Source organism: Cibotium barometz, chromosome 22 (genome assembly GCF_041138505.1).
Source record: "Cibotium barometz isolate CiBa-2024 chromosome 22, ASM4113850v1, whole genome shotgun sequence".
Taxonomy (NCBI): domain Eukaryota; kingdom Viridiplantae; phylum Streptophyta; class Polypodiopsida; order Cyatheales; family Cibotiaceae; genus Cibotium; species Cibotium barometz.
The window spans coordinates 3,799,190-3,871,278 of NC_141067.1; positions in this window are offsets into that span (position 1 = coordinate 3,799,190).

Below are 72,089 nucleotides of genomic sequence, written 5' to 3' on the forward strand. Positions count from 1 at the left end.
TGTTGAAGCTTGATGGGTATGAGGTTTATGGCTACCTCATGCAGATGGAAAACACTTTAAAATCAAGATTAGGACCAGCAATACTAATGCAGTCTCACACTTGAGTGATTAGTGGAAGGGAGAGATGATTAGAGAGAGCAAAAACCCAAAAATCCAAGCTTTAATGGAAAGCTTGAATGATGAGAAAAAAATGGCGCCTGGTCTTTTGCTTCCAGCTAGCGCTAGAGTGGGCGGTTGAAGCTCAACTTTGAGCTGTAGGTAATAGAGACCTTGTGCTTCAAAAGCTCTAAGGCACTTCAGTCAAAAAACGCCTATACACGGCGTATTGCTATACGGCCATGGCTGCAGAAAGGCGTCGCTGGCGGACTGCAGACGTAATGACGCGGTGGAGCGTGAAGCATTCACACAATTGACTGTACGACCAGCTGCGCTTGAGCCTCCTCTACATCTTTCATGAAGAAATCGGGGAGAGATGAGCCCTCTACAAGCTTGTGGAAGGCCTCCAATGACTGGAGGTTGAGCTCCACACAAAGGAGATGAGCAAAAAGTGGATAATTTTGACCTATTCTCTACACCACAAAGTTTGAACTCACCTAGGCTCTGATACCATGACGAGAAAACATGGTGCTCATGATAGATCAAGTGTGTGGAGGAGAGGGACTCACAAAATACAAGAAAGATATCTTGCTTATTAAGTTGCTTAAACATACAACTAGTGTAAGATTCCTCCCCCAACCCCTTTTTGATGTCTAGTATCTTTTCTGTAATCAATCCCTCTTCAGAAATATAAAGACCTTGTTTCTATCTGTTTTAGCCTAGAGAGAGAAAAATATTCTAGAGAGAGAATATTCAGATTTTGAATATTTTTGGATAGAAAAATATCTCTTATAATTCAGATGAGTTCCCCTGAAACAGAAATTCAAAAAGAATTTTCCAATGTGCAATTGAAATTAATTGGAAATAGGTATAAAGAACCTTAGCCTAAGGGTCTAGATTTTCAGAAATCTTTAGACTATGGTCCAATTAAGGTTCCTATGGACCAATAGCATCAATCCATGTGTAGGGAGGAGATAAATCCAACTTGTAAAAAGAAAATACCCAAAAATGAGTAAATGCTCACATGAGGTGAAGAGTTGAAAATGTACAAGGATTATTAGTAAAAAACTATGAGCAATATTAAAAATATGACATATGTAAGGAAGGGGAATTCTTTAAAGGAGGTGCATATTTCACATAAGATGAAGAGTTGAAAATGTACAAGGATTATTAGTAAAAAACTATGAGCAATATTAAAAATATGACATATGTAAGGAAGGGGAATTCTTTAAAGGAGGTGCATATTTCACATAAGATGAAGAGTTGAAAATGTACAAGGTTTATTAGTAAAAAAAACTATGAGCAATATTAAAATGATTCCATTATGACACATATGTAAGGAAGGGGAGTTCTTTAAAGGAGGTGCATATTTCACATGCTTGAATGAGTTTTAAACTCATAAAAATTGAGATATTTCATCTCTCCTCTCTCCTCATTCAAGTCTAGTTCCAAAAAGTTAGCTTAACTGACCTAAAAATGGTCAAAAAGTGACCAAACTGATTTAGAAAATTCTAGAATCAGTTTGTTTGGTTAGGAGCTCAATTTTTCCTATAAATAGAAGCCTCCCCCTTGTTGAAAAATAGATAGTGTTTATGCATCGTTACTCTACTCCACCTAAGCCAAGAACTGTGAATTCATTTAATAATTCACTAGTTTTTGGAGCTTCCCTCTTTCTTCAATCCCCATTAGTGGCTCCATCAACATACTTAACCAATTGATTGGTTGGGGGCCTCTACCGTGAACAAAGAATCAAGCAAGTTGTAAGGTAATTAGTGAATATTCATCTTTCTATAATTTCTCAATGTTTCTCTCTTCTCAACCCCTCTCAAGCTTGAGAAGTTTAATTGGTATGGTTTTTTTTTAAAATGCTATTGAAGTTTGAATAGTAGTGAAGAGTTACATAATTTAATAAATGCTATTGAAGTTAATTTTCATTTATGTTTAAATTCTAATGATTCTTATGTAAATTCTCTCTCTCACTCAAGAAATGGTCATACTCATGACCCATTCTCAATCCAAATCAAGCTTTTCATAAAGCTTTTCCTTAACCCAAGATTAAGCTATGCTTGAGGCCAAATTAATGGCTTTTTCTTATGCTTTTAGTTTATGTATATTGATGATTCAATCCATTATGGATTAAGGATCCAATTAGAGAATCATTTTAATTATTTCCTTAATGATAAGCTTTATCCCTTAGAAAAATTGAGATTTATCAGTCATAGCAGCGGAGCTATGGCAAAATTTTTATAAAAATTATGCATAAAAAATTTTCATTCAAAGCATAAAAAGAGGACTTCCTACCATATTCTAGGAATCATCATCCTAGATTAATTGAAAGAATTTCATTATAATCATGGAGAAATTGAATTTTAATATTATGCATAAAGGATAAATTTTTATATCAAAAGTGTTATTTTTACCATTTTTATTTCATGCATAGAAGTATGCATAATGGATAAATTTTTATATCAAAAGTGTTACTTTTATCATTTTTATTTCATACATAAAAGTATGCATAAAAGAAAATTTTTATATCAAAAGTGTTACTTTTATCATTTTTATTTCATACATAAAAGTATGCATAAAAGAAAATTTTTATATCAAAAGTGTTACTTTTATCATTTTTAATTTTCATGCATAGAAGTATACATAAAGGAAAAATTTTTATATCAAAAGTGTTACTTTTATCATATTGGATTTCATGCATATAGGTATGCATAAAAGATATTCTTTTTATACTAAAAGTATGATTTTCCTCATAAATGGATTTTATGCTTAACTTAGATGCATGAGAGAAATTCTTTTATTCTAAAAGTATAATTTCCTACCAAATTGAAATCATGCATAAGAAGATGCATAAAAGATTGATTTTAATTTCGAAAGTGTTAGTCTCCTTAAATGGAATTTATGTATAAATAAATGTGTAGAGAAATCTTATATCAAATAAAAGAATTCTCTTTTTTTTTTAAAAAAAAGATATGAAATGTGATAAGATGTGATAAGAGGTGTATGAGATGTGATAAGAATTGATAAGATGCGTATGGAAAGTGATAGGATGTGATAAGAGGTGATAAGATGCTTATGAAATAAGTTAGGATGTGATAAGATGAATTAAGATGTGTATGGGGGAATGAGGTAAGAAGTGTATGTGATAGGATAAGATGTATATGGGTTGTGATAGGGCGAGAATGGATGTGATGTAAAAGATTAGATGTGAAGGTATATGGGGTTATATAAATGGGAATGTGAAAATGGATGTATGTATGTGGATGTGTGGATATGGAGATGGGAGTGTGGATGTATGAACATGAAAATGGATATATGCATGAAGATGTATATGCATAGATGTAAATGGGGATGTGGATGTATGTGAATGTGAATGTAGAAGTGAAGGTGGAATGTGGATGTATAGATGTGGATGTATGGGAATGTGGATGTGGATGTATGTGAATGTGAATGTAGATGTGGATGTATAGATGTGAATGTGGAATGTGGATGTGGATGTATGTATGTATGTGGATGTAGATGTGGATGTATGGATGTGTATGTATGAATGTGGATATGGGATGTGGATGTATAAATGAGGATGTGAAAATGGAGGTAAGCATGTAGATGTGGATGCATGTATGTGAATGTGAATGTAGATGTGAATGTGGAATGTGGATGTATAGATGTGGATGTATGGGAATGTGGATGTGGATGTATGTGAATGTGAATGTAGATGTGGATGTATAGATGTGAATGTGGAATGTGGATGTGGATGTATGTATGTATATGGATGTAGATGTGGATGTATGGATGTGTATGTATGAATGTGGATATGGGATGTGGATGTATAAATGAGGATGTGAAAATGGAGGTAAGCATGTAGATGTGGATGCATGGATGTGAATGTGGATGTGGATGTGGATGTGGATATGGATGTGTATGTATGAATGTGGATATGGGATGTGGATGTATAAATGAGGATGTGAAAATGGAGATAAGCATGTAGATGTGGATGTATGGATGTGAATGTGGATGTGGATGTGGATGTATGGATGTGGATATGGATGTGAATATATGATATGTGATGTGAAGGAATCTGAAGTGAAGAGATGGAAAAGGAGGTGATTGGATGAGTACACATATACATGGAACGTGGAATAAGTAATGTGGATTAATGAGGGATAATGTGGAAAAATGAGAGTTAATATAGAAACTGTATTTGTAAACTGTTTGTAAATGCTATTTGTAAATGGCTGTTTTATGTCAAGAATGCTGGGGAAGCATTTTGACCGTCTTGTGATTAAGGTCGTGGAGACCTAACTGATAAAGTTGCAACTGCTGACGGAGAGTCAATGGAGGACGTCTCGCGTAGCAAGGTCGACCGAGGTCTTGACCAGCCTCGGTTCGATTAAAATGGTGAGCTTCCGGTACGGTGGATGAGGGACCAAGGAAGCGGCCTATGAGTGAAGCGCTAGGTCACCTGCGAAGGATCCTAGAGGGTGCTGACCATACGGTGCTCGGGCTCTGGGTCGCCTAGGATACCCACGCGTGCGTCGAGGAAGATATTGGAATAAGGAGTAAGAGTTGTTTTGTGAAACCGGGCATGGATCTGGTTGACTGACCTTGCTGGTCCTCAACGGATGAGTCCATGGCTCTTTTATATGGATCTGTTGGTTGATCTTGCTGATCTTCAACGAGAGTCCATCTTGATAAGTGATTATATTGCCGAGTATTATGGGCTAGGAACTATGGAAACGGCCTCTGTGTGGACAGGTGGTGAGCGTTCTAGTTGCCAATGATGCCATAGATACTCTGATGAAGGAATGATGGGAAATTATGAATCAACTGGATAAATTGGAAGATTGTGATCAGTGGTACTATGGTTTCATTAAAGGATTGTTTTAAAGTTAGCTGATGCTAAGAAAAAGGCAATTTTCATATTGGGTGTGTAAGTGGTGTGGCTAGTTTTATGTTTGCATGAACTTCCGGCTAGGGGGCCTTGGAACTCTTTTCCTTGGTACCCGGGACAAAACCTAACCAAATTCCAAATTGGATCCCATCACTACAGTGGTTGGGCGGTTGGCTAACCCATGGGATCGGATGGGGTTAGGCTGGACTGATGGATCCGTAAATCGAGATTTAATTTCTATTGTTACGATAGATGAAGTAAATCCCGGATAGAAATTGTTCTATGGATAGGAATCAACGGCTGTGCCTCTTGATGGGGAAAAAAGCGTTGATCCCAATGATCCAAGTGCAAGTTTCTTCCTTGATTTGACCAAGTACCGTTAAAGGTGCAGTCAGATCAGTTGATCTGTAATGATCTTGACTGCGTTAGAGTAAAGAGTTATCCTGGTGGAATCGCCCATGCTTTCCGGGTAAGGGAAGTTTTTTCGGGTTCGGTTTTGGAAAAACCGACGGATTAGTCTCTTGTCCGGATATCCGTGGACGAGGCCCCGAGTGTGGGTCCCTGCCCCGCGCATGAAGTGCTACTTCCGCTGCTAGTACCCCGAATCTGTTGCACGGTGGGAACAGGGATCTCACAGTTGGTATCAGAGCGTTTGGTTAGTAAAGATCAATTGAGAAGACAAATAGGTCAGAAATTTATCAAGAAACACAAAAAGGTTGTAATTGTGTGATATAATTCATACAATTTGATATTCAAATTGAAATTCGTAATTTGGTAATTGGGTCTTCAGATGGAAGTACCGCAATTATATAGAATCCTTGGCTTGCTTGAGGCCTAGACATGATGGTATTTACCTTATAATTCCAAGGGCCGTGACTATCCGTATATACCGAGAGTATAACTGCAGCTCTTTACTGACAGTATATACCAGTAAATCTAAGACTTGAAATTATAAGCGTTAATGCTATCCAGATGATGAATTTGAATGTGGTTGATATGATTTTTAATTCTGCTTGGGAACTGATGAATTGATTGGGATTCTGATTGAAAAATGATGATTTTTAAAATTTAGTTGAAATATAATAACTTGAGCAAAACCGCAATGAGGATGAATGGGACGAGTCCCTGTAATGATAAATGATGATAATGATTTCAACAAATCACTATGAGATTAGTGGATTGTGCTGTCAAAGTACTACTGTTAACACTTGACTCGGTATATCAAGTTAAGGGATGACAAATTGAAAACTTGCTTGACTGAAATTCCCGTGGAGGAATGTTCAGAAAGAAAAAAATTTTGATCTGATGGACCATTATCGTGTTAAAGATATGAATGATATAATCTGAAATGAATTTATTTAATGATGAGTTCTATATAAGGGATATTTATCCCCGTATTCTGTTGGGTTGACCAGAATATAAGGAACCCTAGAATAAATTGGATCTTAAGAAAAAGAGTTGTCCTCTACTTGGCGAGATGAGGACATCTCACACTTTTTTAAGTGGGGTAGAATGTAAGATTCCTCCCCAGCCTTCGAGGCATACAGGAGTAAGAATCTCCCTTTTTGATCTTAAAATTATTCCCTCTAAAAAATAAAAGAAAGATTCTGTTTAAAAAAAGGAAGACCCTTTCCCTAGAAGACTTCTCAGGAGTCACGCTGTTTTAAGGATTCAGAACAATGAGTTCAGAAGTGAAAATCGGTGTTTTGGATACCAAGGTTTTGGTCTTCATTCGAGCACGGCACAAAAGAAGTTCTTTATCTATTGGGGAGTTTAAGAAGTTATCCCCCAGATATTGTGAGCCTTATCTGAATTCAATGAAAGTAGGTGACTTAACCTACAAGCTTCTTTTATCTCTTCATCTCAAAATTCTTAATGCCTTCTATAGAAAAATGTGTCAAACCCAAATCATGGAAAGACGGTAAAACTTCAGTGGCAAGTTACCGTTGGCTTCTAAGTTACGCTAGCTCCTTCCTTTATATAAGTCGTAACTTTTACTTGTCGCTCACAGTAATCTTACTTCCATCGATCTCCTTTCTTTCTTAATCTCCTTCATGGCTTGGCAACAAGAACTAGTTTTATCCATAATGATTCCTCACCTTCAAGACGCAAGTGAATCTGCGAAGAAGGATTTTATAGAGCAGTATGAGCGCTCACTTTTCCCTCACTTGGGAACTTCTGTAGCACAAACCAAATGGCGGACCTATCAAAACATAACTAGGGTAACACCCTGGGGTCAGCAGCACTTTCGTAACAATGTCTGCTTGGCCATAGTTATTGAAGCTTTGGGTTTGGGTCCCCGATACTACTGCGTCATGAGATCAAGGCATCCTGGGTTTTCTGAGCGGGTCTTCTTACTGGCGTGTTTTCTTCCTCATGAGAAGATATGCCTTTACCCCGTTTTTGGCTTGCGTCTCAGAGGTCCTTTTGTTAGAACACCTCATACCACTGAGATAGGCGCAGCAATAACCCACAGAATCATTCCCATAGATGAGTTACCTTATACTTGTGCAGCTTGTGAGGACTGCTTTTGTGACCATATGATGGACGGGCTTATGGAAGTGTAAAGAGTTCCTCTATCTTTACTGTATAAGTTCCGAGAATGAATAAAGTTTAAATCTTGTTCGTATTTTGAATCTTGCTCTCTTTAAGACTTATCTTGGTGGTTAATCTTGATTAAATTTTTTCTTCTTCTAAGTCTCATATTCGTGAATCTTGCGAAATTATCACAAGTTGCGAGATGAGGACATCTCGCGTTTTTTAAGTGGGGTAGAATGTAAGATTCCTCCCCCAACCCCTTTTTGATGTCTAGTATCTTTTCTGTAATCAATCCCTCTTCAGAAATATAAAGACCTTGTTTCTATCTGTTTTAGCCTAGAGAGAGAAAAATATTCTAGAGAGAGAATATTCAGATTTTGAATATTTTTGGATAGAAAAATATCTCTTATAATTCAGATGAGTTCCCCTGAAACAGAAATTCAAAAAGAATTTTCCAATGTGCAATTGAAATTAATTGGAAATAGGTATAAAGAACCTTAGCCTAAGGGTCTAGATTTTCAGAAATCTTTAGACTATGGTCCAATTAAGGTTCCTATGGACCAATAGCATCAATCCATGTGTAGGGAGGAGATAAATCCAACTTGTAAAAAGAAAATACCCAAAAATGAGTAAATGCTCACATGAGGTGAAGAGTTGAAAATGTACAAGGATTATTAGTAAAAAACTATGAGCAATATTAAAAATATGACATATGTAAGGAAGGGGAATTCTTTAAAGGAGGTGCATATTTCACATAAGATGAAGAGTTGAAAATGTACAAAGATTATTAGTAAAAAACTATGAGCAATATTAAAAATATGACATATGTAAGGAAGGGGAATTCTTTAAAGGAGGTGCATATTTCACATAAGATGAAGAGTTGAAAATGTACAAGGATTATTAGTAAAAAACTATGAGCAATATTAAAAATATGACATATGTAAGGAAGGGGAATTCTTTAAAGGAGGTGCATATTTCACATAAGATGAAGAGTTGAAAATGTACAAGGTTTATTAGTAAAAAAACTATGAGCAATATTAAAATGATTCCATTATGACACATATGTAAGGAAGGGGAGTTCTTTAAAGGAGGTGCATATTTCACATGCTTGAATGAGTTTTAAACTCATAAAAATTGAGATATTTCATCTCTCCTCTCTCCTCATTCAAGTCTAGTTCCAAAAAGTTAGCTTAACTGACCTAAAAATGGTCAAAAAGTGACCAAACTGATTTAGAAAATTCTAGAATCAGTTTGTTTGGTTAGGAGCTCAATTTTTCCTATAAATAGAAGCCTCCCCCTTGTTGAAAAATAGATAGTGTTTATGCATCGTTACTCTACTCCACCTAAGCCAAGAACTGTGAATTCATTTAATAATTCACTAGTTTTTGGAGCTTCCCTCTTTCTTCAATCCCCATTAGTGGCTCCATCAACATACTTAACCAATTGATTGGTTGGGGGCCTCTACCGTGAACAAAGAATCAAGCAAGTTGTAAGGTAATTAGTGAATATTCATCTTTCTATAATTTCTCAATGTTTCTCTCTTCTCAACCCCTCTCAAGCTTGAGAAGTTTAATTGGTATGGTTTTTTTTTAAAATGCTATTGAAGTTTGAATAGTAGTGAAGAGTTACATAATTTAATAAATGCTATTGAAGTTAATTTTCATTTATGTTTAAATTCTAATGATTCTTATGTAAATTCTCTCTCTCACTCAAGAAATGGTCATACTCATGACCCATTCTCAATCCAAATCAAGCTTTTCATAAAGCTTTTCCTTAACCCAAGATTAAGCTATGCTTGAGGCCAAATTAATGGCTTTTTCTTATGCTTTTAGTTTATGTATATTGATGATTCAATCCATTATGGATTAAGGATCCAATTAGAGAATCATTTTAATTATTTCCTTAATGATAAGCTTTATCCCTTAGAAAAATTGAGATTTATCAGTCATAGCAGCGGAGCTATGGCAAAATTTTTATAAAAATTATGCATAAAAAATTTTCATTCAAAGCATAAAAAGAGGACTTCCTACCATATTCTAGGAATCATCATCCTAGATTAATTGAAAGAATTTCATTATAATCATGGAGAAATTGAATTTTAATATTATGCATAAAGGATAAATTTTTATATCAAAAGTGTTATTTTTACCATTTTTATTTCATGCATAGAAGTATGCATAATGGATAAATTTTTATATCAAAAGTGTTACTTTTATCATTTTTATTTCATACATAAAAGTATGCATAAAAGAAAATTTTTATATCAAAAGTGTTACTTTTATCATTTTTATTTCATACATAAAAGTATGCATAAAAGAAAATTTTTATATCAAAAGTGTTACTTTTATCATTTTTAATTTTCATGCATAGAAGTATACATAAAGGAAAAATTTTTATATCAAAAGTGTTACTTTTATCATATTGGATTTCATGCATATAGGTATGCATAAAAGATATTCTTTTTATACTAAAAGTATGATTTTCCTCATAAATGGATTTTATGCTTAACTTAGATGCATGAGAGAAATTCTTTTATTCTAAAAGTATAATTTCCTACCAAATTGAAATCATGCATAAGAAGATGCATAAAAGATTGATTTTAATTTCGAAAGTGTTAGTCTCCTTAAATGGAATTTATGTATAAATAAATGTGTAGAGAAATCTTATATCAAATAAAAGAATTCTCTTTTTTTTTAAAAAAAAAGATATGAAATGTGATAAGATGTGATAAGAGGTGTATGAGATGTGATAAGAATTGATAAGATGCGTATGGAAAGTGATAGGATGTGATAAGAGGTGATAAGATGCTTATGAAATAAGTTAGGATGTGATAAGATGAATTAAGATGTGTATGGGGGAATGAGGTAAGAAGTGTATGTGATAGGATAAGATGTATATGGGTTGTGATAGGGCGAGAATGGATGTGATGTAAAAGATTAGATGTGAAGGTATATGGGGTTATATAAATGGGAATGTGAAAATGGATGTATGTATGTGGATGTGTGGATATGGAGATGGGAGTGTGGATGTATGAACATGAAAATGGATATATGCATGAAGATGTATATGCATAGATGTAAATGGGGATGTGGATGTATGTGAATGTGAATGTAGAAGTGAAGGTGGAATGTGGATGTATAGATGTGGATGTATGGGAATGTGGATGTGGATGTATGTGAATGTGAATGTAGATGTGGATGTATAGATGTGAATGTGGAATGTGGATGTGGATGTATGTATGTATGTGGATGTAGATGTGGATGTATGGATGTGTATGTATGAATGTGGATATGGGATGTGGATGTATAAATGAGGATGTGAAAATGGAGGTAAGCATGTAGATGTGGATGCATGTATGTGAATGTGAATGTAGATGTGAATGTGGAATGTGGATGTATAGATGTGGATGTATGGGAATGTGGATGTGGATGTATGTGAATGTGAATGTAGATGTGGATGTATAGATGTGAATGTGGAATGTGGATGTGGATGTATGTATGTATATGGATGTAGATGTGGATGTATGGATGTGTATGTATGAATGTGGATATGGGATGTGGATGTATAAATGAGGATGTGAAAATGGAGGTAAGCATGTAGATGTGGATGCATGGATGTGAATGTGGATGTGGATGTGGATGTGGATGTGGATATGGATGTGTATGTATGAATGTGGATATGGGATGTGGATGTATAAATGAGGATGTGAAAATGGAGATAAGCATGTAGATGTGGATGTATGGATGTGAATGTGGATGTGGATGTGGATGTATGGATGTGGATATGGATGTGAATATATGATATGTGATGTGAAGGAATCTGAAGTGAAGAGATGGAAAAGGAGGTGATTGGATGAGTACACATATACATGGAACGTGGAATAAGTAATGTGGATTAATGAGGGATAATGTGGAAAAATGAGAGTTAATATAGAAACTGTATTTGTAAACTGTTTGTAAATGCTATTTGTAAATGGCTGTTTTATGTCAAGAATGCTGGGGAAGCATTTTGACCGTCTTGTGATTAAGGTCGTGGAGACCTAACTGATAAAGTTGCAACTGCTGACGGAGAGTCAATGGAGGACGTCTCGCGTAGCAAGGTCGACCGAGGTCTTGACCAGCCTCGGTTCGATTAAAATGGTGAGCTTCCGGTACGGTGGATGAGGGACCAAGGAAGCGGCCTATGAGTGAAGCGCTAGGTCACCTGCGAAGGATCCTAGAGGGTGCTGACCATACGGTGCTCGGGCTCTGGGTCGCCTAGGATACCCACGCGTGCGTCGAGGAAGATATTGGAATAAGGAGTAAGAGTTGTTTTGTGAAACCGGGCATGGATCTGGTTGACTGACCTTGCTGGTCCTCAACGGATGAGTCCATGGCTCTTTTATATGGATCTGTTGGTTGATCTTGCTGATCTTCAACGAGAGTCCATCTTGATAAGTGATTATATTGCCGAGTATTATGGGCTAGGAACTATGGAAACGGCCTCTGTGTGGACAGGTGGTGAGCGTTCTAGTTGCCAATGATGCCATAGATACTCTGATGAAGGAATGATGGGAAATTATGAATCAACTGGATAAATTGGAAGATTGTGATCAGTGGTACTATGGTTTCATTAAAGGATTGTTTTAAAGTTAGCTGATGCTAAGAAAAAGGCAATTTTCATATTGGGTGTGTAAGTGGTGTGGCTAGTTTTATGTTTGCATGAACTTCCGGCTAGGGGGCCTTGGAACTCTTTTCCTTGGTACCCGGGACAAAACCTAACCAAATTCCAAATTGGATCCCATCACTACAGTGGTTGGGCGGTTGGCTAACCCATGGGATCGGATGGGGTTAGGCTGGACTGATGGATCCGTAAATCGAGATTTAATTTCTATTGTTACGATAGATGAAGTAAATCCCGGATAGAAATTGTTCTATGGATAGGAATCAACGGCTGTGCCTCTTGATGGGGAAAAAAGCGTTGATCCCAATGATCCAAGTGCAAGTTTCTTCCTTGATTTGACCAAGTACCGTTAAAGGTGCAGTCAGATCAGTTGATCTGTAATGATCTTGACTGCGTTAGAGTAAAGAGTTATCCTGGTGGAATCGCCCATGCTTTCCGGGTAAGGGAAGTTTTTTCGGGTTCGGTTTTGGAAAAACCGACGGATTAGTCTCTTGTCCGGATATCCGTGGACGAGGCCCCGAGTGTGGGTCCCTGCCCCGCGCATGAAGTGCTACTTCCGCTGCTAGTACCCCGAATCTGTTGCACGGTGGGAACAGGGATCTCACAACTAGGCCTTGCTCTCATGCAAAATGCCTCATGGCCTCACCTTTAAATAGGTGAACAAGTGGACCTCAAGTCCATTCACACTCACACCCTTCTCTCACCCTTCTACTCAACCTTAGTCTCTTAATATTAAGCACCTAAAAGACCAATGTAAGGGATACTATTTTGAGACCACCTATCCATGTCACCAAGAGATTTTTGGGTGAATTTCTAGATCCAATAGAGGAGAAATAAGAAGCCAAACAAAACTTGGTTCAAGAATGTCAAGAAAAAATACAGTAAAATTGTAGACAAAGTAAGGGACCAAATACTATTCACCCCCCCAATGTGTTATCGATTGACCAAGATGGAAGACCATTCATCCTTATGTATTATTAATTGACTAAGTTGGAGAGATCATAGAGGTTGTAATGGAGAACTCTAAGGGGGATTTACAAGGGATCTTGAACTTCCTCAATTACTTGGGAATGGCCTAGATGATCCTTTACTAGAATGAACCTTCCCAATTCCTGATACGAACATGGAATGGAGTCCATTCTTGAGTCTGGTTAATGTAGTCCATGAGATTTTGCTAAACTCACATCATTCTCATCTTTTGAGGTCAAGGTTTTAATAGCAACTCTACTCCAAGGTAATGAAAATTTATGGAGAGATTTGAAGGACTAAATGGAAGGAAGATTATGAGCAATTATTGTTAAGGGGACAAGGTGAAATATAACCCAATAGCAAAATCAAATGAGGAAACTCCTTTGAGTGATGAAAAGAAAAAGTTACCTAAGGTGCCTATAAATAAGTTGGGACATTACTATGAAAAGGATGAGACCACTACAATGTTATCTATGTGGTACATAAGTACCAAGGAGTTACAACTATTAGATAGCGGTGTGGATGCTACTAGCATTGTCTCTAAACGCGACTACTGGAAACTCTCCGAAAGCAACCCATAGAGGAAACTGATTTTTGTTGTGAAGGTAGCTGTGGAATCACGACTAATAAGCCTCTTGGTATCTTAAGAGATTAAAAACCAAAATATTCGGATAAATTTATCAATCTACCTTTGTGTGTTGTGATGAATTACCACAAATAGCCGAGATCATATGATGTGATTCGAGGGTGATCCTACATGTAGGAAGCTAGACTGGTCCATGACTAAGGAATAAAGGTCATATTTACCTTAGAAATAAGGACTAGATAATATTATTGATGCATGGAAGGTTCGCCCAATGCATCATGGAGGGATTTTGAAGAGTAAAATATCATTGGTATTATTGATACAAGGAAGGTTCACCCAATGCATGGAGGGATTTAGAAGAAGAGTCAAGCATCATTGCTAGAACTACTTCTGTGAATGTGTGTCAAACATGTTGCCACATATCCCACATGTTGTGAATGTGTGTCAAACATTGCTAGAACTACTTCTGCGAATGTGTGTTGGACATGTTGCCACATGTCATGAAAGAAGGACTAGATAGTAAAGATGAATTTTCTTACCTAGAAGGTTCAACCAATGCAATGGAGGGTTTTTAGCAGAAGAGTCAAAGAACTACTTCTGTTATTGTGTGCCAAACATGTTGCCACATCCTAGAAGATGAATATATCTACATCTACATATCATGATTACTAGAACTTAAGGAATACGGAGTCTAAACATCATGATTGGAATTGGAAAATGAACATATGGATCACGATTATTGTAACTCAAGATTCAAAGTACTAGATGCATATTCTGGAAAAATTTGATGTGCTTCAAAAGAAGTACGAAAAAATCTAAGAGATGAGTTTGAGAAGAGAATTGATAGTGCAATGCATGCTTAGAGTTGAGCTTTTTTGAGTCTATAGATGCAGTAATGAGATCAAGAGAAACATAATGTTAGTGCATAGTAAGAACTCATATTAGTACATCTATTCAAAAAGTTGCAACATCCTGACTACTTTACATTACTAATCAGTTTTGCTTATGCAAGATAGCAATACTACTAATATTTTTTACATAGATATGGGTGCATACGCACGTGCACGTGCACACACACACATATAGAAAAAGGTCTACAAACCAATAGAAAGACTCGGGGAGAGGGAGTACATACGTATAGACTACCAGAGAGAGAGAGAGAGAGAGAGAGAGAGAGAGAGAGAGAGAGAGAGAGAACCTCCAAAGAGAGAAGGCAGGACCACATAATAGTTACAAGAGAGTGGGATGTTCTAGACTTTTTTACAAGAGAGTGGGATGCTCTAATTCTGTTTTTGATATTTAGCTTCCACCTTACTTTCAATAACTTTAAGCACCTAAAAGACCAATGTCAGGGATACTATTTTGAGACCAATGTTAGGGATTTCAAAGAGTGAAACATCATTGGTATTATTGATACAAGGAAGGTTCACCCAATGCATGGAGGGATTTAGAAGAAGAGTCAAGCATCATTGCTAGAACTACTTTTGTGAATGTGTGTCATGTTGCCACATATCCCACATGTTGTGAATGTGTGTCAAACATTGCTAGAACTACTTCCTTGAATGTGTGTTGGACATGTTGCCACATGTCATGAAAGAAGGACTAGATAGTAAAGATGAATTTTCTTACCTAGAAGGTTCAACCAGTGCAATGGAGGGCTTTTAGCAGAAGAGTCAAACAACACTGTTAGAACTACTTCTGTTATTATGTGCCAAACACGTTGCCACATCCTAGAAGATGAATATATCTACATCTAAATATCATGATTACTAGAACTTAAGGAATACAGAGTCTAAACATCATGATTGAAATTGAAAAATGAATATATGGATCACGATTATTGTAACTCAAGATTCAAAGTACTAGATGTATATTCTGGAAAAAATTGATGTGCTTCAAAAGAAGTACGGAAAAATCTAAGAGATGAGTTTGAGAAGAGAATTGATAGTGCAATGCATGCTTAGAGTTGAGCTTTTTTGAGTCTATAGATGCATGCTTTTTCGAGTCTATAGATGCATCAAGTGACATACAGGAGTCACCTCAATCAAATGAAGAAAGACCAACTTTATCAAGGAATCCCAATGGATATTGAGAAATGGAAGCCAAAGAAGGCCATAGCACCAAGTGTACTCTTTAGTTAGTCTAATTTTCATGAAAAGTATATAGTCCACAAAAAAGAACCCAAGAGATGTGATTTTCCTATCAGATTTATATTAATTAACGAAGGAATGAGACAACAAGGTAACAAAAGAGACTTGAGAGATCTTGTTTTTCTTAATGAAGGAGTGATACAAGAGGGTCACCGTGACAAAACAAAGAGTTTTCACTTATCTCCCCACTATCCTTGCTAGCTCCTCTCAAGCATCATTTGGTGGTCTAAAGAGCACACCACATGCTAACCCCTCAACCCAATCCTTCCAATGCTAACTTCACACTATGCAGGTGATCCAGCTTGGTTTCAGATGGCCCTTTGTTATGGCTTCACAATCAAGACCCCATAATTTTTTCTCGTGGCCCTTCATTATGGAACCCTATAATTTTTTCAAGCATAAATGCACGTGTTCTCATTCTAGTCTCTCCCAGAAACACATTAATAAGAGAAGAAAAACATGGCATGAAGAACTTACCAATATGTTGTAATGCATGCAACCCTCCCTTCCTTCAAAGAGCTCCACATCATTTGTTGTCATGCCAACTCTTACATATTGTCCACACTAGGTAGTAGCCACACACACTCCTCTCTTCCTTCAAAGAGCTCCACATTGTCCATTCTCATGCCAGCTAAGTTATCATCCACTAGGTAGTTGCCACAAACACTCCTCTCTCACTTCTATGGTAGCTACATAAGCACAAGGATAAAGTAGAGAATAGAGTAGCAAGATCGAGACTCAATTTCCACACAATGGAAGAGTGTGTTGTGTTATGAGATAAAACTGACTTATATACAAGATTGTACAATTTCACACACAAAATATGGACGACTAGGTGCCGAGGGCTCTCATAAGTGGCCACAATACTTAATCTCATAATACATTTATGAAGTACATCCAAGGGATTAACCTAAGCTTGCTACCACTTGCTCTCGAAGAAGGTATCACAATAAGAGTTCCATTAGACCATAATGAGTGCCCATCCATGTTTATAGATTTGGCCACTACTGTTGCTTCATAGCTTGATTACATACATCTTTTTGTGTGTCCTCTTTTCTCATTGATGTAGAATATTAGTGGAGATAGTTGTTAATTACCTTCCCCCCTTTCATGGTGGCTGATTAGAGGAATTTATTATAGAGAGAATTAAGAAGCTTATTGTTTCTACTCTTGACACTGAGGGAATGCTCAATGTTCACTGTTTCTCTCGAAGGAGTGGATTCAATGTTCATTATTCCCTTGAAAGGACCCCGCGGGGGGAAGGCTTGTTATTGAGATAATGATCAATGTTTGTTGTTCCTCCAAAAGGAATGGGGAAGGCTTATTAATAAATGAAGAATCTAGTGATTGGCAAGAGTATCTAAAGAGAGTGGGGGCCTCCACAGGCGACTATAGTGTTGTCCTCATCCATGAATCAAGTATTTTCCTTGTTCTCTGTGATGACTCCTTTTTTTTTTAGCAGCCTAATATTCTCTAATACCTTGTGATTTGCAATGACTATTCTTAGAGTTGCAATTGTAACGTTACATGTGCAATCTCCATGGCCTTACAAGTAATGAGATCAAGAGAAACATAATGTTAGTGCATAGTAAGAACTCATATTAGTACAACTATTCAAAAAGTTGCAACATACTGAATACTTTACATTACTAAATAATCAGTTTTGCTTATGCAAGATAGCAATACTACTAATATTTTTTACATAGATATGGGTGCATACGCACGTGCACACACACACACACAGAAAAAGGTCTGCAAACCAATAGAAAGACTCAGGGAGAGGGAGTACATACGTATAGACTACCAGAGAGAGAGAGAGAGAGAGAGAGACAGAGAGACAGAGAGAGAGATAGAGAGAACTTCCAAAGAGAGAAGGTAGGACTACATAATAGTTACAAGAGAGTGGGACGTTCTAAACTTTTTTACAAGAGAGTGGGATGCTCTAATTCTGTTTTTGATATTTAGCTTCCACCTTACTTTCAATAATTTTAAGCACCTAAAAGACCAATGTCAGGGATACTATTTTGAGACCAATGTTAGGGATTTCGAAGAGTAAAACATCATTGGTATTATTGATACAAGGAAGGTTCACCCAATGCATGGAGGGATTTAGAAGAAGAGTCAAGCATCATTGCTAGAACTACTTCTGTGAATATGTGTCATGTTGCCACATATCCCACATGTTGTGAATGTGTGTCAAACATTGCTAGAACTACTTCTGTGAATGTGTGTTGGACATGTTGCCACATGTCATGAAAGAAGGACTAGATAGTAAAGATGAATTTTCTTACCTAGAAGGTTCAACCAGTGCAATGGAGGGCTTTCAGCAGAAGAGTCAAACAACACTGCTAGAACTACTTCTGTTATTATGTGCCAAACCCGTTGCCACATCCTAGAAGATGAATATATCTACATCTAAATATCATGATTACTAGAACTTAAGGAATACGGAGTCTAAACTTCATGATTGAAATTGGAAAATTAATATATGGATCACGATTATTGTAACTCAAGATTCAAAGTACTAGATGCATATTCTGGAAATATTTGATGTGCTTCAAAAGAAGTACGAAAAAATCTAAGAGATGAGTTTGAGAAGAGAATTGATAGTGCAATGCATGCTTAGATTTGAGCTTTTTTGAGTCTATAGATGCATGCTTTTTCGAGTCTATAGATGCATCAAGTGACATACAGGAGTCACCTCAATCAAATGAAGAAAGGCCAACTTCATCAAGGAATCCCAATGGATATTGAAAAATGGAAGCCAAAGAAGGCCATAGCACCAAGTGTACTCTTTAGTTAGTCTAATTTTCATGAAGAGTATTGACTCCACAAAAAAGAACTCGAGAGATGTGATTTTCCTATCAGATTTATATTAATTAACAAAGGAATGAGACAACAAGGTAACAAAAGAGACTTGAGAGATCTTGTTTTTCTTAATGAAGGAGTGATACAAGAGGGTGACAAAACAGAGAGTTTTCACTTATGTCCCCACTATCCTTGCTAGCTCCTCTCAAGCATCATTTGGTGGTCTAAAGAGCACACCACATGCTAACCCCTCAACCCAATCCTTCCAATGCTAACTTCACACTATGCAGGTGATCCAGCTTGGTTTCAGATGGCCCTTTGTTATGGCTTCACAATCAAGACCCCAGAATTTTTTCTCGTGGCCCTTCATTATGGAACCCTATAATTTTTTCAAGCATAAATGCACGTGTTCTCATTCTAGTCTCTCCCAGAAACACATTAATAAGAGAAGAAAAACATGGCATGAAGAACTTACCAATATGTTGTAATGCATGCAACCCTCCCTTCCTTCAAAGAGCTCCACATCATTTGTTGTCATGCCAACTCTTACATATTGTCCACACTAGGTAGTAGCCACACACACTCCTCTCTTCCTTCAAAGAGCTCCACATTGTCCATTCTCATGCCGGCTAAGTTATCATCCACTAGGTAGTTGCCACAAACACTCCTCTCTCTCGCTTCTATGGTAGCTACATAAGCACAAGGATAAAGTAGAGAATAGAGTAGCAAGATCGAGACTCAATTTCCACACAATGGAAGAGTGTGTTGTGTTATGAGATAAAACTGACTTATATACAAGATTGTACAATTTCACACACAAAATATGGACGACTAGGTGCCGAGGGCTCTCATAAGTGGCCACAATACTTAATCTCATAATACATTTATGAAGAAGTACATCCACAAGGGATTCAACTAAGCTTGCTACCACATGCTCTCGAAGTAGGAATCACAATAAGAGTTCCATCAGACCATGATGAGTGCCCATCCATGTTTATAGATTTGGCCACTACTACTGTTGCTTCATAGCTTGATTACGTACATCTTTTTGTGTGTCCTCTTTTCTCATTGATGTAGAATATTAGTGGAGATAGTTGTTAATTACCTTCCCCCTTTCATGGTGGCTGATTAGAGGAATTTATTATAGAGAGAATTAAGAAGCTTATTGTTTCTACTCTTGACACTGAGAGGGAATGCTCAATGTTCACTGTTCCTCAGGAAGGAGTGGATTCAATGTTCATTATTCCTTTGAAAGGACCCCGGCCGGGGGGAAGGCTTGTTATTGAGATAATGATCAATGTTCGTTGTTCCTCCAAAAGGAATGGGGAAGGCTTATTAATAAATGAAGAATCTAGTGATTGGCAAGAGTATCTAAAGAGAGTGGGGGCCTCCACAGGCGACTATAGTGTTGTCCTCATCCATGAATCAAGTATTTTCCTTGTTCTCTATCATGACTCCTTTTTTTTCTTAGCAGCCTAATATTCTCTAATACCTTGTGATTTGCAATGACTATTCTTAGAGTTGCAATTGTAACGTTACATGTGCAATCTCCATGGCCTTACAAGTAATGAGATCAAGAGAAACATAATGTTAGTGCATAGTAAGAACTCATATTAGTACAACTATTCAAAAAGTTGCAACATACTGACTACTTTACATTACTAATCATTTTTGCTTATGCAAGATAGCAATACTACTAATATTTTTTACATAGATATGGGTGCATACGCACGTGCACACACACACACACACACACATAGAAAAAGGTCTGCAAACCAATAGAAAGACTCGGGGAGAGGGAGTACATACGTATAGACTACCAGAGAGAGAGAGAGAGAGAGAGAGAGAGAGAGAGAGAGAGAGAGAGAGAGAGAACCTCCAAAGAGAGAAGGCAGGACCACATAATAGTTACAAGAGAGTGGGACGTTCTAAACTTTTTTACAAGAGAGTGGGATGCTCTAATTCTGTTTTTGATATTAAGCTTCCACCTTACTTTCAATAATTTTAAGCACCTAAAAGACCAATGTCAGGGATACTATTTTGAGACCAATGTTAGGGATTTCGAAGAGTAAAACATTATTGGTATTATTGATACAAGGAAGGTTCACCCAATGCATGGAGGGATTTAAAAGAAGAGTCAAGCATCATTGCTAGAACTACTTCTGTGAATGTGTGTCATGTTGCCACATATCCCACATGTTGTGAATGTGTGTCAAACATTACTAGAACTACTTCCTTGAATGTGTGTTGGACATGTTGCCACATGTCATGAAAGAAGGACTAGATAGTAAAGATAAATTTTCTTACCTAGAAGGTTCAACCAGTGCAATGGAGGGTTTTTAGCAGAAGAGTCAAATAACACTGCTAGAACTACTTCTGTTATTGTGTGCCAAACACGTTGCCACATCATAGAAGATGAATATATCTACATCTAAATATCATGATTACTAGAACTTAAGGAATACATAGTCTAAACATCATGATTGAAATTGGAAAATGAATATATGGATCACGATTATTGTAACTCAAGATTCAAAGTACTAGATGCATATTCTGGAAAAATTTGATGTGCTTCAAAAGAAGTACGGAAAAATCTAAGAGATGAGTTTCAGAAGAGAATTGATAGTGCAATGCATGCTTAGAGTTGAGCTTTTTTGAGTCTATACATGCATGCTTTTTCGAGTCTATAGATGCATCAAGTGACATACAGGAGTCACCTCAATCAAATGAAGAAAGGCCAACTTCATCAAGGAATCCCAATGGATATTGAAAAATGGAAGCCAAAGAAGGCCATAGCACCAAGTGTACTCTTTAGTTAGTCTAATCTTCATGAAGAGTATTGACTCCACAAAAAAGAACTCAAGAGATGTGATTTTCCTATCAGATTTATATTAATTAACAAAGGAATGAGACAACAAGGTAACAAAAGAGACTTGATAGACCTTGTTTTTCTTAATGAAGGAGTGATACAAGAGGGTGACAAAACAAAGAGTTTTCACTTATGTCCCCACTATCCTTGCTAGCTCCTCTCAAGCATCATTTGGTGGTCTAAAGAGCACACCACATGCTAACCCCTCAACCCAATCCTTCCAATGCTAACTTCACACTATGCAGGTGATCCAGCTTGGTTTCAGATGGCCCTTTGTGATGGCTTCACAATCAAGACCCCAGAATTTTTTCTCGTGGCCCTTCATTATGGAACCCTATAATTTTTTCAAGCATAAATGCACGTGTTCTCATTCTAGTCTCTCCCAGAAACACATTAATAAGAGAAGAAAAACATGGCATGAAGAACTTACCAATATGTTGTAATGCATGCAACCCTCCCTTCCTTCAAAGAGCTCCACATCATTTGTTGTCATGCCAACTCTTACATATTGTCCACACTAGGTAGTAGCCACACACACTCCTCTCTTCTTTTAAAGAGCTCCACATTGTCCATTCTCATGCCGGCTAAGTTATCATCCACTAGGTAGTTGCCACAAACACTCCTCTCTCTCGCTTCTATGGTAGCTACATAAGCACAAGGATAAAGTAGAGAATAGAGTAGCAAGATCGAGACTCAATTTCCACACAATGGAAGAGTGTGTTGTGTTATGAGATAAAACTGACTTATATACAAGATTATACAATTTCACACACACAATATGGACGACTAGGTGCCGAGGGCTCTCATAAGTGGCCACAATACTTAATCTCATAATACATTTATGAAGAAGTACATCCACAAGGGATTCAACTAAGCTTGCTACCACATGCTCTCGAAGTAGGAATCACAATAAGAGTTCCATCAGACCATGATGAGTTCCCATCCATGTTTATAGATTTGGCCACTACTACTATTGCTTCATAGCTTGATTACGTACATCTTTTTGTGTGTCCTCTTTTCTCATTGATGTAGAATATTAGTGGAGATAGTTGTTAATTACCTTCCCCCTCTCATGGTGGCTGATTAGAGGAATTTATTATAGAGAGAATTAAGAAGCTTATTGTTTCTACTCTTGACACTGAGGGAATGCTCAATGTTCACTGTTCCTCTGGAAGGAGTGGATTCAATGTTCATTATTCCTTTGAAAGGGGGAAGGCTTGTTATTGAGATAAGGATCAATGTTCGTTGTTCCTCCAAAAGGAATGGGGAAGGCTTATTAATAAATGAAGAATCTAGTGATTGGCAAGAGTATCTAAAGAGAGTGCGGGCCTCCACAGGTGACTATAGTGTTGTCCTCATCCATGAATCAAGTATTTTCCTTGTTCTCTATCATGACTCCTTTTTTTTTAGTAGCCTAATATTCTCTAATACCTTGTGATTTGCAATGACTATTCTTAGAGTTGCAATTGTAACGTTACATGTGCAATCTCCATGGCCTTACAAGTAATGAGATCAAGAGAAACATAATGTTAGAACTCATATTAGTACAACTATTCAAAAAGTTGCAACATACTGACTACTTTACATTATTAATCAGTTTTGCTTATGTAAGAAAGCAATATTACTAATATTTTTTACATAGATATGGGTGCATACGCACGTGCACACACACACACACACACACACATAGAAAAAGGTCTGCAAACCAATAGAAAGACTCGGGGAGAGGGAGTACATATGTATAGACTACCAGAGAGAGAGAAAGAGAGAGAGAGAGAGAGAGAGAGAGAGAGAGAGAGAGAGAGAACCTCCAAAGAGAGAAGGCGGGTCCACATAATAGTTACAAGAGAGTGGGACATTCTAATTTTTTTTAACAAGGGAGTGGGATGCTCTAATTCTGTTTTTGATATTTAGCTTCCACCTTACTTTCAATAATTTTAAGCACCTAAAAGACCAATGTCAGGGATACTATTTTGAGACCAATGCTAGGTATTTCGAAGAGTAAAACATTATTGGTATTATTGATACAAGGTAGGTTCACCCAATGCATGGAGGGATTTAGAAGAAGAGTCAAGCATCATTTTTGTTAGAACTACTTCTGTTAATGTGTGTTGGACATGTTGCCACATGTCATGAAAGAAGGACTAGATAGTAAAGATGAATTTTCTTACCTAGAAGGTTCAACCAGTGCAATGGAGGGCTTTTAGCAGAAGAGTCAAACAACACTGCTAGAACTACTTCTGTTATTATGTGCCAAACACGTTGCCACATCCTAGAAGATGAATATATCTACATCTAAATATCATGATTACTAGAACTTAAGGAATACAGAGTCTAAACATCATGATTGAAATTGAAAAATGAATATATGGATCACGATTATTGTAACTCAAGATTCAAAGTACTAGATGTATATTCTGGAAAAATTTGATGTGCTTCAAAAGAAGTACGAAAAAATCTAAGAGATGAGTTTGAGAAGAGAATTGATAGTGCAATGCATGCTTAGAGTTGAGCTTTTTTGAGTCTATAGATGCATGCTTTTTTGAGTCTATAGATGCATCAAGTGATATACAGGAGTCACCTCAATCAAATGAAGAAAGGCCAACTTCATCAAGGAATCCCAATGGATATTAAAAAATGGAAGCCAAAGAAGGCCATAGCACTAAGTGTACTCTTTAGTTAGTCTTATTTTCATGAAGAGTATTGACTCCACAAAAAGCAACTCAAGAGATGTGATTTTCCTATCAGATTTATATTAATTAAGGAAGGAATGAGACAACAAGGTAACAAAAGAGACTTGAGAGATCTTATTTTTCTTAATGAAGGAGTGATACAAGAGGGTGACAAAACAAAGAGTTTTCACTTATGTCCCCACTATCCTTGCTAGCTCCTCTCAAGCATCATTTGGTGGTCTAAAGAGCACACCACATGCTAACCCCTCAACCCAATCCTTCCAATGTTAACTTCACACTATGCAGGTGATCCAGCTTGGTTTCAGATGGCCCTTTGTTATGGCTTCACAATCAAGACCCCATAATTTTTTCTCGTGGCCCTTCATTATGGAACCCTATAATTTTTTCAAGCATAAATGCACGTGTTCTCATTCTAGTCTCTTCCAGAAACACATTAATAAGAGAAGAAAAACATGGCATGAAGAACTTACCAATATGTTGTAATGCATGCAACCCTCCCTTCCTTCAAAGAGCTCCACATCATTTGTTGTCATGCCAACTCTTACATATTGTCCACACTAGGTAGTAGCCACACACACTCCTGTCTACATTGTCCATTCTCATGCCGGCTAAGTTATCATCCACTAGGTAGTTGCCACAAACACTCCTCTCTCTCGCTTCTATGGTAGCTACATAAGCACAAGGATAAAGTAGAGAATAGAGTAGCAAGATCGAGACTCAATTTCCACACAATGGAAGAGTGTGTTGTGTTATGAGATAAAACTGACTTATATACAAGATTGTACAATTTCACACACAAAATATGGACGACTAGGTGCCGAGGGCTCTCATAAGTGGCCACAATACTTAATCTCATAATACATTTATGAAGAAGTACATCCACAAGGGATTCAACTAAGCTTGCTACCACATGCTCTCGAAGTAGGAATCACAATAAGAGTTCCATCAGACCATGATGAGTGCCCATCCATGTTTATAGATTTGGCCACTACTTGATTACGTACATCTTTTTGTGTGTCCTCCTTTCTCATTGATGTAGAATATTAGTGGAGATAGTTGTTAATTACCTTCCCCCCTTTCATGGTGGCTGATTAGAGGAATTTATTATAGAGAGAATTAAGAAGCTTATTGTTTCTACTCTTGACACTGAGGGAATGCTCAATGTTCACTGTTCCTCAGGAAGGAGTGGATTCAATGTTCATTATTCCTTTGTGAAAGGACCCCGGGGGGAAGGCTTGTTATTGAGATAATGATCAATGTTCGTTGTTCCTCCAAAAGGAATGGGGAAGGCTTATTAATAAATGAAGAATCTAGTGATTGGCAAGAGTATCTAAAGAGAGTGGAGGCCTCCACCACAGGCGACTATAGTGTTGTCCTCATCCATGAATCAAGTATTTTCCTTGTTCTCTATCATCACCCCTTTTTTTTTAGCAGCCTAATATTCTCTAATACCTTGTGATTTGCAATGACTATTCTTAGAGTTGCAATTGTAACGTTACATGTGCAATCTCCATGGCCTTACAAGTAATGAGATCAAGAGAAACATAATGTTAGTGCATAGTAAGAACTCATATTAGTACAACTATTCAAAAAGTTGCAACATACTAGACTACCAGAGAGAGAGAGAGAGAGAGAGAGAGAGAGAGAGAGAGAGAGAGAGAACCTCCAAAGAGAGAAGGCAGGTCCACATAATAGTTACAAGAGAGTGGGACGTTCTAAATTCTTTTTACAAGAGAGTGGGATGCTCTAATTTTGTTTTTGATATTTAGCTTAAGCAATGATGCTTGACTCTTCTTCTAAATCCCTCCATGCATTGGGTGAACCTTCCTTGTATCAATAATACCAATGATGTTTTACTCTTCGAAATCCCTCCATGATGCATTGGGCAAACCTTCCATGCATCAATAATATCATCTAGTCCTTATTTCTAAGGTAAATATGACCTTTATTCCTTAGTCATGGACCAGTCTAGCTTCCTACATGTAGGATCACCCTCGAGTCACATCATATGATCTCGGCTATTTGTGGTAATTCATCAACACACAAAGGTAGATTGATAAATTTATCCAAATTTTTTGGTTTTTAATCTCTTAAGATACAAGAGGCTTATTAGTCGCGATTCCACAGCTACCTTCACAACAAAAATCGGTTTCCTCTATGGGTTGCTTTCCCAGAGTTTCCAGTAGTAGCGTTTAGAGACAATGCTAGTAGCATCCACACCGCTATCTAATAGTTGTAACTCCTTGGTACTTGTGTACCACATAGATAACATTGTAGTGGTCTCATCCTTTTCATAGTAATGTCCCAACTTATTTATAGGCACCTTAGGTAACTTTTTCTTTTCATCACTCAAAGGAGTTTCCTCATTTGATTTTGCTATTGGGTTATATTTCACCTTGTCCCCTTAACAATAATTGCTCATAATCTTCCTTCCATTTAGTCCTTCAAATCTCTCCATAAATTTTCATTACCTTGGAGTAGAGTTGCTATTAAAACCTTGACCTCAAAAGATGAGAATGATGTGAGTTTAGCAAAATCTCATGGACTACATTAACCAGACTCAAGAATGGACTCCATTCGATGTTTGTATCAGGAATTGGGAAGGTTCATTCTAGTAAAGGATCATCTAGGCCATTCCCAAGTAATTGAGGAAGTTCAAGATCCCTTGTAAATCCCCCTTAGAGTTCTCCATTACAACCTCTATGATCTCTCCAACTTAGTCAATTAATAATACATAAGGATGAATGGTCTTCCATCTTGGTCAATCGATAACACATTGGGGGGGTGAATAGTATTTGGTCCCTTACTTTGTCTACAATTTTACTGTATTTTTTCTTGACATTCTTGAACCAAGTTTTGTTTGGCTTCTTATTTCTCCTCTATTGGATCTAGAAATTCACCCAAAAATCTCTTGATGACATGGTTACCTCTTTCTTACTACTACGAGGTAGAAACATGGATAGGTAGTCTAAAAATAGTATCCCTGACATTGGTCTTTTAGGTGCTTAAAATTATTGAAAGTAAGGTGGAAGCTAAATTTCAAAAACAGAATTAGAACATCCCACTCTCTTGTAAAAGAAATTTAGAATGTCCCACTCTCTTGTAACTATTATGTGGACCTGCCTTCTCTCTTTGGAGGTTCTCTCTCTCTCTCTCTCTCTCTCTCTCTCTCTCTCTCTCTCTCTCTCTCTCTCTCTCTCTGGTAGTCTATACGTATGTACTCCCTCTCCCTCAGTCTTTCTATTGGGTTGTAGACCCTTTTCTCTGTGTGTGTGTGTGTGTGTGTGTGTGTGTGTGTGTGTGTGCGCGCGTGCGTATGCGCCCATATCTATGTAAAACATATTAGTAGTATTCCTATCTTGTATAAGCAAGACTGATTTGTAATGTAAAGTAGTCAGTATGTTGTAACTTTTTGAATAGTTGTACTAATATGAGTTCTTACTATGCCCTAACATTATGTTTCTCTTGATCTCATTACTTGTAAGGCCATGGAGATTGCACATGTAGCGTTACAATTGCAACTCTAAGAATAGTCATTGCAAATCACAAGGTATTAGAGAATATTAGGCTGCTAAAAAAAAATGAGTCATGATAGAGAACAAGGAAAATACTTGATTCATGGATGAGGACAACACTATAGTCGCCTGTGGAGGCCCCCACTCTCTTTAGATACTCTTGCCAATCACTAGATTCTTCATTTATTAATAAGCCTTCCCCATTCCTTTTGGAGGTATAACGAACATTGATCATTATCTCAATAACAAGCCTTCCCCCCGGGGTCCTAATGAACATTGAATCCACTCCTTCCAGAGGAACAAGAACATTGAGCATTCCCTCAGTGTCAAGAGTAGAAACAATAAGCTTCTTAATTTTCTGTATAATAAATTCCTCTAATCAGCCACCATGAAAGGGGGGAAGGTAATTAACAACTATCTCCACTAATATTCTACATCAATGAGAAAAGAGGACACACAAAAAAGATGCACGTAATCAAGCTATGAAGCAACAGTAGTGGCCAAATCTATAAACATGGATGGGCACTCATAATGGTCTAGTGGAACTCTTATTGTGATTCCTACTTCGAGAGCATGTGGTAGCAAGCTTAGTTGAATCCCTTGTGGATGTACTTCTTCATAAATGTATTATGAGATTAAGTATTGTGGCCACTTATGAGAGCCCTGGGCACCTAGTCGTCCATATTTTGTGTGTGAAATTGTATAAGTCAGTTTTATCTCATAACACAACACACTCTTCCATTGTGTGGAAATTGAGTCTCGATCTTGCTACTTTATTCTCTACTTTATCCTTGTGCTTATGTAGAGAGGAGTGTTTGTGGCAACTACCTAGTGGATGATAACTTAGCCGGCATGAGAATGGACAATGTGGAGCTCTTTGAAGTAAGAGAGGAGTGTGTGTGGCTACTACCTAGTGTGGACAATATGTAAGAGTTGGCATGACAACAAATGATGTGGAGCTCTTTGAAGGAAGGGAGGGTTGCATGCATTACAACATATTGGTAAGTTCTTCATGCCATGTTTTTCTTCTCTTATGAATGTGTTTCTGGGAGAGACTAGAATGAGAACACGTGCATTTATGCTTGAAAGAATTATAGGGTTCCACAATGAAGGGCCACGAGAAAAAATTCTGGGGTCTTGATTGTGAAGCCATAACAAAGGGCCATCTGAAACCAAGCTGGATCACCTGCATAGTGTGAAGTTAGCATTAGAAGGATTGGGTTGAGGGGTTAGCATGTGGTGTGCTCTTTAGACCACCAAATGATGCTTGAGAGGAGCTAGCAAGGATAGTGGGGAGATAAGTGAAAACTCTTTATTTTGTCACCCTCTTGTATCACTCCTTCATTAAGAAAAACAAGATCTCTCAAGTCTCTTTTGTTACCTTGTTGTCTCATTCCTTCATTAATTAATATAAATCTGATAGGAAAATGACATCTCTTGAGTTCTTTTTTGTGGAGTCAATACTCTTCATGAAAATTAGACTAACTAAAGAGTACACTTGGTGCTATGGCCTTCTTTGGCTTTCATTTTTCAATATCCATTGGGATTCCTTGATGAAGTTGGCCTTTCTTCATTTGATTGAGGTGACTCCTGTATGTCACTTGATGCATCTATAGACTCGAAAAAGCATGCATCTATAGACTCAAAAAAGCTCAACTCTAAGCATGCATAGCACTATCATTTCTCTTCTCAAACTCATCTCTTAGATTTTTCCGTACTTCTTTTAAAGCACATCAAATTTTTCCAGAATATGCATCTAGTACTTTGAATCTTGAGTTACAATAATCGTGATCCATATATTTATTTTCCAATTCCAATCATGATGTTTAGACTCCGTATTCCTTAAGTTCTAGTAATCATGATATTTAGATGTAGATATATTCATCTTCTAGGATGTGGCAACATGTTTGGCACACAATAACAGAAGTAGTTCTTTGACTCTTCTGCTAAAAAACCTCCATTGCATTGGTTGAACCTTCTAGGTAAGAAAATTCATCTTTACTATCTAGTCCTTCTTTCATGACATGTGGCAATATGTCCAACACACATTCGTAAAAGTAGTTCTAGCAATGTTTGACACACATTCACAACATGTGGGATATGTGGCAACATGTTTGACACGCATTCATAGAAGTAGTTCTAGCAATGATGCTTGACTCTTCTTCTAAATCCCTCCATGCATTGGGTGAACCTTCCTTGTATCAATAATACCAATGATGTTTTACTCTTCGAAATCCCTCCATGATGCATTGGGCGAACCTTCCATGCATCAATAATATTATCTAGTCCTTATTTCTAAGGTAAATATGACCTTTATTCCTTAGTCATGGACCAGTCTAGCTTCCTACATGTAGGATCACCCTCGAATCACATCATATGATCTCGGCTATTTGTGGTAATTCATCACAACACACAAAGGTAGATTGATAAATTTATCCGAATATTTTGGTTTTTAATCTCTTAAGATACCAAGAGGCTTATTAGTCGTGATTCCACAGCTACCTTCACAACAAAAATCGGTTTCCTCTATGGGTTGCTTTCCCAGAGTTTCCAGTAGTAGCGTTTAGAGACAATGCTAGTAGCATCCACACCGCTATCTAATAGTTGTAACTCCTTGGTACTTATGTACCACATAGATAACATTGTAGTGGTCTTATCCTTTTCATAGTAATGTCCCAACTTATTTATAGGCACCTTAGGTAACTTTTTCTTTTCATCACTCAAAGGAGTTTCCTCATTTGATTTTGCTATTGGGTTATATTTCACCTTGTCCCCTTAACAATAAATGCTCATAATCTTCCTTCCATTTAGTCCTTCAAATCTCTCCAAAAAATTTGCATTACCTTGGAGTAGAGTTGCTATTAAAACCTTGACCTCAAAAGATGAGAATGATGTGAGTTTAGCAAAATCTCATGGACTACATTAACCAGACTCAAGAATGGACTCCATTCCATGTTCGTATCAGGAATTGGGAAGGTTCATTCTAGTAAAGGATCATCTAGGCCATTCCCAAGTAATTGAGGAAGTTCAAGATCCCTTGTAAATCCCCCTTAGAGTCCATTACAACCTCTATGATCTCTCCAACTTAGTCAATTAGTAATACATAAGGATGAATGGTCTTCCATCTTGGTCAATCGATACCACATTGGGGGGGTGAATAGTATTTGGTCCCTTACTTTGTCTACAATTTTACTGTATTTTTTCTTGACATTCTTGAACCAAGTTTTGTTTGGCTTCTTATTTCTTCTCTATTGGATCTAGAAATTCACCCAAAAATCTCTTGGTGACATGGTTACCTCTTTCTTACTACGAGGTAGAAACATAGATAGGTGGTCTCAAAATAGTATCCCTGACATTGGTCTTTTAGGTGCTTAAAATTATTGAAAGTAAGGTGGAAGCTAAATTTCAAAAACAAAATTAGAACATCCCACTCTCTTGTAAAAAAAATTTAGAACGTCCCACTCTCTTGTAACTATTATGTGAACCTGCCTTCTCTCTTTGGAGGTTCTCTCTCTCTCTCTCTCTCTCTCTCTCTCTCTCTCTCTCTCTCTGGTAGTCTATACGTATGTACTCCCTCTCCCTCTCTGGTAGTCTATACGTATGTACTCCCTCTCCCTCAGTGTTTCTATTGGTTTGCAGACCCTTTTCTGTGTGTGTGTGTGTGCGCGCGCGTGCGTATGCGCCCATATCTATGTAAAACATATTAGTAGTATTCCTATCTTGCATAAGCAAGACTGATTTGTAATGTAAAGTAGTCAGTATGTTGTAACTTTTTGAATAGTTGTACTAATATGAGTTCTTACTATGCCCTAACATTATGTTTCTCTTGATCTCATTACTTGTAAGGCCATGGAGATTGCACATGTAGCGTTACAATTGCAACTCTAAGAATAGTCATTGCAAATCACAAGGTATTAAAGAATATTAGGCTGCTAAAAAAAAAGGAGTCATGACAGAGAACAAGGAAAATACTTGATTCATGGATGAGGACAACACTATAGTCGCCTGTGGAGGCCCCCACTCTCTTTAGATACTCTTGCCAATCACTACATTCTTCATTTATTAATAAGCCTTCCCCATTCCTTTTGGAGGTATAACGAACATTGATCATTATCTCAATAACAAGCCTTCCCCCCGGGGTCCTAATGAACATTGAATCCACTCCTTCCAGAGGAACAAGAACATTGAGCATTCCCTCAGTGTCAAGAGTAGAAACAATAAGCTTCTTAATTCTCTGTATAATAAATTCCTCTAATCAGCCACCATGAAAGGGGGGAAGGTAATTAACAACTATCTCCACTAATATTCTACATCAATGAGAAAAGAGGACACACAAAAAAGATGTACGTAATCAAGCTATGAAGCAACAGTAGTGGCCAAATCTATAAACATGGATGGGCACTCATAATGGTCTAGTGGAACTCTTATTGTGATTCCTACTTCGAGAGCATGTGGTAGCAAGCTTAGTTGAATCCCTTGTGGATGTACTTCTTCATAAATGTATTATGAGATTAAGTATTGTGGCCACTTATGAGAGCCCTGGGCACCTAGTCGTCCATATTTTGTGTGTGAAATTGTATAAGTCAGTTTTATCTCATAACACAACACACTCTTCCATTGTGTGGAAATTGAGTCTCGATCTTGCTACTCTATTCTCTACTTTATCCTTGTGCTTATGTAGAGAGGAGTGTTTGTGGCAACTACCTAGTGGATGATAACTTAGCCGGCATGAGAATGGACAATGTGGAGCTCTTGGAAAGAAGAGAGGAGTGTGTGTGGCTACTACCTAGTGTGGACAATATGTAAGAGTTGGCATGACAACAAATGATGTGGAGCTCTTTGAAGGAAGGGAGGGTTGCATGCATTACAACATATTGGTAAGTTCTTCATGCCATGTTTTTCTTCTCTTATGAATGTGTTTCTGGGAGAGACTAGAATGAGAACACGTGCATTTATGCTTGAAAGAATTATAGGGTTCCACAATGAAGGGCCACGAGAAAAAATTCTGGGGTCTTGATTGTGAAGCCATAACAAAGGGCCATCTGAAACCAAGCTGGATCACCTGCATAGTGTGAAGTTAGCATTAGAAGGATTGGGTTGAGGGGTTAGCATGTGGTGTGCTCTTTAGACCACCAAATGATGCTTGAGAGGAGCTAGCAAGGATAGTGGGGAGATAAGTGAAAACTCTTTATTTTGTCACCCTCTTGTATCACTCCTTCATTAAGAAAAACAAGATCTCTCAAGTCTCTTTTGTTACCTTGTTGTCTCATTCCTTCATTAATTAATATAAATCTGATAGGAAAATGACATCTCTTGAGTTCTTTTTTGTGGAGTCAATACTCTTCATGAAAATTAGACTAACTAAAGAGTACACTTGGTGCTATGGCCTTCTTTGGCTTTCATTTTTGAATATCCATTGGGATTCCTTGATGAAGTTGGCCTTTCTTCATTTGATTGAGGTGACTCCTGTATGTCACTTGATGCATCTATAGACTTAAAAAAGCATGCATCTATAGACTCAAATGTAAGGCCATGGAGATTGCACATGTAACGTTACAATTACAACTCTAAGAATGGTCATTGCAAATCACAAGGTATTAGAGAATATTAGGTTGCTAAAAAAAAAGGAGTCATCACAGAGAACAAGGAAAATACTTGATTCATGGATGAGGACAACACTATAGTTGACTGTGGAGGCCCCCACTCTCTTTAGATACTCTTGCCAATCACTAGATTCTTCATTTATTAATAAGCCTTCCCCATTCCTTTTGGAGAAACAACGAACATTGATCATTATCTCAATAACAAGCCTTCCCACCGGGGTCCTTTCAAAGGAATAATAAACATTGAATCCACTCCTTCTAGAGGAACAGTAAACATTGAGCATTCCCTCAGTGTCAAGAGTAGAACCAATAAGCTTCTTAATTCTCTCTATAATAAATTCCTCTAATCAGCCACCATGAAAGGGGGGAAGGTAATTAACAACAACTATCTCCACTAATATTCTACATCAATGAGAAAAGAGGACACAAAAAAACATGTACGTAATCAAGCTATGAAGCAACAGTAGTGGCCAAATCTATAAACATGGATGGGCACTCATCATGGTCTGATGGAACTCTTATTGTGATTCCTACTTCGAGAGCATGTGGTAGCAAGCTTAGTTGAATCCCTTGTGGATGTACTTCTTCATAAATGTATTATGAGATTAAGTATTGTGGCCACTTATGAGAACCCTCGACACCTAGTCGTCCATATTTTGTGTGTGAAATTGTACAATCTTGTATATAAGTCAGTTTTATCTCATAACACAACACACTCTTCCATTGTGTGGAAATTGAGTCTCGATCTTGCTACTCTATTCTCTAATTTATCCTTGTGCTTATGTAGCTACCATAGAAGCGAGAGAGAGGATTGTTTGTGGCCTAGTGGATGATAACTTAGCCGGCATGAGAATGGAGAATGTGGAGCTCTTTGAAGGAAGAGAGGAGTGTGTGTGGCTACTAGTGTGGACAATATGTAAGAGTTGGCATGACAACAAATGATGTGGAGCTCTTTGAAGGAAGGGAGGGTTGCATGCATTACAACATATTGGTAAGTTCTTCATGCCATGTTTTTCTTCTCTTATTAATGTGTTTCTGGGAGAGACTAGAATGAGAACACGTGCATTTATGCTTGAAAAAATTATAGGGTTCCATAATGAAGGGCCACGAGAAAAAATTCTGGGGTCTTGATTGTGAAGCCATAACAAAGGGCCATCTGAAACCAAGCTGGATCACCTGCATAGTGTGAAGCTAGCATTGGAAGGATTGGATTGAGGGGTTAGCATGTGGTGTGCTCTTTAGACCACCAAATGATGCTTGAGAGGAGCTAGCAAGGATAGTGGGGAGATAAGTGAAAACTCTTTGTTTTGTCACCCTCTTGTATCACTCCTTCATTAAGAAAAACAAGATCTCTCAAGTCTCTTTTGTTACCTTGTTGTCTCATTCCTTCATTAATTAATATAAATCTGATAGGAAAATCACATCTCTTGAGTTCTTTTTTGTGGAGTCAATACTCTTCATGAAAATTAGACTAACTAAAGAGTACACTTGGTGCTATGGCCTTCTTTGGCTTCCATTTTTCAATATCCATTGGGATTCCTTGATGAAGTTGGCCTTTCTTCATTTGATTAAGGTGACTCCTGTATGTCACTTGATGCATCTATAGACTCGAAAAAGCATACATCTATAGACTCAAAAAAGCTCAACTCTAAGCATGCATTGCACTATCAATTCTCTTCTGAAACTCATCTCTTAGATTTTTCCGTACTTCTTTTGAAGCACATCAAATTTTTCCAGAATATGCATCTAGTACTTTGAATCTTGAGTTACAATAATCGTGATCCATATATTCATTTTCCAAATTCTGGGGTCTTGATTGTGAAGCCATAACAAAGGGCCATCTGAAACCAAGCTGGATCACCTGCATAGTGTGAAGCTAGCATTGGAAGGATTGGGTTGAGGGGTTAGCATGTGGTGTGCTCTTTAGACCACCAAATGATGCTTGAGAGGAGCTAGCAAGGATAGTGGGGAGATAAGTGAAAACTCTTTGTTTTGTCACCCTCTTGTATCACTCCTTCATTAAGAAAAACAAGATCTCTCAAGTCTCTTTTGTTACCTTGTTGTCTCATTCCTTCATTAATTAATATAAATCTGATAGGAAAATCACATCTCTTGAGTTCTTTTTTGTGGAGTCAATACTCTTCATGAAAATTAGACTAACTAAAGAGTACACTTGGTGCTATGGCCTTCTTTGGCTTCCATTTTTCAATATCCATTGGGATTCCTTGATGAAGTTGGCCTTTCTTCATTTGATTGAGGTGACTCCTGTATGTCACTTGATGCATCTATAGACTCGAAAAAGTATGCATCTATAGACTCAAAAAAGCTCAACTCTAAGCATGCATTGCACTATCAATTCTCTTCTGAAACTCATCTCTTAGTTTTTTCCGTACTTCTTTTGAAGCACATCAAATTTTTCCAGAATATGCATCTAGTACTTTGAATCTTGAGTTACAATAATCGTGATCCATATATTCATTTTCCAATTCCAATCATGATATTTAGACTCCGTATTCCTTAAGTTCTAGTAATCATTATATTTAGATGTAGATATATTCATCTTCTAGGATGTGGCAACGTGTTTGGCAAACAATAACAGAAGTAGTTCTAGCAGTGTTGTTTGACTCTTCTGCTAAAAGCCCTCCATTGTATTGGTTGGACCTTCTAGGTAAGAAAATTCATCTTTACTATCTAGTCCTTCTGTCATGACATGTGGCAACATGTCCAACACACATTCACAAACGTAGTTCTAGCAATGTTTGACACACATTCACAACATGTGGGATATGTGGCAACATGTTTGACACACATTCACAGAAGTAGTTCTAGCAATGATGCTTGGCTCTTCTTCTAAATCCCTCCATGCATTGGGTGAACCTTCCTTGTATCAATAATACCAATGATGTTTTACTCTTCTAAATCCCTGACATTAGTCTCAAAATAGTATCCGTGACATTGGTCTTTTAGGTGCTTAAAATTATTGAAAGTAAGGTGGAAGCTAAATATCAAAAAAAGAATTAGAACATCCCACTCTCTTGTAAAAAAAATTTAGAACGTCCCACTCTCTTGTAACTATTATGTGTACCTGCCTTCTTTTTTTGGAGGTTCTCTCTCTCTCTCTCTCTCTCTCTCTCTCTCTCTCTCTCGTAGTCTTTCTAGTGGTTTGCAGACCCTTTTCTGTGTGTGTGTGTGTGTGTGTGTGTGTGCACGTGCGTATGCACCCATATCTATATAAAAAATATTAGTAGTATTGCTATCTTGCATAAGCAAGACTGATTAGTAATGTAAAGTAGTCAATATGTTGCAACTTTTTGAATAGTTATACTAATAAGAGTTCTAACTATGCACTAACATTATGTTTCTCTTGATCTCATTACTTGTAAGGCCATGGAGATTGCACATGTAACGTTACAATTGCAACTCTAAGAATAGTCATTGCAAATCACAAGGTATTAGAGAATATTAGGTTGCTAAAAAAAAAAGGAGTCATGACAGAGAACAAGGAAAATACTTGATTCATGGATGAGGACAACACTATAGTCGCCTGTGGAGGCCCCCACTCTCTTTAGATACTCTTGCCAATCACTAGATTCTTCATTTATTAATAAGCCTTCCCCATTCCTTTTGGAGGAACAACGAACATTGATCATTATCTCAATAACAAGCCTTCCCCTCAAAGGAATAATGAACATTGAATCCACTCCTTCCAGCGGAACACTGAACATTGAGCATTCCCTCAGTGTCAAGAGTAGAAACAATAAGCTTCTTAATTCTCTCTATAATAAATTCCTCTAATTAGCCACCATGAAAGGGGGGAAGGTAATTAACAACTATCTCCACTAATATTCTACATCAATGAGAAAAGAGGACACACAAAAAGATGTACGTAATCAAGCTACGAAGCAACAGTAGTGGCCAAATCTATAAACATGGATGGGCACTCATAATGGTCTAATGGAACTCTTATTGTGATTCCTACTTCGAGAGCATGTGGTAGCAAGCTTAGTTGAATCCCTTGTGGATGTTCTTCTTCATAAATGTATTATGAGATTAAGTATTGTGGCCACTTATGAGAGCCGTGGGCACCTAGTCGTCCATATTTTGTGTGTGAAATTGTACAATCTTGTATATAAGTCAGTTTTATCTCATAACACAACACACTCTTCCATTGTGTGGAAATTCTAGCAATGATGCTTGGCTCTTCTTCTAAATCCCTCCATGCATTGGGTGAACCTTCCTTGTATCAATAATACCAATGATGTTTCACTCTTTGAAATCCCTAACATTGGTCTCAAAATAGTATCCCTGACATTGGTCTTTTAGGTGCTTAAAATTATTGAAAGTAAGGTGGAAGCTAAATATCAAAAACAGAATTAGAGCATCCCACTCTCTTGTAAAAAAAATTTAGAACGTCCCACTCTCTTGTAACTATTATGTGGACCTGCCTTCTCTCTTTAGAGGTTCTCTCTCTCTCTCTCTCTCTCTCTCTCTCTCTCTCTCTCTCTCTCTGGTAGTCTATACGTATGTACTCCCTCTCCCCGAGTTTTTCTATTGGTTGCAGACCTTTTTCTGTGTGTGTGTGTGTGCACGTGCGTATGCACCCATATCTATGTAAAAAATATTAGTAGTATTGCTATCTTGCATAAGCAAAACTGATTAGTAATGTAAAGTAGTCAGTATGTTGCAACTTTTTGAATAGTTGTACTAATATGAGTTCTTACTATGCACTAACATTATGTTTCTCTTGATCTCATTACTTGTAAGGCCATGGAGATTGCACATGTAATGTTACAATTGCAACTCTAAGAATAGTCATTGCAAATCACAAGGTATTAGAGAATATTAGGCTGCTAAAAAAAAAAGGAGTCATCACAGAGAACAAGGAAAATACTTGATTCATGGATGAGGACAACACTATAGTCGCCTGTGGAGGCCCCCACTCTCTTTAGATACTCTTGCCAATCACTAGATTCTTCATTTATTAATAAGCCTTCCCCATTCCTTTTGGAGGAACAACATTATCTCACTAACAAGGCTTCCCCCGGGGTCCTTTCAAAGGAATAATGAACATTGAATCCACTCCTTCCAGAGGAACAGTGAACATTGAGCATTCCCTCAGTGCCAAGAGTAGAAACAATAAGCTTCTTAATTCTCTCTATAATAAATTCCTCTAATCAGCCACCATGAAAGGGGGGAAGGTAATTAACAACTATCTCCACTAATATTCTACATCAATGAGAAAAGAGGACACACAAAAAGATGTACATAATCAAGCTATGAAGCAACAGTAGTGGCCAAATCTATAAACATGGATGGGCACTCATCATGGTCTGATGGAACTCTTATTATCATTCCTACTTCGAGAGCATGTGGTAGCAAGCTTAGTTGAATCCCTTGTGGATGTACTTCTTCATAAATGTATTATGAGATTAAGTATTGTGGCCACTTATGACAGCCCTCGGCACCTAGTCGTCCATATTTTGTGTGTGAAATTGTACAATCTTGTATATAAGTCAGTTTTATCTCATAACACAACACACTCTTCCATTGTGTGGAAATTGAGTCTTGATCTTGCTACTCTATTCTCTACTTTATCCTTGTGCTTATGTAGCTACCATAGAAGCAAGAGAGAGGAGTGTTTGTGGCAACTACCTAGTGGATGATAACTTAGCCGGCATGAGAATGGACAATGTGGAGCTCTTTGAAGGAAGAGAGAAGTGTGTGTGCCTACTACCTAGTGTGGACAATATGTAAGAGTTGGCATGACAACAAATGATGTGGAGCTCTTTGAAGGAAGGGAGGGTTGCATGCATTACAACATATTGGTAAGTTCTTCATGCCATGTTTTTCTTCTCTTATTAATGTGTTTCTGGGAGAGACTAGAATGAGAACACGTGCATTTATGCTTGAAAAAATTATAGGGTTCCATAATGAAGGGCCACGAGAAAAAATTCTGGGGTCTTGATTGTGAAGCCATAACAAAGGGCCATCTGAAACCAAGCTGGATCACCTGCATATTGTGAAGCTAGAATTGGAAGGATTGGGTTGAGGGGTTAGCATGTGGTGTGCTCTTTAGACCACCAAATGATGCTTGAGAGGAGCTAGCAAGGATAGTGGGGAGATAAGTGAAAACTCTTTGTTTTGTCACCCTCTTGTATCACTCCTTCATTAAGAAAAACAAGATCTCTCAAGTCTCTTTTGTTACCTTGTTGTCTCATTCCTTCATTTGGTTATTGCAAATCACAAGGTATTAGCATGAATCAAGTATTTTCCTTGTTCTCTATCATGACTCATTTTTTTTTTAGCAGCCTAATGTTCTCTAATACCTTGTGATTTGCAATGACTATTCTTAGAGTTGCAATTGTAACGCTACATGTGCAATCTCCATGGCCTTACAAGTAATGAGATCAAGAGAAACATAATGTTAGGGCATAGTAAGAACTCATATTAGTACAACTATTCAAAAAGTTACAACATACTGACTACTTTACATTACAAATCAGTCTTGCTTATGCAAGATAGGAATACTACTAATATGTTTTACATAGATATGGGCGCATACGCACGCGCACACACACACACACACACACACACACACACACACACACACAGAAAAGGGTCTACAACCCAATAGAAAGACTGAGGGAGAGGGAGTACATACGTATAGACTACCAGAGAGAGAGAGAGAGAGAGAGAGAGAGAGAGAGAGAGAAAACCTCCAAAGAGAGAAGGCAGGTCCACATAATAGTTACAAGAGAGTGGGACATTCTAAATTTCTTTTACAAGAGAGTGGGATGTTCTAATTCTGTTTTTGAAATTTAGCTTCCACCTTACTTTCAATAATTTTAAGCACCTAAAAGACCAATGTCAGGGATACTATTTTGAGACCACCTATCCATGTTTCTACCTCGTAGTAGTAAGAAAGAGGTAACCATGTCACCAAGAGATTTTTGGGTGAATTTCTAGATCCAATAGAGGAGAAATAAGAAGCCAAACAAAACTTGGTTCAAGAATGTCAAGAAAAAATACAGTAAAATTGTAGACAAAGTAAGGGACCAAATACTATTCACCCCCCCAATGTGTTATCGATTGACCAAGATGGAAGACCATTCATCCTTATGTATTATTAATTGACTAAGTTGGAGAGATCATAGAGGTTGTAATGGAGAACTCTAAGGGGGATTTACAAGGGATCTTGAACTTCCTCAATTACTTGGGAATGGCCTAGATGATCCTTTACTAGAATGAACCTTCCCAATTCCTGATACAAACATCGAATGGAGTCCATTCTTGAGTCTGGTTAATGTAGTCCATGAGATTTTGCTAAACTCACATCATTCTCATCTTTTGAGGTCAAGGTTTTAATAGCAACTCTGGTGGCTGATTAGAGGAATCTATTATAGAGACAATTAAGAAGCGTACTGTTTCTACTCTTAACACTGCGGGAATGCTCAATGTTCACTGTTCCTCTGGAAGGAGTGGATTCAATGTTCATTACTCCTTTGCGTGGGGAAGGCTTGTTATTGAGATAATGATCAATGTTCGTTGTTTCTCCAAAAGGAATGGGGAAGGCTTATTAATAAATGAAGAATCTAGTGATGGGCAAGAGTATCTAAAGAGAGTGGGGGCCTCCACAGGCGACTATAGTGTTGTCCTCATCCATAAATCAAGTATTTTCCTTGTTCTCTGTCATGACTCCTTCTTTTTTAGCAACCTAATATTCTCTAATACCTTGTGATTTGCAATAATTAAATGAAGGAATGAGACAACAAGGTAACAAAAGAGACTTGAGAGATCTTGTTTTTCTTAATGAAGGAGTGATACAAGAGGGTGACAAAACAAAGAGTTTTCACTTATCTCCCCACTATCCTTGCTAGCTCCTCTCAAGCATCATTTGGTGGTCTAAAGAGCACACCACATGCTAACCCCTCAACCCAATCCTTCCAATGCTAGCTTCACACTATGCAGGTGATCCAGCTTGGTTTCAGATGGCCCTTTGTTATGGCTTCACAATCAAGACCCCAGAATTTTTTCTCGTGGCCCTTCATTATGGAACCCTATAATTTTTTCAAGCATAAATGCACGTGTTCTCATTCTAGTCTCTCCCAGAAACACATTAATAAGAGAAGAAAAACATGGCATGAAGAACTTACCAATATGTTGTAATGCATGCAACCCTCCCTTCCTTCAAAGAGCTCCACATCATTTGTTGTCATGCCAACTCTTATATATTGTCCACACTAGGTAGTAGCCACACACACTCCTCTCTTCCTTCAAAGAGCTCCACATTGTCCATTCTCATGCCGGCTAAGTTATCATCCACTAGGTAGTTGCCACAAACACTCCTCTCTCTTGCTTCTATGGTAGCTACATAAGCACAAGGATAAAGTAGAGAATAGAGTAGCAAGATCAAGACTCAATTTCCACACAATGGAAGAGTGTGTTGTGTTATGAGATAAAACTGACTTATATACAAGATTGTACAATTTCACACACAAAATATGGACGACTAGGTGCCGAGGGCTGTCATAAGTGGCCACAATACTTAATCTCATAATACATTTATGAAGAAGTACATCCACAAGGGATTCAACTAAGCTTGCTACCACATGCTCTCGAAGTAGGAATGATAATAAGAGTTCCATCAGACCATGATGAGTGCCCATCCATGTTTATAGATTTGGCCACTACTGTTGCTTCATAGCTTGATTACGTACATCTTTTTGTGTGTCCTCTTTTCTCATTGATGTAGAATATTAGTGGAGATAGTTGTTAATTACCTTCCCCCCTTTCATGGTGGCTGATTAGAGGAATTTATTATAGAGAGAATTAAGAAGCTTATTGTTTCTACTCTTGGCACTGAGGGAATGCTCAATGTTCACTGTTGCTCTGGAAGGAGTGGATTCAATGTTCATTATTCCTTTGAAAGGACCCCGGGGGGAAGGCTTGTTATTGAGATAATGTTGTTCCTCCAAAAGGAATGGGGAAGGCTTATTAATAAATGAAGAATCTACTGATTGGCAAGAGTATCTAAAGAGAGTGGGGGCCTCCACAGGCGACTATACCCTCTCTGTGAGTCTTTCTATTGGTTTGCAGACCTTTTTCTGTGTGTGTGTGTGTGCACGTGCGTATGCACCCATATCTATGTAAAAAATATTAGTAGTATTGCTATCTTGCATAAGCAAAACTAATTAGTAATGTAAAGTAGTCAGTATGTTGCAACTTTTTGAATAGTTGTACTAATATGAGGCTGCTAAAAAAAAAAAGGAGTCATGACAGAGAACAAGGAAAATACTTGATTCATGGATGAGGACAACACTATAGTCGCCTGTGGAGGCCCCCACTCTCTTTAGATACTCTTGCCAATCACTAGATTCTTCATTTATTAATAAGCCTTCCCCATTCCTTTTGGAGGAACAACGAACATTGATCATTATCTCAATAACAAGCCTTCCCCGCGAGGTCCTTTCAAAGGAATAATGAACATTGAATCCACTCCTTCCAGAGGAACAGTGAACATTGAGCATTCCCTCAGTGTCAAGAGTAGAAACAATAAGCTTCTTAATTCTCTCTATAATAAATTCCTCTAATCAGCCACCATGAAAAGGGGGAAGGTAATTAACAACTATCTCCACTAATATTCTACATCAATGAGAAAAGAGGACACACAAAAAGATGTACATAATCAAGCTATGAAGCAACAGTAGTGGCCAAATCTATAAACATGGATGGGCACTCATCATAGTCTGATGGAACTCTTATTATCATTCCTACTTCGAGAGCATGTGGTAGCAAGCTTAGTTGAATCCCTTGTGGATGTACTTCTTCATAAATGTATTATGAGATTAAGTTTTGTGGCCACTTATGAGAGCCCTCAGCACCTAGTCGTCCATATTTTGTGTGTGAAATTGTACAATCTTGTATATAAGTCAGTTTTATCTCATAACACAACACACTCTTCCATTGTGTGGAAATTGAGTCTGAATCCTTCTACTCTATTCTCTACTTTATCCTTGTGCTTATGTAGCTACCATAGAAGTGAGAGAGAGGAGTGTTTGTGGCAACTACCTAGCGGATGATAACTTAACCGGCATGAGAATGGACAATGTGGAGCTCTTTGAAGGAAGAGAGGAGTGTGTGTGGCTACTACCTAGTGTGGACAATATGTAAGAGTTGGCATGACAACAAATGATATGGAGCTCTTTGAAGGAAGGGAGGGTTGCATGCATTACAACATATTGGTAAGTTCTTCATGCCATGTTTTTCTTCTCTTATTAACGTGTTTCTGGGAGAGACTAGAATGAGAACACGTGCATTTATGCTTGAAAAAGTTATAGGGTTCCATAATGAAGGGCCACGAGAAAAAATTCTGGGGTCTTGATTGTGAAGCCATAACAAAGGGCCATCTGAAACCAAGCTAGATCACCTGCATAGTGTGAAGTTAGCATTGGAAGGATTGGGTTGAGGGGTTAGCATGTGGTGTGCTCTTTAGACCACCAAATGATGCTTGAGAGGAGCTAGCAAGCATAGTGGGGAGATAAGTGAAAACTCTTTGTTTTGTCACCCTCTTGTATCACTCCTTCATTAAGAAAAACAAGATCTCTCAAGTCTCTTTTGTTACCTTGTTGTCTCATTCCTTCATTTGGTCATTGCAAATCACAAGGTATTAGAGAATATTAGGCTGCTAAAAAAAAAAGGAGTCATGACAGAGAACAAGGAAAATACTTGATTCATGGATGAGGACAACACTATCGTCACTTGTGGAGGCCCCCACTCTCTTTAGATACTCTTGCCCACTAGATTCTTCATTTATTAATAAGCCTTCCCCATTCCTTTTGGAGAAACAATGAACATTGATCATTATCTCAACAACAAGCCTTCCCCACGGGGTCCTTTCAAAGGAATAATGAACATTGAATCCACTCCTTCCAGAGGAACAGTGAACATTGAGCATTCCCTCAGTGTCAAGAGTAGAACCAATAAGCTTCTTAATTCTCTCTATAATAAATTCCTCTAATCAGCCACCATGAAAGGGGGGAAGGTAATTAACAACTATCTCCACTAATATTCTACATCAATGAGAAAAGAGGACACACAAAAAGATGTACGTAATCAAGCTATGAAGCAACAATAGTGGCTAAATCTATAAACATGGATGGGCACTCATAATGGTCTCATGGAACTCTTATTGTGATTCCTACTTCGAGAGCATGTGGTAGCAAGCTTAGTTGAATCCCTTGTGGATGTACTTCTTCATAAATGTATTATGAGATTAAGTATTGTGGCCACTTATGAGAGCCCTCGGCACCTAGTCGTCCATATTTTGTGTGTGAAATTGTATAAGTCAGTTTTATCTCATAACACAACACACTCTTCCATTGTGTGAAAATTGAGTCTCGATCTTGCTACTCTATTATTCTCTACTTTATCCTTGGTGCTTATGTAGCTACCATAGAAGTGAGAGAGAGGAGTGTTTGTGGCAACTACATAGTGGATGATAACTTAGCCGGCATGAGAATGGACAATGTGGAGCTCTTTGAAGGAAGAGAGGAGTGTGTGTGCCTACTACCTAGTGTGGACAATATGTAAGAGTTGGCATGACAACAAATGATGTGGAGCTCTTTGAAGGAAGGGAGGGTTGCATGCATTACGACATATTGGTGGTAAGTTCTTCATGCCATGTTCTTCTTCTCTTATTAATGTGTTTTTGGGAGAGACTAGAATGAGAACACGTGCATTTATGCTTGAAAAAGTTATAGGGTTCCATAATGAAGGGCCACGAGAAAAAATCCTGGGGTCTTGATTGTGAAGCCATAACAAAGGGCCATCTGAAACCAATCTGGATCACCTGCATAGTGTGAAGTTAGCATTGGAAGGATTGGGTTGAGGGGTTAGCATGTGGTGTGCTCTTTAGACCACCAAATGATGCTTGAGAGAAGCTAGCAAGGATAGTGGGGAGATAAGTGAAAACTCTTTGTTTTGTCATCCTCTTGTATCACTCCTGCATTAAGAAAAACAAGATCTTTCAAGTCTCTTTTGTTACCTTGTTGTCTCATTCCTTCATTAATTAATATAAATCTGATAGGAAAATCACATCTCTTGAGTTCTTTTTTGTGGAGTCAATACTCTTCATGAAAATTCGACTAACTAAAGAGTACACTTGGTGCTATGGCCTTCTTTGGCTTCCATTTCTCAATATCCATTGGGATTCCTTGATGAAGTTGGCCTTTCTTCATTTGATTGAGGTGACTCCTGTATGTCACTTGATGCACCTATAGACTCGAAAAAGCATGCATCTATAGACTCAAAAAAGCTCAACTCTAAGCATCCATTGCACTATCAATTCTCTTATCAAACTCGTGTCTTAGATTTTTTCGTACTTCTTTTGAGGCACATCATACTTTTCTAGAATATGCATCTAGTACTTTAAATCTTGAGTTACAATAATCATGATCCATATGTTCATTTTCCAATTCCAATCATGATGTTTAGACTCCGTATTCCTTAATTTCTAGTAATCATGATATTTAGATGTAGATATATTCATCTTCTAGGATGTGGCAACATGTTTGGCACACAATAACAGAAGTAGTTCTAGCAGTGTTGTTTGACTCTTCTGCTAAAAACCCTCCATTGCATTGGTTGAACCTTCTAGGTAAGAAAATTCATCTTTACTATCTAGTCCTTCTTTCATGACATGTGGCAACATGTCCAACACACATTCACAGAAGTAGTTCTAGCAATGTTTGACACACATTCACAACATGTGGGATATGTGGCAACATGACACACATTCACAGAAGTAGTGCTAGCGATGATGCTTGACTCTTCTTCTAAATCCCTCCATGCATTGGGTGAACCTTCGTTGTATCAATAATACCAATGATGTTTTACTCTTCAAAATCCCTGACATTCATCTCAAAATAGTATCCCTGACATTGGTCTTTTAGGTGCTTAAAATTATTGAAAGTAAGGTGGAAGCTAAATATCAAAAACAGAATTAGAACATCCCACTCTCTTGTAAAAAAATTTTAGAACGTCCCACTCTCTTGTAACTATTATGTGGACCTGCCTTCTCTCTTTGCAGGTTCTCTCTCTCTCTCTCTCTCTCTCTCTCTCTCTCTCTCTCTCTCTCTCTCTCTCTCTCTCTCTCTCTCCGTCTCTCTCTGGTAGTCTATACGTATCCAAACCTTTTTCTGTGTGTGTGTGTGTGTGTGCACGTGCATATGCACCCATATCTACGTAAAAAATATTAGTAGTATTGCTATCTTGCATAAGCAAAACTGATTAGTAATGTAAAGTAGTCAGTATGTTGCAACTTTTTGAATAGTTATACTAATATGAGTTCTTACTATGCACTAACATTATGTTTCTCTTGATCTCATTACTTGTAAGGCCATGGAGATTGCACATGTAACGTTACAATTTCAACTCTAAGAATAGTCATTGCAAATCACAAGGTATTAGAGAATATTAGGCTGCTAAAAAAAAAAGGAGTCATGACAGAGAACAAGGAAAATACTTGATTCATGGATGAGGACAACACTATAGTCGCCTGTGGAGGCCCCCACTCTCTTTAGATACTCTTGCCAATCACTAGATTCTTCATTTATTAATAAGCCTTCCCCATTCCTTTTGGAGGAAAAACGAACATTGATCATTATCTCAATAACAAGCCTTCCCCCCGCCGAGGTCCTTTCAAAGGAATAATGAACATTGAATCCACTCCTTCCAGAGGAACAGTGAACAGAGCATTCCCTCAGTGTCAAGAGTAGAAACAATAAGCTTCTTAATTCTCTCTATAATAAATTCCTCTAATCAGCCACCATGAAAGGGGGGAAGGTAATTAACAACTATCTCCACTAATATTCTACATCAATGAGAAAAGAGGACACACAAAAAGATGTACATAATCAAGCTATGAAGCAACAGTAGTGGCCAAATCTATAAACATGGATGGGCACTCATCATGGTCTGATGGAACTCTTATTATGATTCCTACTTCGAGAGCATGTGGTAGCAAGCTTAGTTGAATCCCTTGTGGATGTACTTCTTCATAAATGTATTATGAGATTAAGTCTTGTGGCCACTTATGAGAGCCCTCAGCACCTAGTCGTCCATATTTTGTGTGTGAAATTGTATAAGTCAGTTTTATCTCATAACACAACACACTCTTCCATTGTGTGGAAATTGAGTCTCGATCTTGCTACTCTATTAAATACTCTACTTTATCCTTGTGCTTATGTAGCTACCATAGAAGCGGGAGAGAGGAGTGTTTGTGGCAACTACCTAGTGGATGATAACTTAGCCGGCATGAGAATGGACAATGTGGAGCTCTTTGAAGGAAGAGAGGAGTGTGTGTGGCTACTACCTAGTGTGGACAATATGTAAGAGTTTGCATGACAACAAATGATGTGGAGCTCTTTGAAGGAAGGGAGGGTTGCATGCATTACAACATATTGGTAAGTTCTTCATGCCATGTCTTTCTTCTCTTATTAATGTGTTTCTGGGAGAGACTAGAATAAGAACACGTGCATTTATGCTTGAAAAAGTTATAGGGTTCCATAATGAAGGGCCACGAGAAAAAATTCTGGGGTCTTGATTGTGAAGCCATAACAAAGGGTCATCTGAAACCAAGCTGGATCACCTGCATAGTATGAAGTTAGCATTGGAAGGATTGGGTTGAGGGGTTAGCATGTGGTGTGCTCTTTAGACCACCAAATGATGCTTGAGAGGAGCTAGCAAGGATAGTGGGGAGATAAGTGAAAACTCTTTGTTTTGTCACCCTCTTGTATCACTCCTTCATTAAGAAAAACAAGATCTCTCAAGTCTCTTTTGTTACCTTGTTGTCTCATTCCTTCATTTGGTCATTGCAAATCACAAGGTATTAGAGAATATTAGGCTGCTAAAAAAAAAGGAGTCATGACAGAGAACAAGGAAAATACTTGATTCATGGATGAGGACAACACTATCGTCACTTGTGGAGGCCCCCACTCTCTTTAGATACTCTTGCCCACCAGATTCTTCATTTATTAATAAGCCTTCCCCATTCCTTTTGGAGAAACAATGAACATTGATCATTATCTCAACAACAAGCCTTCCCCACGGGGTCCTTTCAAAGGAATAATGAACATTGAATCCACTCCTTCCAGAGGAACACTGAACATTGAGCATTCCCTCAGTGTCAAGAGTAGAAACAATAAGCTTCTTAATTCTCTCTATAATAAATTCCTCTAATCAGCCACCATGAAAGGGGGGAAGGTAATTAACAACTATCTCCACTAATATTCTACATCAATGAGAAAAGAGGACACACAAAAAGATGTACGTAATCAAGCTATGAAGCAACAGTAGTGGCTAAATCTATAAACATGGATGGGCACTCATAATGGTCTCATGGAACTCTTATTGTGATTCCTACTTCGAGAGCATGTGGTAGCAAGCTTAGTTGAATCCCTTGTGGATGTACTTCTTCATAAATGTATTATGAGATTAAGTATTGTGGCCACTTATGAGAGCCCTCGGCACCTAGTCGTCCATATTTTGTGTGTGAAATTGTATAAGTCAGTTTTATCTCATAACACAACACACTCTTCCATTGTGTGAAAATTGAGTCTCGATCTTGCTACTCTATTATTCTCTACTTTATCCTTGTGCTTATGTAGCTACCAGTGTCAAGAGTAGAAACAATAAGCTTCTTAATTCTCTCTATAATAAATTCCTCTAATCAGCCACCATGAAAGGGGGGAAGGTAATTAACAACTATCTCCACTAATATTCTACATCAATGAGAAAAGAGGACACACAAAAAGATGTACATAATCAAGCTATGAAGCAACAGTAGTGGCCAAATCTATAAACATGGATGGGCACTCATCATGGTCTGATGGAGCTCTTATTATCATTCCTACTTCGAGAGCATCTGGTAGCAAGCTTAGTTGAATCCCTTGTGGATGTACTTCTTCATAAATATATTATGAGATTAATTATTGTGGCCACTTATGAGAGCCCTCGGCACCTAGTCGTCCATATTTTGTGTGTGAAATTGTACAATCTTGTATATAAGTCAGTTTTATCTCATAACACAACACACTCTTCCATTGTTTAGAAATTGAGTCTCGATCTTGCTACTCTATTCTCTAGTTTATCCTTGTGCTTATGTAGCTACCATAGAAGTGAGAGAGAGGAGTGTTTGTGGCAACCTTCTAGTGGATGATAACTTAGCCGGTATGAGAATGGACAATGTGGAGCTCTTTGATGGAAGAGAGGATTGTGTGTGGCTACTACCTAGTGTGGACAATATGTAAGAGTTGGCATGACAACAAATGATATGGAGCTCTTTGAAGGAAGGGAGGGTTGCATGTATTACAACATATTGGTAAGTTCTTCATGCCATGTTTTTCTTCTCGTATTAATGTGTTTCTGTGAAAGACTAGAATGAGAACACGTGTATTTATGCTTGAAAATATTATAGGGTTCCATAATGAAGGGCCACGAGAAAAAATTCTGGGGTCTTGATTGTGAAGCCATAACAAAGGGCCATCTGAAACCAAGCTGGATCACCTGCATAGTGTGAAGTTAGCATTGGAAGGATTGGGTTGAGGGGTTAGCATGTGGTGTGCTCTTTAGACCACTAAATGATGCTTGAGAGGAGCTAGCAAGGATAGTGGGGAGATAAGTGAAAACTCTTTGTTTTGTCACCCTCTTGTATCACTCCTTTATTAAGAAAAACAAGATCTCTCAAGTCTCTTTTGTTACTTTGTTGTCTCATTCCTTCATTAATTAATATAAATCTGATAGGAAAATCACATCTCTTGAGTTCTTTTTTGTGGAGTCAATACTCTTCATGAAAATTAGACTAACTAAAGAGTACACTTGGTGCTATGGCCTTCTTTGGCTTCCATTTCTCAATATCCATTGGGATTCCTTGATGAAGTTGGCCTTTCTTCATTTGATTGAGGTGACTCCTGTATGTCACTTGATGCACCTATAGACTCGAAAAAGCATGCATCTATAGACTCAAAAAAGCTCAACTCTAAGCATGCATTGCACTATCAATTCTCTTATCAAACTCATGTCTTAGATTTTTTCGTACTTCTTTTGAAGCATATCAAATTTTTCCAGAATATGCATCTAGTACTTTGAATCTTGAGTTACAATAATCGTGATCCATATGTTCATTTTCCAATTCCAATCATGATGTTTAGACTCCGTATTCCTTAATTTCTAGTAATCATGATATTTAGATGTAGATATATTCATCTTCTAGGATGTGGCAACATGTTTGGCACACAATAACAGAAGTAGTTCTAGCAGTGTTGTTTGACTCTTCTGCTAAAAACCCTCCATTGCATTGGTTGAACCTTCTAGGTAAGAAAATTCATCTTTACTATCTAGTCCTTCTTTCATGACATGTGGCACATGACATGTGGCAACATGTCCAACACACATTCACAGAAGTAGTTCTAGCAATGTTTGACACACATTCACAACATGTGGGATATGTGGCAACATGACACACATTCACAGAAGTAGTTCTAGCAACGATGCTTGACTCTTCTTCTAAATCCCTCCATGCATTGGGTGAACCTTCCTTGTATCAATAATACCAATGATGTTTTACTCTTCAAAATCCCTGACATTGGTCTCAAAATAGTATCCCTGACATTGGTCTTTTAGGTGCTTAAAATTATTGATAGTAAGGTGGAAGCTAAATATCAAAAACAGAATTAGAACATCCCACTCTCTTGTAAAAAAAATTTAGAACGTCCCACTCTCTTGTAACTATTATGTGGACCTGCCTTCTCTCTTTGGAGGTTCTCTCTCTCTCTCTCTCTCTCTCTCTCTCTCTCTCTCTCTCTCTCTCTCTCTCTCTCTCTCTCTCTCTCTGGTAGTCTATATGTATGTACTCCCTCTCCCTGAGTCTTTGGTTTGCAGACCTTTTTCTGTGTGTGTGTGTGTGTGTGCACGTTGGTTTGCAGACCTTTTTCTGTGTGTGTGTGTGTGTGTGCACGTGCGTATGCACCCATATCTATGTAAAAAATATTAGTAGTATTGCTATCTTGCATAAGCAAAACTGATTAGTAATGTAAAGTAGTCAGTATGTTGCAACTTTTTGAATAGTTGTACTAATATGAGTTCTTACTATGCACTAACATTATGTTTCTCTTGATCTCATTACTTGTAAGGCCATGGAGATTGCACATGTAACGTTACAATTGCAACTCTAAGAATAGTCATTGCAAATCACAAGGTATTAGAGAATATTAGGCTGCTAAAAAAAAAAGGAGTCATGACAGAGAACAAGGAAAATACTTGATTCATGGATGAGGACAACACTATAGTCGCCTGTGGACGCCCCCACTCTCTTTAGATACTCTTGCCAATCACTAGATTCTTCATTTATTAATAAGCCTTCCCCATTCCTTTTGGAGGAACAACGAACATTGATCATTATCTCAATAACAAGCCTTCCCCCCGAGGTCCTTTCAAAGGAATAATGAACATTGAATCCACTCCTTCCAGAGGAACAGTGAACATTGAGCATTCCCTCAGTGTCAAGAGTAGAAACAATAAGCTTCTTAATTCTCTCTATAATAAATTCCTCTAATCAGCCACCATGAAAGGGGGGAAGGTAATTAACAACTATCTCCACTAATATTCTACATCAATGAGAAAAGAGGACACACAAAAAGATGTACATAATCAAGCTATGAAGCAACAGTAGTGGCCAAATCTATAAACATGGATGGGCACTCATCATGGTCTGCTGATGGAACTCTTATTATCATTCCTACTTCGAGAGCATGTGGTAGCAAGCTTAGTTGAATCCCTTGTGGATGTACTTCTTCATAAATGTATTATGAGATTCAGTATTGTGGCCACTTATGAGAGCCCTCGGCACCTAGTCGTCCATATTTTGTGTGTGAAATTGTACAATCTTGTATATAAGTCAGTTTTATCTCATAACACAACACACTCTTCCATTGTGTGGAAATTGAGTCTCGATCTTGCTACTCTATTCTCTACTTGATCCTTGTGCTTATGTAGCTACCATAGAAGTGAGAGAGAGGAGTGTTTGTGGCAACCTTCTAGTGGATGATAACTTAGCCGGCATGAGAATGGACAATGTGGAGCTCTTTGATGGAAGAGAGGAGTGTGTGTGGCTACTGCCTGCTTGATGTCTTCCCACGTTTGAGAATGCTCGGTGACTTCCTTGTCACGGCACCACTGTTTCCACCAGAGTTTAGCATCTCCAGTGAGGCGAAACTGTGCGAGCATAGACTGATTTGCTACTCCAGTACCGGCAGCAGAGAAATAATCGTCCATCGCCTCAATCCAGACTTCAGCATCCTTCTCAACCTTTGAACCTTCTCCTTTAAAGGAGGGAGGTTGCATTTGCTTGAGCAGGAGCTTCTTCTCCTGGGTATCGGTATAAAGCGCATTGGGAAGTGGAGGGTGGTTATCCTGGCCATCATCGTAAAAACAATTTTTAAGATTACAAGATTCATATTTGCACAACGCTTAATTTTTGGAGAGCAAAACCATTGAAATTATTTTATTTCCAAATATTTACAAGGACAAGTTTTATTACAAAGATCTGAGACTAATATAATTAGTCTTATTTGACATCAAGGGAAATTTCTAGGCTTCACTGTGACATAAGGGTAGAGCGGTCCACATATGTGAAATATGGGGGTTCCACTGTAGTTTCTAAGACTCTAAAAACTGATGGTAAGGGTGGTAAACTCTGGATTGGGGTGGGTCCCAACACTGCTACTCTATCAGCAGGTAAGACCTGCATCACTTTGTCATACACCCAACGATCCTGAGGTATGCGAACCCCATCTATAGTCACCAAGGTGTCGTCCCTGGTGGGGGTACCGACGAACCAAAATAAGCGGACCATCTTCAGCTTCTCAATCCAATGAATCCGCTTAAGGTCGGTGGTGAGGTTCCCAATCTGATCTGCTCGGATGATGAAGTATCTCGGCCCACGACTCCAGAAATCTCTACCCCATCCTCTCTGAATACGAGAGAAATGAGGGAGGGATATCTTCTCTAATATCTGCACCATGGTATCGCGGAACTCGAAATTCGAGGAGTGACTAGCAGTCTCGAAGATGCATTGGAAAACTAGAAATTTGGAGTAGGCATCTTCCTCTTCCTACAATCATTCAAACATCAATTTAATTTATTTGTTTTAGTAGGATGTCTTTACTAATTATGTTAGGTAAAACATTTATTACAAAACAGTCCTTAAACTGCAATTCCTAGGAGCCAAACTTGCTCTGATACCAATTGTAAGATTCCTCCCTATAAAAATGGGAGAAACACTTAAGATAGTCCGTTTAGTCTTATCTTGGAAAAAATTTCCTATTCATCGACACCTTGACCCTGTAGAGATTCAAGGATACGATTTATAGGTATGACCTAGCTCTATCCCGCAGGGGGAGCGTGATTTCCTAAACGTCAAATCACCCATAGGGCAATTGATCAAAAATTGGGCAACTACTAGACTTGATTTCTAGGGACAACGCTTTTTTCCTCATCTTATGCAAGGCACAGCCGCTGGCCTAGTCTTCTTGAATAGAGTTGCCCAAGAATCTAACTATCTAACGTAGGGCTTTCACTTAATTTGTTGGAAAGCTACCCGACTAATCGGGTCCACCCATCCGTAGGATGGTGCCGTCAGGGCATTCCATCCTCCCACTTTCCACCCTACTCACGCATCAATTTGTTTTCTAATTAATACTACCACACTGTTTGACATAAATAAGCATATTCCTTAATTAGGGCCCTTCTTCACAAGGTTCGTTATAACAGCCTTCTTACACAATACAATCATACCAAAGACAAGATGCAATTATATAAAAAGTTTATACATGAATCCATTTCCATACAAGCCAATCCGGCTCTCTTATTCTTATTCTGCCGATGATCTAGAATTCGGCCTTCCAGCCTCTACATGCTGGGCAAAACCCTACGGGACCATACACCTCATCGTCGGCCGCTGGCGAGGACTCAAGCCGGCCTGTCGCCCTCTCAGGCTCCATCGCTCGATCCTCCCGCCCCTCAAAGGGATGTCTGCGCACTAGGGTGGGCTTATTTACCGCACTAGCCTGAGCCCTCAGAACTAGGCAGCCTCATAATCTCTTGCCTCAATCGGCGATCCTTATTCTTCCAAAGGTATGAGGGATACCTTGGACCATTACCGGGCTTTGCTAACGACACCGCCCGGCTACACAAGCACGGAACGGAGTTAGCGTTGAAGCCAAAAAAAATCTTGAATTCCAAAGATAACAACTTCAATGCAATTTTCTAAGTATAGCATTCACAATTCATGAAGATAGCAATTTCAACGTAATTTATCGAAAACATCACATAATTCATAATTTCATATAATTTTTATGTCGTCATTTTAAGAGGAAAAGACACCATTCATTAATACTAATTTTAAGAAAAAATCTCTTCTTTTGAAAATTAACCAATCTAACCTGGCCACCGTTTCCTTGAGCGGCTTGAAAAGGGACTGGAGCCGCGTTGGGCGCATCTCCCTCCATCTCGTTGTTACGTGCGCCTCTTGAGGCAATATTTTGCCGTCTCCGGGATGAGGCCATCGTAGGTGTCACCTTGCAGAGCTCGCTGCTGCGATCGAAACGCTTCAGTCGGATCTGAATTCCGAGCTCGTTTGCTCACCGTATGAGCAAAAGAAAATGGCGCACGAACCCTCGCTTGAGTCAAAAATCCCTTGCTAAAGTCTACGCAAATGGGGGGGGGGGATTGTGAGATGTCCTTAAGCCCAAAGGCAAAAACGTGGAGAGGGCTGGGAGGGGGTCGCTGCAAGCCTCTCTGTAAGTCTATTCACACGGGGGGGGGGGGGGGGGAGAAGAGTTAAGGACATTGGTCCATGGCAAGAGGAGGATGGAGGAAAAATTGGCTTATCTAAAAAGAGCCAAATGAGGGGGTGTGAGAGGGGTGGCTGCAAGGACGGCTGTACTTGCAGCAAGTATGCTACGGCGGTACGGACGGCGGCACAACAGGGCATACGCTACACAGAAGTGCGTGTCGACTGAGGAGCACCCCGGGGGTTTATATAGCTGAGGGGTGAGGGTGCGGGCGCTGCGCAAAGCAGGGACGGAAGGACGGTGTACCTTCAAAGTCTATGGATCAGTGGCCTGCATGGGTCTACGGGAAAGGTACGATGCCGGTTGTCTGGGAAAGGAGTGGTACGCATGTACCTTATCCGGTCTGTGGGTGTCCGCCCAAGGGTACGCGTGGACCAAACAGTGGACGGCCGTCCTTTGGTTCTTGGGCGGCCATTGTACGGGCGCCCTAGTAAGTGTGTACGGACCAAATTTTGGGGCGGGTACCCAAATTTGGGGCGCCCGCCTCGATTTGCGTGCCGGACCGCCCCGGGGGGCGAAAATTTTTTTGTTCGGGAGGTTCTCCTGGTCGCAGGGATTCAGACCGTTCGTCAATCGGACGTGCGGTCGTGCATTTATTAAGGTTTAAAGGTCGTCGTTTTTTAACTAAAATGATTAAAATTAGCGTATAGGCTTGATCCGGTGTCCGTTTTGGATGCTGTAAAATCCTATATTAGGGTAAAATTGCGTGCAGATTCCAAATTTGGGCTCAAAATTTGAAGATTCTAAGTGGAAATGACTCAAATAATAAAATTATTGATATTTATACCATAAAAACTCATAATTACATGGACATTTCTTTATTAGTGAGGATGGGTACGTTACATCCTTCCCCCCTTAAAGAAATCGAGATGTCCTCATCTCGTCATGAATTGGGGATAATCCTTTAAGAGTGTAGCTTCATCTTCCCAAGTTGCATCCTCTTCAGGGTAATCTTTCCACTGAACTAGATGTTCTACAAGAGTTCTATTTCGGAGTTGCCTTTCCCTAGAATCTATGATGCTATTGGGCTGTAATTCAAGGACTCCTTGAGTAGGGATTACAACTTGTTCATCATCAAGAATATGATCGAGACTGGGGACATATGGCTTTAACAAACTTGCATGAAATACATTATGGACTTTGATATGGACTGGAAGTTGGAGTTTATAGGCACTTTTACCTAGACACTTGATAACTGTATAAGGACCACAATACCTAGGGCTGAGCTTCTTATATTTCCCAAGTGATAGAGAACTTCGTTTGGGGCGCACTCGTAGAAGAACTTTGTCTCCTTCCTTGAAGATCCTTTCAGACCTCTTGTTGTCAGCATAATGCTTTTGTCGATCTTGGGCAGCTTTAATATCCCTTTGGATAGCTTTGGTTTGTTCCTCCATCTCTTCGAGCATTTTCCTGGATGCCTCAACTCTTATGGTCGGATCAGAGAAATTTAGAGGAGACAAGCATTCTTGCCCATAGAGTGCTTTGAATGGTGACATTCCTATGCTTTGATGATAAGACGCATTGTAGGCAAATTCTACCAGAGGAAGGTATTGAATCCACCTTCTGGGTTCCCGTCCACAGTATGCTCTAAGAATGTCTTCAATTACTTGATTGACTCTTTCAGTCTGGCCATCGGTCTCTGGGTGATAAGCTGTGCTAAAGCAAAGTTGAGTCCCCAGAGCTTTAAATAGAGACTGCCAGAATTTTGAGGTGAAGTCAGAATCCCGATCACTTACTATCCTTTTTGGGAGACCATGAAGTTTAAAGACTTCCTTGATGAATATACGAGCAACATCAGAAGCTTTGAAGGTCTTCTTTGCTGGTATAAGGTGAGCTACTTTGGTAAGTAAGTCCACTACTACTAGAATGGAGTCATCTCCTCCTTGAACAGTGGGGAGACTTGTGACAAAATCCATACTAATGCACTCCCACTTCATTTAGGGAATATCTAAGGGTTGAAGCTTTCCAGGCATCTTGACCCTTTCAGCCTTGATCCTTTGGCATGAGAGACATTGTTTCAAGTACCGAAGCACATCATTTTTCAAGCCTGCCCAATGAAAGCTCCTTCTTACCGCATTTAATGTTTTTGCATAACCTGGGTGTCCTGCAGCAGCAGGGCTATCATGGGCTTCATGGAGGATTAGTTTCTTTAAAGCAGGATCCTTAGGGATACATAGCCTGTGATTGAAGTAGAGGCTTCCTTCATGAGTGGAGTATCCCTTGATTAGATTCTTCTCTTTCTCTGAATGTCCCCCTTCTTCTACTAACTTTATCATCCTTTGATAATCTGGGTCATGAGATGAGACTTCTTCCACCTTGACCAGTATGGGATTATTTGGCATTGAAATTGCATTCAAGAAAGATTTGCGGCTAAGTGCATCAGCTACCACATTATCTTTCCCAGGGCAGAATTTGATGTCGAAATCATATTCTTGTAGAATTTCAATCCATCTCCTTTGCCGCATGTTGAGGTTAGGCTGGGTGAAGATCCACTTTAGACTTTTGTGGTCAGTTACAAGCTAGAATTTGCCTCCCAAGAGATAATGTCTCCATAATTTGAGGCAATGAACAACTGCTAAGAGTTCCAAATCATGGGTGGCATAGTTTGCTTCATATTGTTTCAGCTTGCGGGAAGTATAAGCGACTGGTCTTCCTTCTTGGCCTAAGACACCACCAAGTGCTAGACTACTAGCATCGGTAACCACTTCAAATTCCTTGGAGAAATCAGGAAGCTTTAAGACTGGGGCAGAAGTAATAATGACTTTCAGCTGATCAAAGCTGTTTTGATGGATTGGCAGCCACACTATTTTGCAATCCTTCTTAAGAAGATCTGTCAAGGGTGCAGCTACCAAGGCATAATCTTTGATAAAAATCCTATACCAACCCGTGATTCCCAAGAATCCACGAACTTCACAAACTGATTTAGGGGGTGGCCATTCTAGAATATCCTTGACTTTGGCAGGGTCTACTGAGATGCCATCCTTGGAGACGATGAATCCAAGATACTCAATTTGATGAGTAAAGAAGGTACATTTGCTCTTCTTGGCATAGAGTTTGTGTCTGCGCAGCAATTGCAGAACTCTACGCACATGCTCCTCATGCTCTTCCATTGATTTGGAGTAGATTAGGATGTCATCAAAGAAAACAAGCACAAACTCATCCAAGTACGGGCGGAATATATCTTGCATTAGGCGGTTGAAGGTTGCAGGAGCATTGGTTAACCCGAATGACATTACAGTAAACTCATAGTGGCCATAACGGGTATTAAAGGCTGTTTTGGGTATATCTGCTTCCTTGACTTTGATCTGATAGTAACCAGACCTCAAATCTATTTTTGAGAAGACTTTGGCCCCATGAAGCCTGTCAAGAAGTTCATCGATGCGAGGGATAGGATACTTATTCTTGACAGTGACTTGATTTAGCCCTCGATAATCTATGCAGAGGCGGAGAGTCCCGTCCTTCTTTTTTTGGAAAAGAACAGGTGCTCCCCACGGAGAGCTACTGGGGCGTACAAATCCTTGTTCAATGAGTTGGGAAAGTTGCTCCTTAAGTTCAATGGCTTCAGGAAGGGACATTTTATAGGGAGTTTTTGAGACGGGTTGAGCTCCAGGGATCACCTCGATTTCATGGTCGACTTCTCGAGGAGGCGGTAACCATGTAAGCTCGTCAGGGAAGATGTCAAAGAATTCTTGGAGCCAAGAGGGTTCTGTCTCCATACTAGGTTCAATGACTTTGTTGAGTTTGACTAAGAAAACTTGCTGACCCTTACGTGTCCCCTTGAGAAGATGTTTTGCCTTGACTACCCTAGACTTAGGTTTTCCTGTGATTCCCTGAACAGATATTACTTGGCCATGCTCATTTTCAAAAGTGATACTCCCCTGGTTACAATGAATGCTAGCTTTGTTCGCAATTAACCAATCCATCCCAAGGATTCCATCATAAATTCCTAGTGGCAAGACTCTAAAGTGACCATGAGTTTGCTCATTACCCAGCTCAAAATCAAGGTTTCCTATAGAGTGGCGAGATACTACTTCTTTCCCACTGGCTAACTCTACAATCATTTTTCTAGCTGATTTTTGACCCAAGTTTAATTTTTGCAAGAACCTAGGAGAAAGGAATGAATGGGTACTACCACAATCAATCAAAAGCTGAAATGGCTTACCGTGATGAGTGGCGGGGGCTTGGATTACACCAAATTGTTTATTCGGACCTTGGTGTTCTACCGCCGCATGGACGGTGGCGCGCTCTTCTTCAGCCTCTTCTAAGGTTGGTTCTTCACTTATAACACAGGCAGTTCTAGCAACTGTTCCTCCGCGGCCTCTGCCACGACCACTGCCTCTTGCACCTTGGTGGGTAGGGGTTCCACGGCCTTGATTTCCTCTGTTACCTTGGGGGAATGATGTTGCCATCTTGGGACAGTTGGCTCTAAAGTGTCCTGGCTCATTGCACTCAAAACACAGAGGGCCTTCTCTGGAAGAAGCAGCATATGAGCGGGGGGCAAAAGAGTTGCCTTGTCGCCCTCTGTTGTAGTAGGGGAAATTCTGTTGAGGTTTCTTGTAGGGTTGATCTCTAAGGTTTGCCTCAGGGTAAGATCTCTTTTGATTCTTCGGTTTGTTAGCCTTCATTTCTTTCACAAGGGGCTTTGCTCGTATGAGAGCATCCTGTAAAGTGGTTGGCCTCATTGCTTCAAGGCGGGAATCTAGGGGTTCATTTAGCCCTTGGCAGAAACGAGCCACTTGCTGGGAAGTAGTCATAGCTGGGGCATACTTCCGAAGGGTAATGAATTTGGAATAGTAGTCCTCAAGAGTTAAGCTGCACTGTCTAAGACTAAAGAACTCATTCATCTTTATGGATTCATGGGATGGAGGAAGATGTCTTTCCTTCACTGCCTGCTTGATGTCTTCCCACGTTTGAGAATGCTCGGTGACTTCCTTGTCACGGCACCACTGTTTCCACCAGAGTTTAGCATCTCCAGTGAGGCGAAACCGTGCGAGCATAGACTGATTTGCTACTCCAGTATCGGCAGCAGAGAAATAATCGTCCATCGCCTCAATCCAGACTTCAGCATCCTTCTCAACATTTGAACCTTCTCCTTTAAAGGAGGGAGGTTGCATTTGCTTGAGCAGGAGCTTCTTCTCCTGGGTATCGGTATAAAGCGCATTGGGAAGTGGTGGGTGGTCATCCTGGCCATCATCGTAAAAACAATTTTTAAGATTACAAGATTCATATTTGCACAACGCTTAATTTTTGGAGAGCAAAACCATTGAAATTATTTTATTTCCAAATATTTACAAGGACAAGTTTTATTACAAAGATCTGAGACTAATATAATTAGTCTTATTTGACATCAAGGGAAATTCCTAGGCTTCACTATGACATAAGGGTAGAGCGGTCCACATATGTGAAATATGGGGGTTCCGCTGTAGTTTCTAAGACTCTAAAAATTGATGGTAAGGGTGGTAAACTCTGGATTGGGGTGGGTCCCAACACTGCTACTCTATCAGCAGGTAAGACCTGCATCACTTTGTCATACACCCAACGATCCTGAGGTATGCGAACCCCATCTATAGTCACCGAGGTGTCGTCCCTGGGGGTACCGACGAACCAAAATAAGCGGACCATCTTCAGCTTCTCAATCCAACGAATCCGCTTAAGGTCGGTGGTGAGGTTCCCAATCTGATCTGCTCGGATGATGAAGTATCTTGGCCCACGACTCCAGAAATCTCTACCCCATCCTCTCTGAATACGAGAGAAATGAGGGAGGGATATCTTCTCTAATATCTGCACCATGGTATCGCGGAACTCGAAATTCGAGGAGTGACTAGCAGTCTCGAAGATGCATTGGAAAACTAGAAATTTGGAGTAGGCATCTTCCTCTTCCTACAATCATTCAAACATCAATTTAATTTATTTGTTTTAGTAGGATGTCTTTACTAATTATGCTAGGTAAAACATTTATTACAAAACAGTCCTTAAACTGCAATTCCTAGGAGCCAAACTTGCTCTGATACCAATTGTAAGGTTCCTCCCTTTAAAAATGGGAGAAACACTTAAGATAGTCCGCTAAGTCTTATCTTGGAAAAAATTTCCTATTCATCGACACCTTGACCCTGTAGAGATTCAAGGATACGATTTATAGGTATGACCTAGCTCGATCCTGCAGGGGGAGCGTGATTTCCTAAACGTCAAATCACCCATAGGGCAATTGATCAAAAATTGGGCAACTACTAGACTTGATTTCTAGGGACAACGCTTTTTTCCTCATCTTATGCAAGGCACAGCCGCTGGCCTAGTCTTCTTGAATAGAGTTGCCCAAGAATCTAACTATCTAACGTAGGGCTTTCACTTAATTTGTTGGAAAGCTACCCGACTAATCGGGTCCACCCATCCGTAGGATGGTGCCGTCAGGGCATTCCATCCTCCCACTTTCCACCCTACTCACGCATCAATTTGTTTTCTAATTAATACTACCACACTGTTTGACATAAATAAGCATATTCCTTAATTAGGGCCCTTCTTCACAAGGTTCGTTATAACAGCCTTCTTACACAATACAATCATACCAAAGACAAGATGCAATTATATAAAAAGTTTATACATGAATCCATTTCCATACAAGCCAATCCGGCTCTCTTATTCTTATTCTGCCGATGATCTAGAATTCGGCCTTCCAGCCTCTACATGCTGGGTAAAACCCTACGGGACCATACACCTCATCGTCGGCCGCCGCTGGCGAGGACTCAAGCCGGCCTGTCGCCCTCTCAGGCTCCATCGCTCGATCCTCCCGCCCCTCAAAGGGATGTCTGCGCACTAGGGTGGGCTTATTTACCGCACTAGCCTGGGCCCTCAGAACTAGGCAGCCTCATAATCTCTCGCCTCAATCGGCGATCCTTATTCTTCCAAAGGTATGAGGGATACCTTGGACCATTACCGAGCTTTGCTAACGACGCCGCCCGGCTACACAAGCACGGAACGGAGTTAGCGTTGAAGCCAAAAAAAATCTTGAATTCCAAAGATAACAACTTCAATGCAATTTTCTAAGTATAGCATTCATAATTCATGAAGATAGCAATTTCAACGTAATTTATCGAAAACAACATCACATAATTCATAATTTCATATAATTTTTATGTCGTCATTTTAAGAGGAAAAGACACCATTCATTAATACTAATTTTAAGAAAAAATCTCTTCTTTTGAAAATTAACCAATCTAACCTGGCCACCGTTTCCTTGAGCGGCTTGAAAAGGGACTGGAGCCGCGTTGGGCGCATCTCCCTCCATCTCATTGTTACGTGCGCCTCTTGAGGCAATATTTTGCCGTCTTCGGGATGAGGCCATCGTAGGTGTCGCCTTGCAGAGCTCGCTGCTGCGATCGAAACGCTTCAGTCGGATCTGAATTCCGAGCTCGTTTGCTCACCGTATGAGCAAAAGAAAATGGCGCACGAACCCTCGCTTGAGTCAAAAATCCCTTGCTAAAGTCTACGCAAATGGGGGGGGGAGAATTGTGAGATGTCCTTAAGCCCAAAGACAAAAACGTGGAGAGGGCTGGGAGGGGGTCGCTGCAAGCCTCTCTGTAAGTCTATTCACACAGGGGGGGGGGGGGGGGAGAAGAGTTAAGGACACTGGTCCATGGCAAGAGGAGGATGGAGGAAAAATTGGCTTATCTGAAAAGAGCCAAATGAGGGGGGGTGAGAGGGGTGGCTGCAAGGGCGGCTGTACTTGCAGCAAGTACGCTACGGCGGTACGGACGGCGGCACAACAGGGCATACGCTACACAGAAGTGCGTGTCGACTGAGGAGCACCCCGGGGGTTTATATAGCTGAGGGGTGAGGGTGCGGGCGCTACGCAAAGCAGGGACGGAAGGACGGTGTACCTTCAAAGTCTATGGATCAGTGGCCTGCATGGGTTTACGGGAAAGGTACGGTGCCGGTTGTCTGGGAAAGGAGTGGTACGCATGTACCTTATCCGGTCTGGGTGTCCGCCCAAGGGTACGCGTGGACCAAACAGTGGGCGGCCGTCCTTTGGTTCTTGGGCGGCCATTGTACGGGCGCCCTAGTAAGTGTGTACGGACCAAATTTTGGGACGGGATACCCAAATTTGGGGCGCCCGCCTCGATTTGCGTGCCGGACCGCCCCAGGGAGCGAAAATTTTTTTTGTCCGGGAGGTTCTCCTGGTCGCAGGGGTTCAGACCGTTCGTCAATCGGACGTGCGGTCGTGCATTTATTAAGGTTTAAAGGTCGCCATTTTTTAACTAAAATGATTAAAATTAGCGTATAGGCTTGATCCGGTGTCCGTTTTGGATGCTGTAAAATCCTATATTAGGGTAAAATCGCGCGCAGATTCCAAATTTGGGCTCAGAATTTGAAGATTCTAAGTGGAAATGACTCAAATAATAAAATTATTGATATTTATACCATAAAAACTCATAATTACATGGACATTTCTTTATTAGTGAGGATGGGTACGTTACACCACGAGAAAAAATTCTGGGGTCTTGATTGTGAAGCCATAACAAAGGGCCATCTGAAACCAAGCTGGATCACCTGCATAGTGTGAAGTTAGCATTGGAAGGATTAGGTTGAGGGGTTAGCATGTGGTGTGCTCTTTAGACCACCAAATGATGCTTGAGAGGAGCTAGCAAGGATAGTGGGGAGATAAGTGAAAACTCTTTGTTTTGTCACCCTCTTGTATCACTCCTTCATTAAGAAAAACAAGATCTCTCAAGTCTCTTTTGTTACCTTGTTGTCTCATTCCTTCATTAATTAATATAAATCTGATAGGAAAATCACATCTCTTGAGTTCTTTTTTGTGGAGTCAATACTCTTCATGAAAATTAGACTAACTAAAGAGTACACTTGGTGCTATGGCCTTCTTTGGCTTCCATTTCTCAATATCCATTGGGATTCCTTGATGAAGTTGGCCTTTCTTCATTTGATTGAGGTGACTCCTGTATGTCACTTGATGCACCTATAGACTCAAAAAAGCATGCATCTATAGACTCAAAAAAGCTCAACTCTAAGCATGCATTGCACTATCGATTCTCTTATCAAACTCATGTCTTAGATTTTTTCGTACTTCTTTTGAAGCACATCAAATTTTTCCAGAATATGCATCTAGTACTTAGAATCTTGAGTTACAATAATCGTGATCCATATGTTCATTTTCCAATTCCAATCATGATGTTTAGACTCCGTATTCCTTAATTTCTAGTAATCATGATATTTAGATGTAGATATATTCATCTTCTAGGATGTGGCAACATGTTTGGCACACAATAACAGAAGTAGTTCTAGCAGTGTTGTTTGACTCTTCTGCTAAAAACCCTCCATTGCATTGGTTGAACCTTCTAGGTAAGAAAATTCATCTTTACTATCTAGTCCTTCTTTCATGACATGTGGCACATGACATGTGGCAACATGTCCAACACACATTCACAGAAGTAGTTCTAGCAATGTTTGACACACATTCACAACATGTGGGATATGTGGCAACATGACACACATTCACAGAAGTAGTTTTAGCAATGATGCTTGACTCTTCTTCTAAATCCCTCCATGCATTGGGTGAACCTTCCTTGTATCAATAATACCAATGATGTTTTACTCTTCAAAATCCCTGACATTGGTCTCAAAATAGTATCCCTGACATTGGTCTTTTAGGTGCTTAAAATTATTGATAGTAAGGTGGAAGCTAAATATCAAAAATAGAATTAGAACATCCCACTCTCTTGTAAAAAAAATTTAGAACGTCCCACTCTCTTGTAACTATTATGTGGACCTGCCTTCTCTCTTTGGAGGTTCTCTCTCTCTCTCTCTCTCTCTCGCTCTCGCTCTCTCTCTCTCTCTCTCTCTCTCTCTCTCTCTCTCTCTCTCTCCGTCTCTCTCTGGTAGTCTATACGTATGTACTCCCTCTCCCTGAGTCTTTCTATTGGTTTGCAGACCTTTTTCTCTGTGTGTGTGTGTGTGTGTGTGTGCACGTGCGTATGCACCCATATCTATGTAAAAAATATTAGTAGTATTGCTATCTTGCATAAGCAAAACTGATTAGTAATGTAAAGTAGTCAGTATGTTGCAACTTTTTGAATAGTTGTACTAATATGAGTTCTTACTATGCACTAACATTATGTTTCTCTTGATCTCATTACTTGTAAGGCCATGGAGATTGCACATGTAACGTTACAATTGCAACTCTAAGAATAGTCATTGCAAATCACAAGGTATTAGAGAATATTAGGCTGCTAAAAAAAAAGGAGTCATGACAGAGAACAAAGAGAATACTTGATTCATGGATGAGGACAACACTATAGTCGCCTGTGGATGCCCCCACTCTCTTTAGATACTCTTGCCAATCACTAGATTCTTCATTTATTAATAAGCCTTCCCCATTCCTTTTGGAGGAACAACGAACATTGATCATTATCTCAATAACAAGCCTTCCCCCCGAGGTCCTTTCAAAGGAATAATGAACATTGAATCCACTCCTTCCAGAGGAACAGTGAACATTGAGCATTCCCTCAGTGTCAAGAGTAGAAACAATAAGCTTCTTAATTCTCTTTATAATAAATTCCTCTAATCAGCCACCATGAAAGGGGGGAAGGTAATTAACAACTATCTCCACTAATATTCTACATCAATGAGAAAAGAGGACACACAAAAAGATGTATATAATCAAGCTATGAAGCAACAGTAGTGGCCAAATCTATAAACATGGATGGGCACTCATCATGGTCTGCTGATGGAACTCTTATTATCATTCCTACTTCGAGAGCATGTGGTAGCAAGCTTAGTTGAATCCCTTGTGGATGTACTTCTTCATAAATGTATTATGAGATTAAGTATTGTGGCCACTTATGAGAGCCCTCGGCACCTAGTCGTCCATATTTTGTGTGTGAAATTGTACAATCTTGTATATAAGTCAGTTTTATCTCATAACACAACACACTCTTCCATTGTGTGGAAATTGAGTCTCGATCTTGCTACTCTATTCTCTACTTTATGCTTGTGCTTATGTAGCTACCATAGAAGTGAGAGAGAGGAGTGTTTGTGGCAACCTTCTAGTGGATGATAACTTAGCCGGCATGAGAATGGACAATGTGGAGCTCTTTGATGGAAGAGAGGAGTGTGTGTGGCTACTACCTAGTGTGGACAATATGTAAGAGTTGGCATGACAACAAATGATATGGAGCTCTTTGAAGGAGGGGAGGGTTGCATGTATTACAACATATTGGTAAGTTCTTCATGCCATGTTTTTCTTCTCGTATTAATGTGTTTCTGGGAGAGACTAGAATGAGAACACGTGCATTTATGCTTGAAAAAACTATAGGGTTCCATAATGAAGGGCCACGAGAAAAAATTCTGGGGTCTTGATTGTGAAGCCATAACAAAGGGCCATCTGAAACCAAGCTGGATCACCTGCATAGTGTGAAGTTAGCATTGGAAGGATTGGGTTGAGGGGTTAGCATGTGGTGTGCTCTTTAGACCACCAAATGATGCTTGAGAGGAGCTAGCAAGGATAGTGGGGAGATAAGTGAAAACTCTTTGTTTTGTCACCCTCTTGTATCACTCCTTCATTAAGAAAAACAAGATCTCTCAAGTCTCTTTTGTTACCTTGTTGTCTCATTCCTTCATTAATTAATATAAATTTGTTAGGAAAATCACATCTCTGGAGTTCTTTTTTGTGGAGTCAATACTCTTCATGAAAATTAGACTAACTAAAGAGTACACTTGGTGCTATGGCCTTCTTTGGCTTCCATTTCTCAATATCCATTGGGATTCCTTGATGAAGTTGGTCTTTCTTCATTTGATTGAGGTGACTCCTGTATGTCACTTGATGCACCTATAGACTCGAAAAAGCATGCATCTATAGACTCAAAAAAGCTCAACTCTAAGCATGCATTGTACTATCAATTCTCTTATCAAACTCATGTCTTAGATTTTTTCGTACTTCTTTTGAAGCACATCAAATTTTTCTAGAATATGCATCTAGTACTTAGAATCTTGAGTTACAATAATCGTGATCCATATGTTCATTTTCCAATTCCAATCATGATGTTTAGACTCCGTATTCCTTAATTTCTAGTAATCACAATATTTAGATGTAGATATATTCATCTTCTAGGATGTGGCAACATGTTTGGCACACAATAACAGAAGTAGTTCTAGCAGTGTTGTTTGACTCTTCTGCTAAAAACCCTCCATTGCATTGGTTGAACCTTCTAGGTAAGAAAATTCATCTTTACTATCTAGTCCTTCTTTCATGACATGTGGCACATGACATGTGGCAACATGTCCAACACACATTCATAGAAGTAGTTCTAGCAATGTTTGACACACATTCACAACATGTGGGATATGTGGCAACATGACACACATTCACAGAAGTAGTTCTAGCAATGATGCTTGACTCTTCTTCTAAATCCCTCCATGCATTGGGTGAACCTTCCTTGTATCAATAATACCAATGATGTTTTACTCTTCCAAATCCCTGACATTGGTCTCAAAATAGTATCCCTGACATTGGTCTTTTAGGTGCTTAAAATTATTGATAGTAAGGTGGAAGCTAAATATCAAAAATAGAATTAGAACATCCCACTCTCTTATAAAAAAAATTTAGAACGTCCCACTCTCTTGTAACTATTATGTGGACCTGCCTTCTCTCTTTGGAGGTTCTCTCTCTCTCTCTCTCTCTCTCTCTCTCTCTCTCTCCGTCTCTCTCCGTCTCTCTCTAGTAGTCTATACGTATGTACTCCCTCTCCCTGAGTCTTTCTATTGGTTTGCAGACCTTTTTCTCTGTGTGTGTGTGTGTGTGTGTGCACGTGCGTATGCACCCATATCTATGTAAAAAATATTAGTAGTATTGCTATCTTGCATAAGCAAAACTGATTAGTAATGTAAAGTAGTTAGTATGTTGCAACTTTTTGAATAGTTGTACTAATATGAGTTCTTACTATGCACTAACATTATGTTTCTCTTGATCTCATTACTTGTAAGGCCATGGAGATTGCACATGTAATGTTACAATTGCAACTCTAAGAATAGTCATTGCAAATCACAAGGTATTAGAGAATATTAGGCTGCTAAAAAAAAAAGGAGTCATGACAGAGAACAAAGAAAATACTTGATTCATGGATGAGGACAACACTATAGTCGCCTGTGGTGGACGCCCCCACTCTCTTTAGATACTCTTGCCAATCACTAGATTCTTCATTTATTAATAATCCTTCCCCATTCCTTTTGGAGGAACAACGAACATTGATCATTATCTCAATAACAAGCCTTCTCCCCGAGGTCAAAGGAATAATGAACATTGAATCCACTCCTTCCAGAGGAACAGTGAACATTGAGCATTCCCTCAGTGTCAAGAGTAGAAACAATAAGCTTCTTAATTCTCTCTATAATAAATTCCTCTAATCAGCCACCATGAAAGGGGGAAAGGTAATTAACAACTATCTCCACTAATATTCTACATCAATGAGAAAAGAGGACACACAAAAAGATGTACATAATCAAGCTATGAAGCAACAGTAGTGGCCAAATCTATAAACATGGATGGGCACTCATCATGGTCTGCTGATGGAACTCTTATTATCATTCCTACTTCGAGAGCATGTGGTAGCAAGCTTAGTTGAATCCCTTGTGGATGTACTTCTTCATAAATGTATTATGAGATTAAGTATTGTGGCCACTTATGAGAGCCCTCGGCACCTAGTCGTCCATATTTTGTGTGTGAAATTGTACAATCTTGTATATAAGTCAGTTTTATCTCATAACACAACACACTCTTCCATTGTGTGAAAATTGAGTCTCGATCTTGCTACTCTATTCTCTACTTTATCCTTGTGCTTATGTAGCTACCATAGAAGTGAGAGAGAGGAGTGTTTGTGGCAACCTTCTAGTGGATGATAACTTAGCCGGCATGAGAATGGACAATGTGGAGCTCTTTGATGGAAGAGAGGAGTGTGTGTGGCTACTACCTAGTGTGGACAATATGTAAGAGTTGGCATGACAACAAATGATATGGAGCTCTTTGAAGGAAGGGAGGGTTGCATGCATTACAACATATTGGTAATAAGTTCTTCATGCCATGTTTTTCTTCTCGTATTAATGTGTTTCTGGGAGAGACTAGAATGAGAACATGTGTATTTATGCTTGAAAGAATTATAGGGTTCCATAATAAAGGGCCACGAGAAAAAATTCTGGGGTCTTGATTGTGAAGCCATAACAAAGGGCCATCTGAAACCAAGCTGGATCACCTGCATAGTGTGAAGTTAGCATTGGAAGGATTGGGTTGAGGGGTTAGCATGTGGTGTGCTCTTTAGACCACCAAATGATGCTTGAGAGGAGCTAGCAAGGATAGTGGGGAGATAAGTGAAAACTCTTTGTTTTGTCACCCTCTTGTATCACTCCTTCATTAAGAAAAACAAGATCTCTCAAGTCTCTTTTGTTACCTTGTTGTCTCATTCCTTCATTAATTAATATAAATCTGATAGGAAAATCATATCTCTTGAGTTCTTTTTTGTGGAGTCAATACTCTTCATGAAAATTAGACTAACTAAAGAGTACACTTGGTGCTATGGCCTTCTTTGGCTTCCATTTCTCAATATCCATTGGGATTCCTTGATGAAGTTGGCCTTTCTTCATTTGATTGAGGTGACTCCTGTATGTCACTTGATGCACCTATCGACTCGAAAAAGCATGCATCTATAGACTCAAAAAAGCTCAACTCTAAGCATGCATTGCACTATCGATTCTCTTATCAAACTCATGTCTTAGATTTTTTCGTACTTCTTTTGAAGCACATCAAATTTTTCCAGAATATGCATCTAGTACTTAGAATCTTGAGTTACAATAATCGTGATCCATATGTTCATTTTCCAATTCCAATCATGATGTTTAGACTCCGTATTCCTTAATTTCTAGTAATCACGATATTTAGATGTAGATATATTCATCTTCTAGGATGTGGCAACATGTTTGGCACACAATAACAGAAGTAGTTCTAGCAGTGTTGTTTGACTCTTCTGCTAAAAACCCTCCATTGCATTGGTTGAACCTTCTAGGTAAGAAAATTCATCTTTACTATCTAGTCCTTCTTTCATGACATGTGGCACATGACATGTGGCAACATGTCCAACACACATTCACAGAAGTAGTTCTAGCAATGTTTGACACACATTCACAACATGTGGGATATGTGGCAACATGACACACATTCAAAGAAGTAGTTCTAGCAATGATGCTTGACTCTTCTTCTAAATCCCTCCATGCTTTGGGTAAACCTTCCTTGTATCAATAATACCAATGATGTTTTACTCTTCAAAATCCCTGACATTGGTCTCAAAATAGTATCCCTGACATTGGTCTTTTAGGTGCTTAAAATTATTGATAGTAAGGTGGAAGCTAAATATCAAAAACAGAATTAGAACATCCCACTCTCTTGTAAAAAAAATTTACAACGTCCCACTCTCTTGTAACTATTATGTGGACCTGCCTTCTCTCTTTGGAGGTCTCTCTCTCTCTCTCTCTCTCTCTCTCTCTCTCTCTCTCTCTCTCTCTCTCTCTCTCTCTCTCTCTCTCTCTCTCTGGTAGTCTATACGTATGTACTCCCTCTTCCTGAGTCTTTCTATTGGTTTGCAGACCTTTTTCTGTGTGTGTGTGTGTGTGTGTGTGTGTGTGTGTGTGCACGTGCGTATGCACCCATATCTATGTAAAAAATATTAGTAGTATTGCTATCTTGCATAAGCAAAACTGATTAGTAATGTAAAGTAGTCAGTATGTTGCAACTTTTTGAATAGTTGTACTAATATGAGTTCTTACTATGCACTAACATTATGTTTCTCTTGATCTCATTACTTGTAAGGCCATGGAGATTGCACATGTAACGTTACAATTGCAACTCTAAGAATAGTCATTGCAAATCACAAGGTATTAGAGAATATTAGGCTGCTAAAAAAAAAAAAGGAGTCATGACAGAGAACAAGGAAAATACTTGATTCATGGATGAGGACAACACTATAGTTGCCTGTGGAGGCCCCCGCTCTCTTTAGATACTCTTGCCAATCACTAGATTCTTCATTTATTAATAAGCCTTCCCCATTCCTTTTGGAGGAACAACGAACATTGATCATTATCTCAATAACAAGCCTTCCCCCCGAGGTCCTTTCAAAGGAATAATGAACATTGAATCCACTCCTTCCAGAGGAACAGTGAACATTGAGCATTCCCTCAGTGTCAAGAGTAGAAACAATAAGCTTCTTAATTCTCTCTATAATAAATTCCTCTAATCAGCCACCATGAAAGGGGGGAAGGTAATTAACAACTATCTCCACTAATATTCTACATCAATGAGAAAAGAGGACACACAAAAAGATGTACATAATCAAGCTATGAAGTAACAGTAGTGGCCAAATCTATAAACATGGATGGGCACTCATCATGGTCTGCTGATGGAACTCTTATTATCATTCCTACTTCGAGAGCATGTGGTAGCAAGCTTAGTTGAATCCCTTGTGGATGTACTTCTTCATAAATGTATTATGAGATTAAGTATTGTGGCCACTTATGAGAGCCCTCGGCACCTAGTCGTCCATATTTTGTGTGTGAAATTGTACAATCTTGTATAACGTATGTACTCCCTCTCCCTGAGTCTTTCTATTGGTTTGCAGACCTTTTTCTGTGTGTGTGTGTGTGTGTGTGTGTGTGTGTGTGTGTGTGTGTGCACGTGCGTATGCACCCATATCTATGTAAAAAATATTAGTAGTATTGCTATCTTGCATAAGCAAAACTGATTAGTAAT